This window comes from Lissotriton helveticus, chromosome 1_1 (assembly GCF_964261635.1).
Source record: "Lissotriton helveticus chromosome 1_1, aLisHel1.1, whole genome shotgun sequence".
NCBI classification, from domain to species: domain Eukaryota; kingdom Metazoa; phylum Chordata; class Amphibia; order Caudata; family Salamandridae; genus Lissotriton; species Lissotriton helveticus.
In genome coordinates, this window is record NC_136057.1 from 317,492,350 (window position 1) to 317,564,438 (window position 72,089).

Sequence of the window (72,089 nt, forward strand, 5' to 3'; positions counted from 1 at the left end):
AAGAGTGTACGACTTCGGGAAAAGCCTACACATGGCAGTATTGCATTCCATAATTTAGCAGACGCGGAAAGTGGGACAGAAGAGCCTAGTCTTGGAAGGTAAAACAACTGTGATGAAAAATAATTGATGTATACTGCCAATATGAGGGACAAGCAAGATGGAAAGACAGAGAACTCTTAAAGACAGGAAGAAAAAACCACAGGGTCAGGCATGGGGAGTACCACGGTTGTTTATTATAACCCTCCTGATGCCGCATCTCTTTTTTGGGGAGAGTGGCATCTAAGGTGTAATTAAGCCAGTTGTCAAAGGCTTCGTTAGCTACCACTGGGTCCTCATGGGGAGTAGGCGGGCAACTCTTTAGGGCTGCCTCCCAGTCCTCGACCGGTAGTCTAGACCAAACTCGGCCAACTTTCTTTGAAAGGGTAGCTTTATGATTCTGTATTGCTGGAGACCACACAAAGGAAAGTAGGGCGTGGTCTGACCAAGGAACAAAGTAAGGCTGATCACACACTATGTTCGCAAGGTTAGTAAAACAATGGTCTAATAGGTGTCCAGCTACATGAGTGGAACTTGCCACAATTTGTTCCAAATGTACTACTCCCAAGGTATCCAGCAAACACTGTGATGCAGCTGCATCGACTTCGTCAAGGTGAATGTTGAGATCGCCTAAGATGGAAAAATTGGGGGCGCTACTAATGGAGAGAGAGATCTTATCTAGAAGGTTATTACAAAAGTCGTGGTAATCACCCGGAGGTCTATAGACCAAAATTCCTGATAAAGTACACGTGGGCGAAAAGGATATAGAATAGCCAAGACTCTCACATTCTGTAAGTGGACTCTCAGAGGTTCTACATCTAAAGATATTCTTATTGCCACACCTCCTCCCCGCCCCGTCAGACGATCCTGCCTAACGATCGAATAGTTGTGCGGGAGCGCCTGGACTATGTCCGGGTCGGATGAATCGGTCAGCCAAGTCTCCGTTAAAAAGAGTACATCTGGACATCGGTCCTCAAGGATCAGATGGATCTCCACTGCATGCCTCGGGAGAGATCGGCAGTTTAACAGAGCAAATGTAAAAAAGGTGTTATTATCACTCACTAGCTTTAAAGGCTTGCAATGAGGACAGAAGGATATTACCTCCTCTGGTAGTGTCTCTATAGGACAGATAGCCCTCGCATCTCCTCTAAGTGCCCTTAGCAAATCCCCACTATAACAGAGGGTTTTAGGGAGAGAGGATTCCATTATTATAGCCCTAAGCCACGTCCTAGACCGGACGGGCACAGACGGGCTTTCCTTAGGCGCTCCTTTGGCGCACTAAGGCGCGTCCGCAAACGCGTACGCTAGCGCGTAGAGGGACCGTTTCAATTTATATGCTTTAGCGCCTCGTGTCCAGCCCTACCTCCCAGCAACTAGCGCGGCAACCTCGTCCTCGCCCAAGATGGCCGCTGTAGTGAATCGGCCCCTCTAGGTCCCGGTAAACAGAATACCCAACTCGGCTCGAGGGTAGCTATGAGGTCCCCTAAGGGCGCGGTGCGAGGTGGGTGTACTCAATCACTCGTGAAAGCGTCTGGTGCAAATAAGCAGTTGTAATATTTTTTTATTAAAAGTACAAGCAAAACAATTTACAATGTGTTAAAATAGCTAACTAGCTCCCGGCTTCCGCCTCAGGAGCAAGATAACGTCCCTAGGTCTTACCCAGCTGCTCTGTCCCTCTCAATTTATGCGCTTTAGCGCCTCGTGTCCAGCCCTACCTCCCAGCAACTAGCGTGGCAACCTCGTCCTTGCCCAAGATGGCCGCTGTAGTGAATCGGCCCCTCTAGGTCCCGGTAAACAGAATGCCCAACTCGGCTCGAGGGTAGCTATGAGGTCCCCGAAGGGCGCGGCGCGAGGTGGGTGTACTCAATCACTCGTAAAAGCGTCTGGTGCAAATAAGCATTTGTAATATTTTTTTATTAAAAGTACAAGCAAAATAATTTACAATGTGTTAAAATAGCTAACTAGCTCCCGGCTTCCGCCTCAGGAGCAAGATAACGTCCCTAGGTGTATGTGTAATCTGTCCAGCCTGTGGTGCACCAGAATAGATCACTGGTGGCGAGTCTACTGTGTGTGTGTCTGCACGTTTGTGTGTTTGCATGTGTGTGGGCGTATGTGTGTATGTGCATGCTTAAGTGTGTATGTGTAATCTGTCCATTCTGTGGTGCACCAGAATAGATCCCTTGTGGTGAGTCTTCGGTTTGTGTGTGTGTGTGGACGTATGTGTGTATGTGCATGCTTAAATGTGTATGTGTAATCTGTCCAGCCTGTGGTGCACCAGAATAGATCCCTGGTGGTGAGTCTTCGGTTTGTGTGTGCGCGTTTGTGTGTGTGTGGATGTATGTGTGTATGTGCATGCTTAAGTGTTTATGTGTAATCTGTCAAGCCTGTGGCGCCCCAGATTAGATCACTGGTTGTGAGTTTACTATGTGTGTGTGTGTGTGTGCCCGTTTGTGTGTTTATGTGTGTGTGTGTGGGCGTATGTGTGTATGTGCATGCTTAAGTGTATATGTGTAATCTGTCCATCCTGTGGTGCAACAGAATAGATCACTGGTGGGGAGTCTACTGTGCGTGTGTGTGTGTGCACGTTTGTGTGTTTGCATGTGTGTGGGCGTATGTGTGTATGTGCATGCTTAAGTGAGTATGTGTCATCTGTCCAGCCTGTGGTGCACCAGAATAGATTCCTGCTGGTGAGTCTTCGGTTTGTCTGTACACGTTTGTGTGTGTTTGCTTGTGTGTGGGCGTATGTGTGTATGTGCATGCTTAAGTGAATATGTGTCATCTGTCCAGCCTGTGGTGCACCAGAATAGATCCCTGGTGGTGAGTCTTCGGTTTGTGTGTGCGTGTTTCTGTGTGTGTGGATGTATGTGTGTATGTGCATGCTTAAGTGTGTAAGTATAATCTGTCCAGCGGCGGTGCACCAGAATAGATCACTGGTTGCGAGTCTACTGTGTGTGTGTGCACGTTTGTGTGTTTGCGTGTGTGTGGGCATTTGTGTGTATGTGCATGCTTAAGTGTATATGTGTAATCTGTCCATCCAGAATAGATCCCTTGTGGTGAGTCTTTGCTTTGTGTGTGCACATTTGTGTTTGCTTGTGTGTGGATATTTGTGTGTATGTGCATGCTTAAGTGTGGTGCACCAGAATAGCACCATGCACGAGACCTTTTTGTTGGTGGTGTGTGTGTGTGTTTGTGTGTGGATGCATGTACATTTATGTATGTTTGTGCTTATCCCATGCACTTTAGTATAGGTAGGTTTAGTAGGTGAAATGTCTGGTAGGTGTAGCCTGATATTCCCGTATTGTGTTGGAAGAGAATATTGGAAACAGACCTTTGGTCTGTGTGGTCAGTCCATCCTGTGTTGTGCCACAGTATAACATTGGCATTGAGCCTGTGGAGCACATGGTCTCTCTTCATCCTCCAATGTGCCAGAATAGGTAGGAGATTTTGGGATATAGTGTATGTTTGTATGTTGACTGTTCATGTGTATGTGTCCAAGAGCGTAGCAAGACTGGGGCGGTGTGAGCTTCAGATTTTCCAACAATCACGCTGGCATATAATGTTAAACTTAAATTATAAGAAAAGCAGGGCCATTAAAAGGAAGGCGAAAGAAGATTGGCAGTGTAATAAGTTAGAGAAAACACGTTTTTGTAAAATGACCAACATTTTTGAAGACTTTCAAAGTTGAGAGTGAGAGACCGTGTGTGTGTGTTTTTGTCTGTATGTATATAAAAAATTCTGAAATCCGACAGACACCTCACCATACCTGACTGAAAGCACTTGCACCCAACTGTTTACAATAAAATACATTTATTGGGGGGGGGGGGGGGGAGGAGGTGTAACACCCCAAACCCGCCTACCCACAAAAACGACGCCCTTGTATGTGTGTTATCTGCTCATTCTGCAATGCACGATGATAGGGAAAAAAGGTTTGAAGTTTGTTGTCTGTCTATCCTTTGTGAGTTCGGAATGCAATACAAGCAACAAGCCTTTGGTCTGCTGGTCAGCTTATCCTGTAGCACGCCAGACTAGAACACTGGCAATGAGACGTTTGTGTGTGTGAGAGAGCACTGGAAATAAAAAAGTGTGCGTGCATACATGCATGTGTGTGTGTTTGCACTATGATAGAAGATAAGGCTTGTGATGAGTCATTGTTGTACCTGGTCTTTCTGGGGCAGATTTATGAAGGCCTTGCGCCTCCTTGCGCCGCAATTGCGTCACTTAATGTGACGCAACGGTGGCGCAAACAATGCACCCTATTTACAACATGACGCATCTAGGAGATGAGTCACGTTGGAAAGCCCTGCGCCATAAGGAGGCGTTCCTGCGCAGGAACGCCTCCTAAAAGTGGCTGAGTGAAATCTATGAGATTTCACTCAGTCACTTTCTACGTCAATTCCTTACGCCTGCTTGAAGCAGGCGTAAGGGTGACGCACAATGTATTGAAAAGGTGGCCTCTGTGCATTGCAGGAGTCATGTCGCACTTGCGACATGACTCCTGCAATGCGCCGCCCGTGCGCCGAGAGGTGCGTCACGCATCTTCACTGCCTTGCACCATGGTGCGCCACATTGTAAATGCGGCGCACCATGGGTGGCGGAGCAGTGGCGCACTGTGGCGCACATTAACTGGCGCATCCTTGGGGATGCGCCAGTTAACATAAATCTGCCCCTCTGTCTTTTGCTACCAGAATAGCTCACTTGCGACACACCGTTTTTGTGCATTGTCTGTTCATCCCACGCTGCATCACAGAGCAAAACACTGGCTGTGAACGTCTGACGTGTCATCTATACATCCGAAGGTACTCCAGAATAGGACAGTGGTGACGAGGCTTTTGTGTGCATGACCTGTCCATCCTGTGCCAGAAAAGAACAACCGTCATGTAGGATAGACTGCAGTTTCTCACGTAGGCAACATTGTAGGTCTCTTGCACAGAATAATAAGCAGCAATGTACTTCTGTGAAAACTGAGACCTGATCTGAAGGTTGAGAGTTAGTGGAGTCAGTATTCTGAACATTTTCAGGTTGTATTTTAAAGGCTCCACCATGTGTGGGCAATTCAAGGCTACCGTAGTATGATTACTGGAAGAGGCCAACATGATTTCATCATTGTTGGGCATGGCCTTCTTAGGGGAACATTCCCGAAATGTTTTGCTTTTTCTACCCCCAGTCTTCACCTGCTCTCTGTTTGTGACCCTAGAACCCGGAACCTGGTCTCAATGTACTGCAGTGGAAAGGTCCGAGCACCCTCCCGACAAGAGGTAGGAGCAGGGTGCTCCTGGAAATTGAGTTTGGTGTCGTTCCAGGGAGTGCCCTATGAAAGGGTACACCACATACACCATTGGTGAGTCAGGACACATGGCACTCATCATGCCTTGAGGGAATCACCAGCCCATAATGCCTCCTACTTAGGTTGGCATCGCCACGGGTGAGCCAATACAGAGGGAGCCTTCCCTACTGCTGGAGCGACCGTAGGGTATGTCCAGAAGATGAAGCTCGGGGTAGGCATTGGCCAGGTGGGGGTGATGAAGCAAAGCTTCGCATATTTTGCGGCTTGCCGAAGTCAAGAACCTCGTTTATGTGTAATAAGGTAACATAAGTATGTTTTACTAACGTTTATTTTTGTTTAGGCAAAGTTTATGAAGCTTGCCTACGTGTATTTCTAATACACTTACCCCGTGTACTTTAACATGGCCGCCGCTTGTATTTTAGTTACTGCGCATGCGTCAGCCACACTCACGTGTCCTGACGCGTCTGCAGAAGTGGAGGGAAATTTATGCGCATGCGTAATTCATAGCTGTGCTTATCATGTGGTACTGCTCGTGCCACTGCTCTTGTGCCGTATCAATATAGCTAACATTTAGAACGCATACGTTTATTTCTTGATGATGAGTTAAAAGTACAAACCCTGTGATGTGGTTTCATGATGACATTATTATGTATTAATTTGTTTTCGCTTACTTTTCATGTACCGCGGGGAATGGGGGTCTGTCTGTACTGAGAGCCATCTTGGAGGTCCCTTCTGCGCAGATGCGACTTTCCGGGGACCTGACAACCTTGGCTGATGGAACTTAGCCAGCTGGCACTAGTGGGCAAGATGCTCCTGAGAATTGACCTGCAAGCTCGGCTGAGCGGAGTCACATGACCCTACTACGTTACATTGTTAAAATGTCATTGTGTTTCTGCACAGTTTCTCCTGGGAACCCCAAACTTACTAGGCGGTACCCAAGTATGCTAATGAAGGCTTAAAATCTTGTATTGTGATTGGTGTGTTACCCAAATCCTACCTTAGGACCAATCGAAATTGAGGGATTCTGACACTTTGCAACATTGGGGGGTGGTACACTGTCCCCAAACTGTATATCTACCCTGGGTTCCCCTAGGGAACCGTCCGACTTGTCTGGTTTAGCTGACCTGTCACTGACCCATCGTACTCAATAGGTGACTGAAGATACAGAGCGCTGCGGAGCACTCTGTCCGAATTTGACCATAGACTAAGGTTCTACTGAACCTTAAAGTGCTGGCGAAGCACTTTGCTGGGAGTTCGCTGACCCAATCGGGGTCTTGATCGATAACTGCAGAGCGGGTGGAGCGCAGGCGTTGCTTCCGAACTGTGGGTTCCGGTCCTGTCCTGAGAGGTCCTGTCCTGAGGGTTTGCTGTCCTGTCCTGAGGTCCTGTCCTGATTCCTTATCCGAGGGTATCCTGTCCTACCCGGGGTGTCCATTCTGCACCTGCTGTCCTTTGAAGGGTATCCTTCCTTGAGGGTTTCCTGTCCTTAACTGACCCGTGGCCAGGGTTTGGTTTCCACACCTTTCTAGGTAAATATTGCTCTGAACCTCTTAAATCTTGCACCTTCTGAATTTCTAACTTTTGCTTTAATAAAGTTCACCATTGCATATGTTATTTTTCCATGTCTTTCCGCAACTATTGAAAGTCATTTGGATTTTTCCCATAAGTTTGTTCCTATGTCTTCACACTTGTTAGAAATTATATTTTGCATTGCAGTTTGTCATTTTCTGATATGGTCTAGAACCTCATTGCCTAGATTGTTCAAAGGCCCATTCACCTTAAGTGAAGCGTGTTACTCTTTATAGGCCCTCCTGTAGTTATACCTACATAGTCTGCCCCTGCTCAAATAATTCTGATTAGCATAGTATCTTCTCGTTATACTTTATATCAGTATTTCAATGATTACTCTGTCATTGTTTCTTTACAGCTATATCATTTACGTTATTGATTGCATTATTTTACTGTACCTTATACACGAAGCAAATGAACTTTAGATAAACATTTTTAAACTTCCAGTTGTCCGTGGTCATTTCAACAGTATTTTTAAATGTTATTGGTTGGGTTTGTATTTTGCTGCCTTTCTTTTACAGCTAGCTCCCTGATTCATTGTGGTCATTAGGTACTCGCATCGGTGGATGGTAAGTCGGGTGCACTGAGAAATAATAGTAGGGAACACACACACAAATTGGTAGAGCTCGTGAAGTCACCTGATCGATGTATATGGTGATTTGAAAGTATATGGGCCCTGAAGCCGGAAACGGCGAAAATTATTGGTCGGGTGGCCTCGCGCGCTCTATCAGTTTTACTGGTAAGCAGAGGTATGGTTAGGGACTAGCTAAAGGTTAGGCAGGATTAGTTGGACTAGTTGAGTCGGAAGCTGCTAGTATATTGATGCTGCTAGAAGAGCGGCTGTTCCAAGAGACCTGATCATTCTCTTGTGAATACGCTGTTTTGGAATTCATGAATTTCTGTATTGTTATTATTCTTGTTGTTATATTGTTATATGTACTAATCAATGCGTTAGTAAACCGTATTGTTTCTTGTTGTCCGAACTCCCCGGGGAATTGAAAGGGCAAGTGGTGAATAGAATCCATTGTCCTGAGGTCACAGGCTCGAGGAAAGTTAGGTGCAGGTTAGGATAACCGGGAAGCACTAACTAGGGTTTTCTGAATACATGTGTGAATAAATGTCAGTAACGGGGTTCATTGGCAAAATTCCCATAGTGGCGTAACCTGGTAAGGGTCACATCGGAAGAGTAGCAGGTTCCTCGGAGCTAGCGTGAAAGCAGAGGGGTCCGCTGGGAAACCTTAGACTCGGAATATATCCCGGAAAGAAGTGGATGAGTTTAGGGGAATAACAGGTTCACCGATGCTAAAGTGAAGGGTAGGCGGAAGAGATCTACCCGCAGCGAGTGAAAAGTAAATGGAAGTAGTTTACTTGCAGTAAAATAATTCTTTCTCTGTCTAGACACTTGAGCACTGTGGCGAATGTGTATTTGTTGTAAAATAACCAAGCACTGAGCACTTTAAAAGAAAGAAAGTTTCCGTTACCTTGTGAAGGGAGGGAGTCAGTCGCGAAGCGCCTCTGACGTCACTCTGTGCCGCGCTGGGATTGGTAGAAGCAGCGGGCGGGTAGCGGAGCTGAGATTGTAAAGGAGGGGTGAGCGCCAGAGCGTGGGAACTGTCTCACGAAGGGGCCGCGCACCCATTGGCGGAGATTATTTAGAGTCGCGCACCCATTGGTTGCACGGATTTTCGAAGCGCGTTCTGATTGGAGGTAATTTGTAAACAAAGTTTAGCGTAGAGGTCGTATGTGGCACTCGCAGACTACAGGAACTCGACCTGATCCAAGGCACCTAGGGTTTGAAAGGGATCAGTGGAAGACTAATAGATACGATATTATGTACGGAACCAAGAGAAAATTGTCCCTTGTAAGTAAGGTGAAAAATTATTTTAAAACGGACAAACCAATTAAATCTAGAGAAGGTGTTCTTGTCCCACCACCCAATACTCCCGCCTCATTCATGATGTTTGACCGAGGATACAATACCTGTGTGTGGTTGGAGAATTGGGTGAAGTACACAAAAGATGACGGAGTATTGGCTTTTCCGTTAGATGGAACTTTCAATGGTAGGATCCTATTTAATTTAAGCACTCGGATGAACGAATTGCATCCCAGACCTAGACTTACGCAGTATGAAGCATTAGAGGAATGGGAGATTGAGGCTTTTGAAAGAGAAAGACCCCGAATGGACAAGGGTTTAACCAAGTGGTACCCCAGGTTGAAACAGGAGTCCAGGGATAAAAGGATGAAACAGTGGAGGCAGAGCATGATTGTTGAGGGTTTGTTTCCCATGATGCCGGCATGTCATAACCCTGTAGCGGGTGAGAAAAGTACTGAAAAATGTAAACATTGGGGGGCCCCGGGGGAATCAGATGATGAATTGATAGATGACATCTGTACCAGGAGTCCGCCACCTTATAATGAGGGAACCCGACCTTCCAGTGTAGGAGATGCTCCCCGACGCCACTTCCTCAAGGAAGAAGACAGGTCCCTAGGACTGGGAGGGGGTGGTCAAGGGTTACCCTATTTTGAGAAACCCGAACCGACGGAAACAAGGGATATATATCCCAAAGTGCCCGCAAGTCAGGAAGAAAAATACTCACGTACAAAAATATTCCTTCCCAGACCACTGTATGAAAAGGAAGAGAAACCATTGAATTCAGGACTGCCTTTTGTTCAACCTCCATATGAAGAAGAACGCAGGTCCTTTAATACTGGAACTTTATTCCCGAAACCAAATTATGGTGGAGGACCAAGTGAAACGCATCCTACTGCCCCGAGTTTTACTCCTCCCTTGACCCCACAGATATTACATGATACGACTTTAAGAAGGATACTAGTGGAAAAGGAGCAAGAGGCTCTAGCTAGACAAAGGACAGAAATAATTCAGAAAATCTCCCAGTTAAATACCAGTCCTGAGGCATTGACTATTCCAGTAACTATTGGACCAGTAGTCCCGTTATATGGAAATGGTCAGGGAAATCCGATTACTCCAGTTATGACCCCAGTCATGGCACCCCCGAGACAGGAACCGATAATCATAGATGATCAGTCCAGTGAGTGCGAGTCTGAAGTTGCGTTCTTGGACTTGCCAAACAAACCGACCGGAAAGGGAATGCAGCAGAGGCATAACCCTTTTAATGCGAAAGAAATTAAATTAGAGTCAGCAACAGGCACTAGGAATGTCTCCCTGGTAACTCCGGATGAAATAGAGAGTTGGAGTCGTGAATTAGAGAAACAGACTCCGCAAACGAAACCTTTAGACCTCTACAAACTGAGGGTAGAAATAGAAGAATTAATGGCAGGAAATGTGGGGTTGGATCGATTGAATACCTACTCTGAAGAAGAATTGTCGTTTATATGTAAAAGCTTTACAAGGAACACCAGGGTGCTCCACGAAAAACTGACCGAAACAGCAGTTAGTATGGGGGTAGATATCTCAAAATCCAAGTCCTTACAGAAACCGTACAGAGCAGACTTCTCAGACAAAGATATAGAGCACTTGAATGTGGCAGGGAAAAAGCTGCAGATTAAAGAATTATTGGGAGTACTGCAGAAATGGGGAGATGTGGAAAGATGGAGAAGCAGGTGGGCAAAAAAGAGGGAAGAGGCTCGCTCCCGACAAGTGACTCCTGAATTTGCTTTAAGGGAGGTGGAGAAACCTGAACAATTATGCCCCATGCGCGAAGTACCTGGAGGGAAATATGTGCATGTCCCCTGGTCTAGACAGGATATTGTGTCCTTTACGAACGATTTTCCAAAATTACGAGAGAAACCAGTAGACTGGTACAGGCAGGTGGAAAGGTTCGTGAAGGTGCAGAAATGTCTGTGGAAAGACCTGGATGGGTTTTTCGACATTGTGGTTCCGGTAGATTTATGGACCCAGTGTAAAATAGCCATAGACTGGCCCAGTGAGGAGTATCCAAGAAATAAGGAAACAGGGGAGCCATCAAAGGATGTCATGCGAAAATATGAGCAGGTAATTCAGCATTTGAAAGAAAAGGTGCCCGCAAAGGAAACTGATTGGACAAAAATAGATAGAACAACACAGGAAAGGGACGAGACAGTGCACTCCTTCTATGAGAGGTTATTGCAGGTATTTAAAACATACAGTGGTATTGATAACATCGATTTGAAGGACATGACGCACTTTATTTACAGGTTTGTAAATGGGTTAAGACCTGAAATTTGTCAGTGGATAAAGGATAATAAAATCTGTTGGCATACCAAGAAAATGGATGAGGTCCTGCGGTACGCTAAATACTGCGAGGACGAGATGGCAGAAAAGAAAAAGGCCCCTAAGGAAAAAGTGATGTGGGCTCAAGTGAAGCTCGCAGAACAGCAGGAAAAACAATTAAGTAACATGGTTAAAAATGCTGAGAACAAAAGTCCTGGGGGAGGGGGTGGAGGAAAGCCCCGGCCCAAATTTAGCAGGGAAGAGGCTATGAAGAAATTTCCCTGCCATCAGTGCGGCGAAATTGGACACTGGCGAAACGAGTGTCCCCAATTAATAGATGATAATGCAAAAACACCTGATTTAACTCCACAGACGCAGAAAGAAAGACCAAGAAAGACTCAACCTCAGGTAAAAACAGTTCAGGTGCCTCGTGCGCCAAAGCAAGTATACAGGGGAAAACAGGGAGAGGGTGAGGAGATAGAAGTTTGGGAAAGCGGTGAGAACAGAAATACAGCAACTTCGCAGTATCTGCTAAATGATACCTTCCTTTGTAATGATCAGTACTGACGGGGCCTGAGAGGGGAGGACGAGGAGTGCGTACTTGGCGCTTCCTTGCCGGTAGACCAGTCTGGACCATACATTGAAGGAAAGGTCGACGGAAATGATGTCACCTTTCTATTGGACACTGGCGCTACCCGTTCTACTGTAAGAACAGTGGACGTTCCAAACCTACCCCTCTCGGGAGAAAACATCCAAGTAGTGGGTGTATCTAATCAATTGATTAGTACTCCTGTTACCGAACCAATGGAGATTTCAATTGGAAATTTTAAACAAATGCATAGGTTTGTCGTCTGTGACACCAGTTCAGTGAATCTACTGGGTCGTGATTTGCTGTGCAAAATGAACTGTACCATCTTTAGCACACCAAAAGGTGTTGAAATACAGACCCCGGATGAAGATGGCATTTATAAACTATTGTTACTTAGACCTGACTCAGAAATTAAAAGATTGACCCTGCAGGATTTGCCCCAAGAACTCCAGGAAGCGGTAAAGCCAGAGGTGTGGGATTTCACTGGAAAAGATGTGGGATTAATGAAAGATGTGGACCCCATACAGATAGCCATCAAGGACAATGCAGTATATCCTAACACTAAGCCCTACCGAATGAATGCTGAAGTGAAAGCAGGTGTCACTCTGGAAATACAAAAATTATTAGAAGGAAACATCATACAGGAAGTGATGAGCAGCCCATGCAACTCACCGATTATGGGCATCAAGAAGCCTAGTGGCAAGTATAGGGTAGTGCAAGACCTGAGAAAGGTAAACAAAATTGTAGTTCCTTGCTGCCCTATTGTCCCGAACCCTGCAGTGATATTGTACCAGATTCCTTGGGATGCTGAGTGGTTCACTGTGATTGATTTGTGTCATGCATTCTTTTCGATACCCCTGCACCCCGACAGCAAATTTCTTTTCTCGTTTGCCTTCGAAGGTCACGTGTATTGCTGGAACCGGGTCCCTCAGGGGTATACAGAGAGCCCCTCTATCTTTAATCAGATCTTGAAAAAATGTCTAGAGACTTTGATCTTACCTGGGAATTCGGTCTTAGTACAGTACATAGACGACCTTCTACTGGCGTCTAAAAGTCATAGGGACTGTGTAGTTGACACCATTGCCCTCCTAAATCATCTGTGTGAGAAAGGGCATAAAGTGGCCCCTGACAAACTACAGTTCTGTGCAAAATCAGTGAAATATCTAGGACACCAGATAGAAAAGGGTGTCAGAAAAGTCACATCAGAAAGAGTGAGAATAATACAAAAGATGCAGTTGCCCCGTACTCAAAAAGACGTCAGAATGTTCCTGGGTGTACTAGGATACTGCAGGCAGTGGATTCTGGGATTTGCAGTCTTAGCCAGGCCTTTGATAAAAATGACCACGAGAGGAATGCCAGACATTGTAGAATGGGACGATGAAAGCCTAATGGCTTTCACAAGACTGAAAAACTGTCTGTGTACAGCCCCTGCGCTGGGAATGCCAGATTATTCCAAAGAGTTTGCCCTATTCTGTGACACTCGCGATAATTGCGCATTATCAGTCCTGACTCAAGAACATGGCACGACCAGAAGGCCTGTGGCCTATTTCTCTGCCACCTTGGACCCAGTAGCTGCTGGGTTACCAGGCTGTCTGAAAGCAGTAGCTGCTACCTATGCAAGTTTGGAACAGAGTGAGTCCATAGTCATGGGACATCCTGTGACTGTGTATGTTTCACATGGAGTGGTAATTCTATTGACCAGAACTAAAACGCAGTATCTCACCCCTAGTCGGCTGACTAAATACGAGAGGATTCTTGTGGGTGCAGCAAATGTAAGCATTGTTAGGTGCGGTATTCTGAATCCTGCCACTTCACTCCCCGACTCCCTGGAAATGGAAGGTGGGGATGATGATGAACATGATTGCATTGATCTGACAGAGTTCAGCACAAAACCACGCCCAGACATAAAAGAAACGCCATTGCCTGAGCATGATAAAGAGCTGTTTGTAGATGGTTCCTGTCTAAGACATGAACTAGGAGGCCTGAGTGCTGCTTATGCAGTAGTCTCTTTAACAAAAATTGAAGAAGCAGGTTACCTATATAACATCAAGTCTGCACAAGTAGCCGAATTGATTGCTATGATAAAAGCTTGCAAAATTGGGAAGAACATACGCATAACAGTGTATACTGACAGTCAGTACTGTTATGGAGTTGTGCATGACTTTGGCCAATTGTGGCTACAGAGGGAATTCCTGACTTCCTCAGGTACTCCCATTCGGAATGCAAAAGTTGTGCATGACCTTTTAGAGGCCATCCAGTTACCCAAGGAACTGGCAGTGGTAAAATGCGGTGCTCATAAGAAGAGCATGGACAAAGTATCACTGGGAAACGATTATGCTGACCGAGTGGCCCAATGGTGCCCCAGAGATCGGTATATCGTAAATCCAAAACGAGGGGGGCCAGGAACCAGCTGCCAACTTCAGGTGTTTGAGGAAGTGCCTACTTGGGATGAAGTGAGAGAGTGGCAGGAGTCGGCTCCTTGGCAAGAAAGAGAGAAATGGAAGGAGGATGGGTGTAGACCGAGACGTGTGGATGGTGTCATCTTGGGCCCAACTGGTATGCCTGTATTACCCCGACACTTGCTTGGCACAATGGCAAGATTAATACACGAAGGGTCACACATTGGTAGGGATGCCATGATTCTGGTATTTCAACAGACTTGGTACAGTAAAAAGTTCAGGAAGGTAGCAGAGTCCCTCTGCCAGAGGTGCCTGTCATGTCAACAGATGAACCCAGGCAAGAGGACAATGGTTGAACTGAGCAAAATTGGGAGATCAGGGGGTCCCTTTGTAAGGATACAGATTGATTTCATCACCATGCCCCGTTGTGAAGGGAAGCGATATGTCCTTGTCATTGTTTGCGTATTTTCAAAATGGGTAGAAGCTTACCCTACTCCCCAAAGTGACGCACTGACAGTAGCGAAGTGTTTACTAAAAGAGCTAATACCTAGATTCGGGGTGCCATTCATTATTGAATCAGATAAGGGTGGACATTTCCAGAATGAAATACTGGCTGAACTCTGTAAGGCCTTTGGAATAAGGCAAAAACTTCACTGTGCATATCATCCAGAGGCTTCTGGAATAGTGGAACAAGTAAATGGAACTATCAAAAACAGATTAGCAAAGCTGACTGATGCAACTGGCATGACCTGGGTGAAGGCCCTGCCCCTGGTCCTGATGGGACTGAGAAGTGTTCCTGACCGCAAGACAGGCCTAAGTCCCCATGAAATCATTATGGGAAGAGTGATGAGACAAGCATGGGTGCCAGGAAGCAAACTGTTGAGTATTACTGATGATTTGGTGCTTGAATACTGCAGAAGATTGGGTGACCAAGTGCGTTCTATCTCTCGCCAGATTGGAGACGACGGCATCCTCAATCCAACGACTCCTCTCCACAGCTTGGTTCCAGGAGACTGGGTCAAAATAAAGAAGCACACTCGATCAAACTGTCTGGCACCAAGGTGGGGAAAGAAACGCCAAGTAATCCTGGTAACAACAACTGCAGTGAAGGTCGCAGGTATTCCCCAGTGGATCCACGCTGGACATACCCAGAAAGTATTACCAGACAAAGAATTTGCAGAAGAAGGGCAACCAGCAGAGGACTCTGCAGGAGCCAGACCAGAAGCAGCTGACACCGAGCAGCCCAGCACCAGTCAGGCTGCAGGAACAGCAGACGTTGGCCCAGGAGTAGTTGACTACGAACTGCCAAGAATCCAGCCTGCTGAAGAGGTCCAGGAAGCTGAGCCAGGAGTAGCTGATGACGAGCTGCCAAGCATATGGCCAGAAGAATGGATACCGATGATTGATCTGACCGAAGATCCTATCAGAAAAAGAGAGCGACTTAGTGAAGGTAGAGAGTGGACTAGTCAGGAAAAGCAAGGCACAGGCGAAGAACCTCAGCCGCCTGAGATTCACATCAAAACTGAGGAAGGAGAAGGTCAGACAGGGACAGAACAGGTGTTCGATACACCTCCACTAACTCCTGATGTGGATAAGGGACAGCTTAGAAATAGAGTAATAGTTCGAGCAGAAGAAAATCAAGAGATCGAAGTGCTTGAACAGGATCAGATAGGGTTAGAAGAACGGGTTCAGGAAACAGAAACAGAAACAGAAACAGAGACAATCGAAAGCCAAAAACAAAATATTCCTGAACAGGGCCAGATTAGTAACCAGGAAGAAGAATTTGATGCTAGCCCTGGAACTAGCGAGATAAGAGAAGAAGAAGAAGAAAGTGAAGCAGAATTGCCACAAGCTAAAGAGAACAAGAGGATAAGAGAAGAAAGTGAAGTCCAAGTACCAACTAAGAGACTAAAGAAAAGAAACAACCTTGAGCCTAGGTTCGTAAAGAGATTGAGGCTAAGGATAAAGACAGTGGAAGAAAAACGTGCAGAAGCAAGGAGAAGTGCACGGATAGCAGAGCAAGAAGAAAACTCTTCCAAAAGAAGGAGTGAACGAATAAAAAGACAAAACAAGAAGTACAAGTCTCCTGAATGGACACTCGTTTTGGAAGAACTTGAAGATCTTGATATAACTGACGTAAGCGACGGAGAGCCCGTCCCTGAGTACTCTGCTGAAGAAGAAGACGAACCACCGTGAATTTGCACAAAGTAAGCTAGCTGTGTAAAGACACAAAGAGGGGTCGAGAAACTTCTTCTGAGCCGAAATGTCTGATTCAACTGTGAATGGTAGACCTAGTTGCAGTCGTTTCAAGACGTGCTGCAAGGTGTGTATATGTAGTATAGTAGTACTGATAGTCATCTGGATAGGACTAACAATCTTTATACCCTTCACTGTAAGTAAAGATATTAACATTGTCCCTACTGAAATTGTAAACACAGACAGTGAGGAGTTGACAACACAGAGTGTAGCAAGACATGAGAGAGCACTGAGACAAACAAAACGAGACTTAGAAGCATCAGATGAGGGAGGACTACATTATCATGGAATTAAGAACAGGACACACTTAAATGTTTTTGCAAACTTGTTAATACACTATGTAGAGACTATGGAAATTGAAGATTGCTATGTCTGCATGAAGCTACCTACTTCTGTGGCTGAAGGCATGACATACCATCACTTGCCATTAACATATGGAATCTCCTGTAGCATTTTAGCTAGTTTATTTTACAAAAGAGGACCGTTACAGTACTATTACTCTAATAATGATGTAATCTTTTCTGAACTTCCTATACGTGGGAACTTGAATCCTGTACATACCAAAAGCGACACCATAAGATATATGGGAGACTACTTCTTGACTATAGGTAACATTGACATAGCTGATGCACACAGAGATAACTTGACTTGTTCTTTGCGTGAACAGGAAAAGATGTTCCTGAACATGGCAGAGAAAAGAAGAATTAAAATACAAAAGAAGGCTAATGACGAAAGTCAGAAAAAGCCAAAGTGGGCAGAGAACATGGAAGGCACCTCAAATGGTGGGGCGGGACCTGCTCTGTTGCTGGATTTTGAAAAGAAAGGCAAGCTATGTCTTCACCGCGAGAAGACTAGCTATTATAATAATGTTTTCATTGGTTCCAGTGAATGCGAACACAATTACAAGGTAATTGGAGGTTGGGGTTTCAAAAATGGGTCAGAGCCTGTGTTTCCTGGAATTTATTATATTTGTGGGGACAAGGCTTATTTCAAATTGCCGGATCACTGGTATGGAAGCTGCTATTTTGGCATTGTCTTCCCGAAAATATACCATGTGAATGGAAAAGCTGGAAGCAATGAAGATACTAATGGCTTAGTGCGTAGTAAAAGAGAAAGTATAGGTGAAATTATGGGTAGTATTTTCAGTGCACTGATACCTGGAGTGGGAGTGGTTCTGAACACTCACAGAATTTGCAAATTGTCTACTATAGTAGATGTGCTGTCTACTGAAACAGCTCATGGATTTCTGCTGGTCAATACCGAAATGGTTGCGATCAGATCAATGGTTTTGCAGAATCGACTTGCTCTTGACACCTTATTAGCGAAAGAGGGCGGAGTCTGCCGGATGTTGAAGGCGCAACATTGTTGCACTTATATTCCGGATAAAAGTGTACAGATCAAAAGATATGTGAAAAACATTACTAATTTGACAAAGGAACTCAAACCACTCGAGGTTGATAGTGCCTGGAAGAGACTGGTAGATGGTCTCTCAAATGTAGGTCATTGGCTTGCTAGTGTAGGTAAAAGCTTATTGTTCAAGATACTGATGCCAATTGGTATTATAGGTCTTATTATATTTCTCATTTTTATCTGTTGTAAATGCCGTAAGCGCACCAAGAAACACGAGGTAAATGCAAGAGGGTTGAAACGGAGTGTGGATGAGATTGAATTGGAGGAAGTGAATGATCAGATATACAAAAAGGTGAAGACTTCTCACCCTACTAGAACTGAGAGAGAAAAGCTAGAACGATTGCTGGAAGAGATAGAACTTTATAAGGTGTGAAAGAAAGTTGGCATCTGGTTCCATTTTTTGTGATGATAGTAAATATCATCAAAGAGGGGATTGATGAAGCAAAGCTTCGCATATTTTGCGGCTTGCCGAAGTCAAGAACCTCGTTTATGTGTAATAAGGTAACATAAGTATGTTTTACTAACGTTTATTTTTGTTTAGGCAAAGTTTATGAAGCTTGCCTACGTGTATTTCTAATACACTTACCCCGTGTACTTTAACATGGCCGCCACTTGTATTTTAGTTACTGCGCATGCGTCAGCCACACTCACGTGTCCTGACGCGTCTGCAGAAGTGGAGGGAAATTTATGCGCATGCGTAATTCATAGCTGTGCTTATCATGTGGTACTGCTCGTGCCACTGCTCTTGTGCCGTATCAATATAGCTAACATTTAGAACGCATAAGTTTATTTCTTGATGATGAGTTAAAAGTACAAACCCTGTGATGTGGTTTCATGATGACATTATTATGTATTAATTTGTTTTCGCTTACTTTTCATGTACCGCGGGGAATGGGGGTCTGTCTGTACTGAGAGCCATCTTGGAGGTCCCTTCTGCGCAGATGCGACTTTCCGGGGACTTGACAACCTTGGCTGATGGAACTTAGCCAGCTGGCACTAGTGGGCAAGATGCTCCTGAGAATTGACCTGCAAGCTCGGCTGAGCGGAGTCACATGACCCTACTACATTACATTGTTAAAATGTCATTGTGTTTCTGCACAGTTTCTCCTGGGAACCCCAAACTTACTAGGCGGTACCCAAGTATGCTAATGAAGGCTTAAAATCTTGTATTGTGATTGGTGTGTTACCCAAATCCTACCTTAGGACCAATCGAAATTGAGGGATTCTGACACTTTGCAACATTGGGGGGTGGTACACTGTCCCCAAACTGTATATCTACCCTGGGTTCCCCTAGGGAACCGTCCGACTTGTCTGGTTTAGCTGACCTGTCACTGACCCATCGTACTCAATAGGTGACTGAAGATACAGAGCGCTGCGGAGCACTCTGTCCGAATTTGACCATAGACTAAGGTTCTACTGAACCTTAAAGTGCTGGCGAAGCACTTTGCTGGGAGTTCGCTGACCCAATCGGGGTCTTGATCGATAACTGCAGAGCGGGTGGAGCGCAGGCGTTGCTTCCGAACTGTGGGTTCCGGTCCTGTCCTGAGAGGTCCTGTCCTGAGGGTTTGCTGTCCTGTCCTGAGGTCCTGTCCTGATTCCTTATCCGAGGGTATCCTGTCCTACCCGGGGTGTCCATTCTGCACCTGCTGTCCTTTGAAGGGTATCCTTCCTTGAGGGTTTCCTGTCCTTAACTGACCCGTGGCCAGGGTTTGGTTTCCACACCTTTCTAGGTAAATATTGCTCTGAACCTCTTAAATCTTGCACCTTCTGAATTTCTAACTTTTGCTTTAATAAAGTTCACCATTGCATATGTTATTTTTCCATGTCTTTCCGCAACTATTGAAAGTCATTTGGATTTTTCCCATAAGTTTGTTCCTATGTCTTCACACTTGTTAGAAATTATATTTTGCATTGCAGTTTGTCATTTTCTGATATGGTCTAGAACCTCATTGCCTAGATTGTTCAAAGGCCCATTCACCTTAAGTGAAGCGTGTTACTCTTTATAGGCCCTCCTGTAGTTATACCTACATAGTCTGCCCCTGCTCAAATAATTCTGATTAGCATAGTATCTTCTCGTTATACTTTATATCAGTATTTCAATGATTACTCTGTCATTGTTTCTTTACAGCTATATCATTTACGTTATCTTGGTTATTGATTGCATTATTTTACTGTACCTTATACACGAAGCAAATGAACTTTAGATAAACATTTTTAAACTTCCAGTTGTCCGTGGTCATTTCAACAGTATTTTAAATGTTATTGGTTGGGTTTGTATTTTGCTGCCTTTCTTTTACAGCTAGCTCCCTGATTCATTGTGGTCATTAGGTACTCGCATCGGTGGATGGTAAGTCGGGTGCACTGAGAAATAATAGTAGGGAACACACACACAAATTGGTAGAGCTCGTGAAGTCACCTGATCGATGTATATGGTGATTTGTCTAGCCTATTCGGCTCCACGTAGAGAAATACTGTATTAATGGTCATTTAATATTCTTCATCACGCACTACATGTAGAATAATGCATGGTCCAGTCTTAGAGTCAAGTTAGCTTTTCCCCTCATGACTCCTAGTTTATATCAACATGTTCCCTAAACATCAGATACCAGATAGGGTTTAGGTACATGTCGCTCCGACCCTCCAGACTTTAGTCTCTGCTCCTAGCACAGAGTTCGTAGCCCCCAGCTTCTCCTAGTATTACGTCATTGCCAGTTTTTCGCGCACCATTAGGTTAGAGGTCCCGGCTCCTTAGGTAGCCCCCTCCTATGTTTCCGCCCATTCATGACATATTCTGTTACGTTTGCATCACATGTCTAAGTATACTCCCAGTTACACCTCCTTTTTCTGTTATCTCTCGCGACTGCTACGCGTCACGCCTTCTGCTCCACCCACTGCTACGCCTACTGCAATGTAATGCTATGTGTTTGCGCTATGTATATAAGTTGATGTATTGTTATTAAAAGTTAGCGCGCTCATCCCAGATCAAGCCCCGGCAGCTGCTGGGCCCCAGTTGTCCTGCTGGGCCCTGTCACCTCTGTTCCTATGCAGGTTGTCCTGATCCTGTCCTTATGCTGTAATAAACCTGCAGAAACTCCTACTACCTCGAATCTTGACTCTTATTTTATTGAGCTATCTGTTATTCATTCATTCATTCAAAAATAGATCCGGTATTATTTATTTATATACCACATAATGGCGCCCGAATAGGGACTTGCCCTTTCCCCACGCGTCGGTGAAGCCACGCCGACCCCCTGACCCTCTGCAGTCGTGACGGAACCATACCGTGCACTGGCAGATATTTCTGCTCCAAGTATCCCTCAGGCCCACGGAGGAGACGGAGGAGGCGGTCCAGCATCCGAACGAGACGGTGGAGGAACGCGGCGAGTCCCGACCAGAGCCCAAGCCGAGAGTCCAAGGTCCGAGGTATCCGGAGGCCCACCTGTAACTGAAGTCCGAAGTTCGTCGTCCGTCGTCCAGTCCAGTCCGAGGCCTTCCGTTCCGTGCTGCCCGGTGAGTACCATTGCTGGGGTAGTATCTAGACAGGACCAATCTAAATTGACTCCTGGTCCGTGGGTTGGTGGTACCCAGACTCACAAACGAAGTGTTCACCTAGGTGGATACGGGTCTTGATGCGTTCCTTTATGGGACCGGTATGTTCCGTACTGTTACAGCAGTGCGTCCAGTAACTCTAGTCTGTTCCGTTCTCGAGAAAATCTGTTCTGTTTCTGTTCTCAGTATTTCAGGTAATATTCTGTTCGAACTGTTATTTATAATGTTCTTTATGTATTTTACTGTTGTGGTATGAGTGCGATGTGATTTCGTGTTTTTATTGTGTATTGTATTGTGTCCAGATTACAGTTCAGTCATGCCTATATTTTCCAAGTTACGTCAGTTAAAAACTAGAAAGGGTTTATTAGAAGAAGCAGTTCCTGTCCCGCCAAGGGACAGTCCAGGTCATTTTATGTATCAGAAACATGGCATAAGCGCCATATTGTATCTAGATTTATGGGTAGAGTATACCAAACAGTTAGAAGAAAAGTATAGATGGCCCGTATCGGGTACATGGGATGCCGAATGTATCATGCGAGTAGAAGAAGCATTATGGAAAAAGAAAGCCAGACAGTCACAAAAGGATGCCATCGAGTTATGGCGTAAAGAAGCTCATAAAAGAACTGAAAAGGAAGTCAGAAAGTCGGAGTTAAGTAGAGAATCCCAGGAACGAGCCCAAGAAAGAGAATTAATCGAGATAGGTGAACAAGTCAAAGCCGAACAGTCAGACAGACAGAGGCATGCCCTCATTAAGGGTATGTATCCTCTTCTTGCCGAAGGTGTGCCAAAAGCGACCCCAGAGGCATCTAGTAATTTCCCGCCACCATTAGTTCCGACCAAGCTACGTCACAAACCGACCGCAGCTGATATTTTTATTTCGTCCTACTTGGACGACACAGTCCCAGAATATGCAAATCCTGTTCGCGCTCCGCCAGTCCCTGTAAATCAGGCACTTCCTGCTCCTTCAGACACCGGGGTGCCCTTAACAGCTCCCCCGGCCCAGTCCGCCATACAAGTCCAGCCCACGTTACAATTACCGACCCTGTCAGCACGAAGAATGTCAGTCGACGACTCTAGTCTAGGGGCCGCAGGAGGAGGTCTTCCTCAAACCCCGCCGCCACACAAGCGTTTAACATTACTCGAATTACATGCTCAAGCGTTACAGCGCACGCCTAAACATCAGTCTGTTACAGAAATCAGGCAAACCCTTAACGAATGTGTCTATGATCCAGTTCCAGGCGAATATAATATGGTTTTATATTCCTTACGTGTAAGGAGAGTGACCGAGTATCTAGTCACCTTGCCGAATATGAAAGAAGATCTAGACAGAATATATCGTTTCATCCGTACAGGGGATGATCCAGAAAGTATTGGCGAGATTATGTCTCAAAGGAAAGCCGAGATTCAGCTCATGATATTAAAGTTCCTGATCAATTGTCTAATAAGAGAACAAGATTACCCGTCTAAAGATCCCGCCGAAATGAGAATCCTGACAAGGTGGAGTGATAATATAGCCGAGGGTAAGCACAAGACCGTCGGTGCCATGGAGAGTATGTACAAGAAAATTCGTAAAGAAATAATAAGGTTACACGACCAGCGTAAAGCAGCACAAGTAAGCGAGAAAGAAAGTATCTCTGATCCTGAAGAGGAAGACGAGAATTCCGCCAGAATAGCGTATGTAGGAAAATCTAGACTTCCAGATCGTCATTTACGTCTAGAACCCAAGTCTATTTTTCATCATCCAGCACCAGAACAAGGTTCTCTAGAACAAGTATTTCAAGCTACCGATCACATTCTGAAATCACGAATCGGTTATAGTGAGTTAAGTACCATGCATGAACAAGAACTAGCCCGATCAGCAGTCCGATGGATTACTGATTCTACCACTTTTCCAGACGAAATAGTGGCACAAATGTTTCTGAAAATGCCCCCAGCCGAGCAGCGACTGGTGGGTATGTATATGATTCAGCACCTCATTACTCTGTATGAGGGTCAACATTCTGATCCAGGCCCGTTACACGATATCCTGAACGAGTTACTCCAGTATAGATGGAGAGGTCTAGGTACCGATTTAATGAGTGTCATTCTAGAACAGCGCCACAAATATAGAACGTTCCTGAATCCGCATTTTGTTCATGTCTCACCCCCAGAAAGTAAATCATTCTACATAGACAGACAGAATCCGTTACGAGAAGTCCACCCAGTCCAAGGGGCGGGTGGCGTAATGCAACGAGTGTTTGTATACACTCCGATTTCAAAGATGGAACTTCTTGAAATGAAGAAATTAATTCCCTGTCATGACAAAGATCCAGCAGGGTTCCATAGAGAATTAAAAGACATGCTCCGTATGGGAGAATACACTTACCCAGACATCATTAAAATGTTAAAGGTCCTGTTACCCGCAGGGGTGTATGAAAAGTTAAAGGAAAAAGAATGGGAGGTGGGAGAGAAAAAGATCGATTGGGCAGTTCTAGAAGCTGAAGACAAGGCACGAGTACCAGGTACCGGTCTTGGAGATAAATGTAAAGAATTACCAGAATTATTGATTCAAGTTTTACCCAGATTATTGACAACGAGAAAAGAAGACTGGGATGCAATCTCAGCCTGTAAACAGAAACAAGATGAAGATATTAGTGATTTTTATTCTAGATTTGAAAAATGTTTCAGTATCAACAGTGGTCTCAAGACAAGTAGTGAGTCATACCCTCACCTTTTCGTTACTAAATTAGTCGAGAATTCAAGTCCACAAATTAAAAATCGAGTTCTGAAAGTCGAAAGCACCTGGCAAGCTAATACCCCGTCCCAGATGCTCCAGATGCTCCAGTATCACCAGAATAGAATCAGGGAAGAGCAAGAACACGAGAGAAAACGTATGAAAGACACGAAAATGAAGGTGCTAGTTGCACAATCCGTTCCTCAAGACAGTCAGAAGAGGGGTCCGAATCAAGCCAGTCATCCTGCAGCTCCCGTTAAAGGGAACTGCAATTATTGTAAACAGCCAGGTCATTTTATAAACGAGTGTGCAGTTCTGAAACATAATATAGCTACTGGTAAGACTAAAGAAAGACCACGTCCGCCTAGACAAGAACAAGTTTCACAGATTCCTCAGCCACAGAATGCACCACAGACAGTTACAGCTCCGCAGCCTATTGCTGCAACACAGCACGTTACATCACAGATGTATCAGTATGCACAGTCCGAGTATCCAGAGTACCAGCCATATTCATGAAACAGCCTAGAGAGGGAGGTAGGCTTGCCTCTCATCGAGATACCTGTAGATCAAGAAGGTCCCTATGTTCACAGTCAAGTATTAGGGAAAGACAGAAAGTTTTTGATCGATACAGGGGCAAGTAGGACCACAATTAGTCACGCCGAAGTTCCAGGGGCTCCGCTCTCAGGCTCAAGAAATGTTTCCCTTGGATTTTCAGGAAAACCAATAGTTAATGAGATTTCAAAGCCAGTCACTCTAGAAGTAGGTCCATTGTCCCGCACTACTGATCTGTTACTTACTAAGTCATGTCCAGAAAATCTATTAGGCATTAAGACACTGAAAGAATTAGGTGCAGTTATTTGCTGTTCCCCAGAGGGAATACGTCTGTTCCTACGTGACTTTAAGGGTCACTATGTATTACGAGATTTTGATTCCAGATTGTCTAATGTTCCGCAGCACTTATGGGCGCAAGGCCCAACTGATGTAGGTTACATGCAAATCACACCCCATCGTGTGACTCTCAAGCCAGGTGTAGTGTTACCCCGAATCAGACAGTACAGATTGCCACCCGAGGCTGTAGCAGCCTTATCCAAAATTATTGACGAGCTCATGGCTCAAGGAGTAGTTGTAGAAACTGACTCCAATGTATGCAATTCTCCGATCATTCCAGTCATGAAACGTACTGATCCGAATGCACCCCCAGTATATCGATTAGTGATTGATTTACGAGAGCTTAATAAATGTATTATTCCTCAGTACCCAGTTGTCCCAGACATTTCTTCCCTGTTAACAGCTATTGATTCCGAAGCCATGTTTTTCACTGTCATAGACCTCAAGAATGCATTTTTTAGTGTTCCCATTCATCCGGACAGCCAGTTTCTTTTCGGATTTTGTTTAAATGGAAGGAGCTATATGTTCACACGCGCTCCTCAAGGTTTCACAGAAAGTCCTAGTATTTACAGTCAAGCACTTAAGAGACAACTAGACAACATTCACATGCCAACTGACACTGCCCTACTCCAGTATGTCGATGATCTACTGATCACAGCCCGTTCTGAACGTGACTGCGAGCGAGCATCGCTTACAGTTTTGTATTTTCTAGCCGAGATGGGGCACAAGGTGTCACCTTCGAAGCTTCAATTCTGTGTCCAGCAAGTGGTATACTTAGGACACTTGCTGTCCAAGAGGGGTAGGCAGTTGACACCAGACCGTATCCAGTTAATAGCGAGTCTTCCCCAGCCCAGAACCCAGAAGGAGGTACGTGCTTTTATCGGCCTTACTTCTTATTGTAGACAATGGATTCCCCAGTATGCATTTCTAGCCAAGCCACTGATACAGTTAACGACACAGGAGGCAGCCGTATCGACTGTCCTCCCTTGGACATCTGAACATACACTTAGTTTCAATGAGTTAAAGAAAGCCCTATGTCAAGCTCCAGTTCTAGCTACACCGAACTACAGTAAGCCTTTTACACTTTTCGTTACTGAACGTGAAGGTACAGCATTATCTGTTCTCACACAAGATCAAGCAGGACAATACAAGCCCTGTGCTTATTTTTCGAGCACATTAGATCCAGTCGCCCAGGCGTTGCCTGCGTGCCTCAAGTCAGTTGCAGCCACAGCACTAGCTATCAGACAAAGTGATTCCATAGTTTTAGGACATTCCCTGACAGTACAAGTCCCACATTCAGTAGAAGTTCTTTTAAACCGAACACAAACTCAGCACTTGACAATTGCACGTTTAACAGGTTATGAATTGACACTGTTCCAGCCACACATAGAAATCAGACGCTGCAACGTCCTGAATCCTGCTACACTGTTACCATCAGTTAATTCAAATCCAGACACACATGACTGTGTGGAAGTAGTTAACATTACGACTAAGCCAAGACAAGATCTGACAGACATCCCGTTATCAGATCCTGACCTGACACTTTATGTGGATGGTTCATGTATGAGAACTAGTACAGGAGAACTAGTCGCCGCGTATGCAGTGACTACTGACACCGAAGTTATTGAAACACACCGTATTGACACCCTGTCCGCTCAAGCAGCAGAGCTAGTCGCTCTGACACAAGCCTGTATACATGCCAAGAACCTGAAAGTTAATGTTTACACAGATTCACGTTACGCATTCGGAGTTGTACACGACTTCGGAGTGCTCTGGCAGGAGAGAGGTTTCATGACTTCTCATGGAACCAAGATTCAGCATGGTCTCCTTATTCAAGCCCTGTTAGATGCCATACATTTACCGACATCTATTGCTATCATGAAGTGCAAAGCACATACGAAAGTTACTGACATTATTTCCCAAGGTAACGATCTAGCAGACCGCACAGCTAAGCTTACAGCACAGACTCCAGACATTCCAGTTAATCAGATACATACTCCAGATCCGATTACATGCATGACAGTTAAGGACCCTACACAAGACGTCATAGATATACAGTTACATGCTACCCCCGATGAAATCAAGAAATGGTCTGAACAAGGAGGGGTCCAGACAGATCAAGGATGGTTAACGAAGGGTAGAGCCACATGGTTTCTCCCCGATTCTATGGTTCAAGTCATTATCAATACCGCACATAGTCCAGCACATTTAGGAGAAAAAGCTATGTTAGACAGTATCCAGAACATTTGGTTCAACAAGCATTTACGAGCTGCAGCCAAGCAGAAAGTCCGCACCTGTATGATATGTTGTCAGTTTAACCCAGGTAAAAGTGTCCCGGTGGAACAAGGTGGTTTCCAGCCCCCTGACCACCCTTTTGAGGTCCTCCAGATGGATTATATTCAGATGGAGCGATGTCGAGGTTTCAAGTATGTCCTTGTAGTAGTATGCGCTTTGTCCAGGTGGACAGAAGCATATCCAGTCCCAGATTACACAGCCGCGACCACTGCCAAACAGTTGGTTCGTGAATTCTTCCCTAGATATGGACTCCCTAGAGTCGTATATTCTGATAACGGTCAGCCATTCTCCTCAGAGTTAATGAAGCACGTTTCCCTGTTGTTAGGGTACCAGTGGAAGTTCCATTGTGTACGCCATCCTGAAGCAGCCGGTCTCGTAGAGAGACATAATCAGACTCTGAAAATCCGCATTGCAAAAGTCTGTCAAGAAAAAGGTGTGGACTGGCTAGTAGCTCTGCCAGTCGCTTTGTTTTATATGCGCATGGTCGCGCATTCCAGATCAGGTCTGTCCCCGTATGAGGTCGTATTCGGCCGCCCCCCTAACATGTGGGGTACTCCTAGACCCCGAAGTATTACTGATGTTTCATGTAATATGCTGACAGATTACCTAGCTTCCTTGATGTCTGCCCTCAACTCATGTCGTTCACAGGTTGCTGCCGCCTTTCCAGACAATACCGAGGTGGCACCACATGAAATCGTTCCAGGCTCCCTAGTGATGGTCCGGAATTTCGACAGATCAAGTCCGCTGGAACCACGTTGGAAGGAGCCACGTCAGGTCCTCTTGACCACCCGTACCGCCGTCAAGTTGGAAGGCAGAAAAGGATGGATCCACCTTTCTCATGTTAAACTTTTTAAAGGATTGAAATCTGTTTCTAAAAACATTTCCCAGGATTTGAAGGACTGCCAGAATATTGCTCTTAAGGACTGTCCCGCACAAGACATTACTACAACCCCTCCCTTGTTAGAGAAATCTCCGCAGCAGGAGTATAAGTTAAAGCTCAGGTCTAGTAAAATAAGTCAGTCAGTTTGATTGTATAAGTCCTCCCCTAGGTGAAACGGTTAGACTGTTTCTGACATGTATAAAATAGACCCCCATAGTGAGAGAGTCAGTCGAAGTTCAATTCAATGTATCGTTTTTCTGAGTTTCATATTATTCATCAGCATTTTGATTTCCTGCACCAGCTATGCGTTCTATCTGTATTTTCCAGTTCCTCATGTAAATATGTCTGCTAATGCTACAGTAGAGCACACGTTTAGTGATCTGCCTCCTCACGAATATTCTTACCGCCTCGCTATGCGTAACAACACATTTATCCGTATGTTACATTATTCACACCAGACCAGCAATGCCACTAATTGTTGGGTGTGTGGTCGACTCCCCCCTTTCCAGACACCGAAGGGAGTTCTGCCACTCTTTCCTTATCCATTCTCACATAATGGTTCATGTGGAGCATGGTCCACGTTAACGTCATCCTCAACAGATATGTCTTTTCTTAACAGTACATGTTTTCCAGACAAGCAAGGTCTTCCCCACAGAACAGGTTTAGATCTAGAAAATGAAGTTTATAATTTAGGTAATTATTCGTCGAATTTCATGGTCCTGAATGTTCAGTCTGATACTACTCCAGACTTACCTGCTATTTCAGTACTACCTGTCAAAGGCGAATTATGTGTCCGTAGTTATGGTTCCGTACACGTAGGACATAGTGATTGTACTACTGTTATCCAGTATAGTGACAGTGGGAAATCTGTTTTCAAAGCTTCACGCCATTCTTATTTTATTTGTGGTCAAACTGCATATGTCCGTCTGCCCCTCGATTGGGAGGGAACCTGTTACATTGCTTTCTTACTGCCACCTGTTTTCCTAGCCCCATCTGATTATCACAGAAACACACATCTAGTACACATTAGACATAGAAGGGAGTCCCCAATTGTCGATTATACTGAAACTACTCTAGAACAGTATACAGATTTCAATAAAGGTTTCTTCTTCTTCGTAGGACCTGTCCAGAATAGTAAACTGATCCGTAGGTTAACAAGAACCCTTGAAGCTGTAGTAAATGAGACTGCCTCTGCTCTAGGTAACTTAACCGAAGAACAATCTGCTATGAGATTTGTCGTTTTGCAAAATCGTCTCGTCCTTGACGTCATACTGGCCGATAGGGGCGGGGCCTGTAGAGTCATCGGATCTAGTTGCTGCATTTTCATTCCAAATAACGCGCCGTCTGTTTATTCAGCTATAACCAGACTCCATAAAATTGCCCATCTGTTACACCAAGATCCAGGCACCTGGACATGGTCAGGTTGGTTCTGGAATATAATTTCCGCATGGGGATGGAAAGTCCTGTCCTTTCTAGGTATCGCAGTAGCGATCATATTTAGCTGCTGCCTCTGTATACAATGTGGCCCTGCGATTTGCAGCATGTGCGCTACCTCTTGTATTCCTAGTCCCAAGCCCCGTTCTAAATCCCGTTCCAAGACAATTCGAGACGAGCAAATGGTACTGTATGAAATGATAGATGGTATCATGAAAATTGATGTTTCCTGATGGAAACGTAGTGACAAGGAGGGAATGTGGAAAAGTAAATTTTGCCATGTTCTGTGTCCCTACGCCTCATCCATCATATGTTATGTGTGCATGACCAATATGCATATGTTATTCCCCATGTCCGATTAATGACGCAATTATAGTTGTGTCCACCTCTGGTATGACAGTTTCCAGTCCTCGTGAATACTACGAATATCAGGCCTATGTAAAGTAATGTTGCCACGTTTCTCAGTGTGCACGTTATTCCATTATAAAGTCCCCGTTTCCAGGCCTCAAAAGGGCCCGGACATCAGCTCCTGTCTCCTGAAAGCCTCGCTGAGGAGCGATACAGCCCCCACCTGTATCCTCGACCCTTCACTTACTTCCTGCCTCGCAGTGCCCGGTGCAGCTTGGCTCTGCCTCTGAGTCTGCCAAGAGTATGTTATGATTCCAGCTATCAGTTCAGTCCTTCTTCTCTGCATTCCTAGGCTACTGAACTGCATCAATAGTTTCCGTCATTGTCTAGCCTATTCGGCTCCACGTAGAGAAATACTGTATTAATGGTCATTTAATATTCTTCATCACGCACTACATGTAGAATAATGCATGGTCCAGTCTTAGAGTCAAGTTAGCTTTTCCCCTCATGACTCCTAGTTTATATCAACATGTTCCCTAAAGATCAGATACCAGATAGGGTTTAGGTACATGTCGCTCCGACCCTCCAGACTTTAGTCTCTGCTCCTAGCACAGAGTTCGTAGCCCCCAGCTTCTCCTAGTAATACGTCATTGCCAGTTTTTCGCGCACCATTAGGTTAGAGGTCCCGGCTCCTTAGGTAGCCCCCTCCTATGTTTCCGCCCATTCATGACATATTCTGTTACGTTTGCATCACATGTCTAAGTATACTCCCAGTTACACCTCCTTTTTCTGTTATCTCTCGCGACTGCTACGCGTCACGCCTTCTGCTCCACCCACTGCTACGCCTACTGCAATGTAATGCTATGTGTTTGCGCTATGTATATAAGTTGATGTATTGTTATTAAAAGTTAGCGCGCTCATCCCAGATCAAGCCCCGGCAGCTGCTGGGCCCCAGTTGTCCTGCTGGGCCCTGTCACCTCTGTTCCTATGCAGGTTGTCCTGATCCTGTCCTTATGCTGTAATAAACCTGCAGAAACTCCTACTACCTCGAATCTTGACTCTTATTTTATTGAGCTATCTGTTATTCATTCATTCATTCAAAAATAGATCCGGTATTATTTATTTATATACCACAGGTGGTACACTGTCCCCAAACTGTATATCTACCCTGGGTTCCCCTAGGGAACCGTCCGACTTGTCTGGTTTAGCTGACCTGTCACTGACCCATCGTACTCAATAGGTGACTGAAGATACAGAGCGCTGCGGAGCACTCTGTCCGAATTTGACCATAGACTAAGGTTCTACTGAACCTTAAAGTGCTGGCGAAGCACTTTGCTGGGAGTTCGCTGACCCAATCGGGGTCTTGATCGATAACTGCAGAGCGGGTGGAGCGCAGGCGTTGCTTCCGAACTGTGGGTTCCGGTCCTGTCCTGAGAGGTCCTGTCCTGAGGGTTTGCTGTCCTGTCCTGAGGTCCTGTCCTGATTCCTTATCCGAGGGTATCCTGTCCTACCCGGGGTGTCCATTCTGCACCTGCTGTCCTTTGAAGGGTATCCTTCCTTGAGGGTTTCCTGTCCTTAACTGACCCGTGGCCAGGGTTTGGTTTCCACACCTTTCTAGGTAAATATTGCTCTGAACCTCTTAAATCTTGCACCTTCTGAATTTCTAACTTTTGCTTTAATAAAGTTCACCATTGCATATGTTATTTTTCCATGTCTTTCCGCAACTATTGAAAGTCATTTGGATTTTTCCCATAAGTTTGTTCCTATGTCTTCACACTTGTTAGAAATTATATTTTGCATTGCAGTTTGTCATTTTCTGATATGGTCTAGAACCTCATTGCCTAGATTGTTCAAAGGCCCATTCACCTTAAGTGAAGCGTGTTACTCTTTATAGGCCCTCCTGTAGTTATACCTACATAGTCTGCCCCTGCTCAAATAATTCTGATTAGCATAGTATCTTCTCGTTATACTTTATATCAGTATTTCAATGATTACTCTGTCATTGTTTCTTTACAGCTATATCATTTACGTTATCTTGGTTATTGATTGCATTATTTTACTGTACCTTATACACGAAGCAAATGAACTTTAGATAAACATTTTTAAACTTCCAGTTGTCCGTGGTCATTTCAACAGTATTTTAAATGTTATTGGTTGGGTTTGTATTTTGCTGCCTTTCTTTTACAGCTAGCTCCCTGATTCATTGTGGTCATTAGGTACTCGCATCGGTGGATGGTAAGTCGGGTGCACTGAGAAATAATAGTAGGGAACACACACACAAATTGGTAGAGCTCGTGAAGTCACCTGATCGATGTATATGGTGATTTGAAAGTATATGGGCCCTGAAGCCGGAAACGGCGAAAATTATTGGTCGGGTGGCCTCGCGCGCTCTATCAGGGGCTCAAGCGGGACCACTGCCCAAACAAGAGAGAACCCCTAGGTGGGGTCCCCCTACCTTGGAGGTCAGCTATGGAACACCTCTTGAGAAGGTCCCTTTGCATGCATAGGGCCGGAGCCCTTTCTTACTGTGAGTGCAGTGTGGAAGGGCTTGCACCCTTCCTACATCCTGCATAAAATCAACGAGAGTCCTGCACTACGATCAATCTAAAGTGTAATTTCAGCAAATAATACAGGTCTAACGTGTCAGAAGGATTTCGAAAGGAATTATTTCTGTGATACCTCCCGATTCCAATGTGTGTATCTGTTTTAATTACTTATGTCACTGTCCACTCCGCTCATCACTGCATCCCAAGTTGAGTGCTATTTCTCTTGTGCGCCAACCCAGTTGCATGCTCATTAAGTGCGGTGTTCTGTTCACAGATTGCGACTGTGGGGAATGCATCAATTGCAGAGTCTCATTCTACCCATTGAGGCATTACTGAACTTTCACCTGTGTGTGTGACCTGAAATGTCTGGTGCAAATGACAACAAGGTGTGCGGACATAGTGCCTTATTTCCAGGGATGTATGGAATAGCAACTCTACTTTGTGTAAACTGAAGTGTCTGATGTTACTCATCTCGTCGTGTGCCAGACCCTGCGTCCAGATTGTCGGGGCACAACTCAGTGTGTAACCGATGGGGTACCTCCTTAAGTCAAGAGGCTACCTTGTAAGTTGTTCTCCATTCACTACTTGTTCCCTCACTAGCCCCTTCACTGAGGGCCAATTTCTTTCTGCCAATCTGGCCATTCTGAAGACTTTGTGGCAGCAGGTAGGAGTGAGAGGAATTGATTATGCTGGAGGGACACTTCTGAGAAGGTTCGGGAGCAGTTCAAAAGACTGTGCAACAACCACTGTGCTTCGCAGAACTGGGCTGGTACCCGAAGGCCTCGTAGACCCCTCTTTATGACAAATTGTTGCTCTCAGCCCCTGTCAACTTCACAACTTGCTGGTGAACTTCCTGAGTGGTGCCAAGACCTCGTTTGCTTATGTCTCACTCTTGTTTATGCTTACTATCTATCCCCACCTGCTTTCTGGGTACCCAGACGAGGTATTAACACTAGCTATGAGTGGCATGGTGTCCAAAGGGAGGGGCTTGTGAACTTCCATCCAGAGTGTCTAGGACAGTGGGGGCAAATCAGAGGGTGGCAAGAGGTTTGGAGCCACGGGGTCTGCGGAGATTTTGCCTATTGATCTGCTTGGTATCAGTGGCACCACATTAGGTTGTTGGGTGCCTTTGTGAGGGAAAGTGCGGAGATTTTGCCTATTGACCTGCTTGGTATCAGTGGCACCACATTAGGTTGTTGGGTGCCTTTGTGAGGGAAAGTGCCCAAACAGACCGGGCTGGTACCTTCTGCAGTGCAAAATGAGTGTGTGGGATTGACCATCTGTGAAACGCTTGTGCTTCATGACACTTTTTGGCAGTGTTGGTTTATACGTCGTTCTCGTGCCAAAAGTACTTTACCTCTCAACTTTGGGTTTGCCCTCGTGGACTCATCCCATGGTACTGCTAAAAGCTTTATAATTCTGTGTATGTACATATTACTGTTATAGTTGTAGCCCAGGCTGCACCCTATAGCCGTGTGACATAGCATTATTAGGATTGTAAGGGCTGACAACGCGTTGCACTGTTACTCAGTTTGGTATGCATGGTTACTTTACTTTACTTTTCATGTTTTGGTCCTGCAGAAAGCCGATACACCACCACAGAGGGTGCCAGGCTGAAACATGTTGATCATCAGTCTATGACAGGTTGAATCCCCCTGCCATAGCTCAACCCTTTTAATCCTGACCTCTAGGTGTCTCATTAAAGTTTGCTCCAACATACCAGGGAGTTAGTTTTAGTTCACTTTCTCTTCTCACTTCACTCCCTCCACAGCCTGCTCTTCTTAAGTTTTTAGGATACCTCTTCTCTATATTCAAGTCATCCCTGAGCTCCTCCCTCTCAAAGAGGGGGTTGTAGCCCGCACTGCAACTAGGTTGGAGTTTACCTTATGGTGAAGCATGCCACCTATGGGTGGGTGAGGGAAACCGTCCTTTAAAAGGGACTCCCTCGCACTCCTTCCGATTTTTTTCAGACCCAGGGCTTTTCTTTGAATTTTGGATCACTAAAACAATAGCAGGAAAGCTGATAAACTAACAGAAAAATATCCAGCAGGAAATATCCAGCAGGAGCAGCTTGGAGCAGTGCCACCGGGACCCTCGAAGGGGAGTGGCAACAAGGGAAGCACCAAAAACAAAACAAAATTAACACTGCGAAGCCTGTGAAAGTAAAAAAAAAAACATCCGCTCAAGTGCAGAGGTACATCAGCTGTGAAGCCTAGGCAAGTAAAGATAACACATACGTATGAACAGAGGAATGTCAACCAAAAGAAAAGAGTTACAGCACAGTAACTGGGGCAGTCCTCCTGGGAGGTTACAAAAGTAGAAAATGAGGGATTACTAAGAATATTAACCAATGAATAGTAGGCATTAAAGATGAACAGCAAAAGGAACCAATTTAAAAGGTGGGCGTTTTTTAAAGCTCATATCCCAGATACATCATGTCTTGAAGAGACAGCGCAAGCTCTGTGTAGGCGAGACCTAAATACTACTGCTATATTAGTAGATGATTCCTGAAGACTTTGAATCTGTGGATCTTCCTTTTATTGCAAATCATTATATTTCTTTCTACTTTGTACACCTATTTTTAACTATTTAATATATCACTGCCCTATCTCCAAAAAGATACGTTTATTGCAAAAAAGCATATTAAACACAATATAAGTGTCTCACCAACACAGCAAACATACTTTAGTCCCCAAATTGTCATTGTAACATCATAGAAACAAATGCACATATATTATGATTAAAGAGGGATATTCTAAATCTAAACCCGAACATGAAAAAAGTTGCGATGGGCCCAACCGCGATATAAAAATCTGCGATAATCTTCACCAGGCCTCCAATTCACACATATCAGGCGGGAAAGTGACATTCAGGCCCCAGGAGAGGGGAAATCAGGATCGGATAATAACCTGACTAGTGATTTTTGGTTTGACTGTTTTACAAATAAGTGTAACTGAAATGTGTTTTTTTTTAATTTAGAACTATTCTTGTCAATTTTGTATTTTTAGTTAAATGGATTGTAGAGTTTGAGTAATTTTATAAGAAAGGTGGAGTCGGCCCTTTCATGTTTTTGCTCTATAGCCCCAGGTTGTGCCCCGTGTTAGTGCACCGGTTTTGGACAGTGCCTTGTGTGTGTGTGTGTGGGAGGGGGGGTGAGTTCAGGGGTGTCAGGGGGTGAGACCATGCCGGGGACACTCTGGGCTTTAGACTGCTGGACGTGGATGAGATCTGTGCGGGTTGAGAGCTCCTGAGCAGAAGGGTCAAAGTGTGAGGGTAGAGGCCAGAGGCAGCCGCGACTTCGGGCAGGAGGGGCTCAATGACTGTCAGTTACAATGAATGTTATAATGAATGTTACAGCGAGTGGAGCTAATGTCTCCTCGAGGCCGGCAGTGGCACGGTGAGGCATGTCGCTCTGGTGGTGGGTGACGCATGGGTATTAAAGGGATTGTTAGACCAGAGGCCGACGGTGTCTGGGTGAGGTGTGACTGCTATGAGCGTGTGAGATATGCCTGCTATTAGAGGGTGAGATATGCCTGCTATGAGTGGGTGAGCTGTGCCTGCGTTGAGTGATTGAAATGTGCCTGCCATAAGTGAGTGAGGTGTCTCTTATTAATGGGTGACGTATGGCTGCTATAGTGAGTGAGATGTGTCTGCTATGCTATGGGTGGGTGAGATGTGACTGCTATGAGTGGTTGAGATGTGACAGCGATGAATGCGTGAGGTGTCTGTTATGAATGGGTGGCATATGGCTGCTGTGAGTGGGTGAAATGTGTATTCAGTGCTGTGGGTGGGTGAGAAATGCCTGCCATGAGTGAGTGAGGTGTCTGTTATGAATGGGTGGCATAAGGCTGCTCTGAGTGGGTGAAATGTGTATTCAGTGCTGTGGGTGGGTGAGAAATGCCTGCCATGAGTGAGTGAGGTGTCTGTTATGAATGGGCGGCATAAGGCTGCTGTGAGTTGGTGAAATGTGTCTGCTATGATGTGTGGGTGGGTCAGATGTGCCTGCTACGAGTGGTTGAGATGTGACAGCGATGAATGTGTGAGGTGTCTGTTATGAATGGGTGACATATGGCTGCTATGAGTGGGTTAAATGTGCCTACTATGAGTGGGTGAGATGTGACAGCGATGAATGCGTGAGGTGTCTGTTATGAACGGGTGACATATGGCTGCTATGAGTGGGTGAAATGTATATTCAATGCTGTGGGTGGGTGAGATATGGCTGCTATGAGTGGATGGCATATGCCTGCTATGAGTGGGTGAGATATGCCTGCCATGAGTGGGTGAGATATGCCTGTTATGAGTGAATGAGATATGCCTGTTATGAGTGGGTGAGATATATTGGCTACGAGTGGGCGAGATATGCCTGCTACGAGTGGGTGAGATATGCCTGCTATGAATGAATGGGATATGAATTTGAATTTAAAATATTTATATAGCGCTACATACACCGTGCGGTTTCTTGGCGCTCGTGGAAACAGATTAAGCAGCAGGAACAAGGAACCAGTGAGGGGGAAAAAAAAAAATTTAAAATCAGATTACATTAGGAAAAGCCTGGGTGAACAAAAAAGTCTTGAGATCTTTTCGGAAGAGGGAATATTGTCTGGCCAGACGTAAGTGATCGGGGAAGGAGTTCCAAAAGGATGGTGCCAAGAATGAAAAGCTGGCTCCGCCCCATTTCTTACGTCTGTAGCGAGGTACATAGAGAAGAGATTGGGTGGATGAGCGGAGCTCACGGGCAGGGGTATACTCTTTTAGCAAAGAAGAAATGAAGACAGGGGCCGTGCCCTGGCGCGCCTGGAAAACCATACAGCCAGTTTTAAAAAGGGATCGCTCCCTAACAGGTAGCCAATGTAGTGCCTTCAGTAAGGGGGTGGAGTGATGGGAGCGGGAAAGACCATACACCAATCTGGCCGCCTGGTTTTGAACCAGCTGGAGCTTCCGCAGACTATACGCCGGAATACCGTTGTATAGAGCGTTGGCATAGTCCAGCCGGGAGATCACCAGAGCGGACATGATTAGTTTAAGTGCAAGTGGAGAGAAGAAACGAGAGACAGAGCGGATAGTTCGAAGAACAAGAAAGCAAGAAGAAACAACAGAGTTGATTTGTGAATGAAGATTGAGTTGGTTGTTGATTTTAATACCCAAGGTTTTAACTGAAAAAGAAGAAGTGGGAGGGGGTCCTAGAGAAGAAAGGCCAGAATAAAGAGTTCCAGGGACTGGAGGAACCACCCGTAAGGACCAGTTCTGTTTTATCAGGGTTCAACTTCAGATGGTTGTGGTCCATCCAGTCCCTGATGAAAATTATGGTAGTCTGAAAGTTAGAAATAGAGTGGGCAGAAGAAGAGAGAGAAAAGATAAGCTGGAGGTCATCCGCATAATTATAGACGGTGACCTCCAGTTGTTGAAGTGCAAAGATCAGAGGGTAGATATAAAGATTAAACAGAAGAGGGGATAGAGAAGAACCCTGGGGAACACCACATGTGACCTTGAGTTGGGTGGCTGAAAAGTCCCCCAGCCGAACCGCCTGTGTGCGGTCCCTCAGGAAGGATGATAGCCAAACCAGGGCTGAACCCCCGACCCCCGCCGCTCCGACACGGGAAAGTAAGATGGAATGATCCACCGTGTCGAAGGCGGCGGAGAGATCGAGGAGTATCAGAGCCTGGTAGTTGTTTTGGTCCATACCCTCCCTGAGGTTGTTCAGGACCGACACCACCACGGACTCGGTGGAGTGCCTAGGTCGAAAGCATGCCTGGCGAGACGCTAGGCCTCCTTTGGCTTCTACATGGGCACTAAGGACCGATGTAACATATCGCTCCAGCACCTTACCCAAATAGGGCAAAAGGGAGATGGGGCGATAGTTAGCTGGCGCAGAGGGATCTGCGCCAGACTTCTTCAATATGGGCACTATGGTTGCAGATTTGAGGGCTGGGATTACCACACCCTGGGCCAACGAGCTATTGAGGAAGGAAATTGGCGGTTTGGGGCAGATAGAATAGATTTGTTGCAAGATGTGAGCTGGGCAGATGTCTGCCGGGGATCCGGACTTTACTTTTGGAAGTATTGCAAGGAACACTTCTTCGGTAAGCGGGGGGATAAATGAGAGACAGCCGTGAACAACCGGGGGGTGGGGCTCAACAAAAGTAGGGGAAGGGAGTGGGATATTGACTTTAATATTACTATTTTTTTCCAAAAAATAAGAATTCAAAGAATCACAGAGGAACTGGGTGGGGGGAGGCTTAGGTGTGGCCCTGTCAGAATAGGCCAAGTCGTGGATAATGGAGAAAATCTCCCTAGGTTTGTTCTCCGCCACCAAAATTTTGGCTGAAAAGTATGCAGTTTTAGCACCTAATATGGCCCTTTTATAGTCACTCAGCAGAGTCATGTAGTGTGTTTTTAATAGGGGGCAGTAATCCTTTCTCCATTGCCTCTCGGCCCGCCTGAGGGTCAGCTTTTTTGTCTTTAAGTCATTGCCGAACCATCGATTTGACTCCTTGGATCTGCGGATTGAGATCCGACGTAAGGGGGCTACCGTATCGCAGCCTCCAGCGAGCCAAGTGTCGATGGCAGCGGCTTGAGAGACAGATGGTAGGCCCTCTATGTTAGGTGCAGAGTACACTAGAGAGGAAGACAGTGCAGGGAGGTCTACCCTGTTCCAGTTCCGCGCCCAGGTGTTTTTGGCAAGCGGAATTTTAGCTGCTGGCTTAAGGCAAAGAGAGAAAGAGATCAAAGCATGATCTGACCAGGGGCATGGGGACACGGACATGGAGGAGACCGAGATATTAAGAGCCCAGACCTGGTCTAGTACATGACCATGAATGTGTGTAGGAATCTGCGAGTGAGGGACAAAATTCAAGGATTAAAGTGAATCAGAAAATTGTTTAGAAGCAGAACATTCATGAGGGTCTGAGGGCCAATAATTGAAGTCCCCTAATACTAGCACTGAGGCATGATTAATCGCTAAAGTGGCCAGTAAGTCCTGAAATGCTGGTAAAAACAAGTGAGATGACTGGGGCGATACATTAATAAGCAGGTGAGGGGGGAGAAAAAGCAAGGGAACGAGCCACAAGGTGCTCGGTGGGGGTGATGGGAGAGGAGGAGATGAGTTGAAAATTATGCTCAATTCGAGCTATAAGGGCCACGCCACCCCCTGCCTTACCCACTGACCGATCAGCACGGAGGGCCACATAAGATGAAGGAAGAGCGGCCAAAAGGGAAGGCAGGGAGGACTCACAGAACCATGTTTCTGTTAAAAGTAACATGTCGGGCTGGTGGGTATCGAGCAGCACAAATAGCTCTTGGTGGTGCTTCACAGCCGACCTGGTGTTAAGTAGAATAACAGACAGGTCGGGGAGAGGGGGTGAGGAGCCTGGGTCGAGAGCAGAGGACAATGGAGGAGTTATGTGGGGAGGGATGGTGTGATAAGGGGAGGAATTAAGGCCGAGGGAAGAAATGTGCCGAATAATAGGCACAGACAGAGGCCAGTCACCCTGACTAGAACGTAGTACCTCAGAGGAATAAACAAGGGCATTAGGATGCGCCCCAAGCCCCAGTCGGCCGCGGACGGGCGCAGACGGGCTTGACTTAGGCGCCACTTCGGCGCGCCTTCGTCGCGCCCGCTGCGCTCGTCCGCTGCGCTTCCTCATTAGGTGCGTTTAAGTAGGGGCGGAGCGCGGTGGGTGTGGCGCCGAGGTGGGTCGCCTGACAAGCCCAAGAGAAGATGGTGCCCGCACTCCACCGAGCCCTGACAGGTAAGGTTAAAAGTTGCACTCCTGTTGAGTGGGAAGTAGTTTAAAAACAATATTAGTCCAGCGCACAGCTCTCATTCAGCAGGGCAGGGCGTAGCGATTATATTCCGCCAACACAGTCTCGTTCCTGAACTGCAGGCGCGAACCCTCTGCCACCGGGGTCGCCTGCTTCCAATAGCGAGTGAAGGGGAGAGGCCACTCCTAAGTAGGGGCGGAGCGCGGTGGGTGTGGCGCCGAGCTGGGTCGCCTGACGAGCCCAAGAGAAGATGGCGCCCGCACTCCACCGAGCCCTGACAGGTAAGGTTAAAAGTTGCACTCCTGTTGAGTGGGAAGTAGTTTAAAAACAATATTAGTCCAGCGCACAGCTCTCATTCAGCAGGGCAGGGCGTAGCGATTATATTCCGCCAACACAGTCTCGTTCCTGAACTGCAGGCGCGAACCCTCTGCCACCGGGGTCGCCTGCTTCCAATAGCGAGTGAAGGGGAGAGGCCACTCCTAAGTAGGGGCGGAGTGCGGTGGGTGTGGCGCCGAGCTGGGTCGCCTGACGAGCCCAAGAGAAGATGGCGCCCGCACTCCACCGAGCCCTGACAGGTAAGGTTAAAAGTTGCACTCCTGTTGAGTGGGAAGTAGTTTAAAAACAATATTAGTCCAGCGCACAGCTCTCATTCAGCAGGGCAGGGCGTAGCGATTTTATTCCTCCAACACAGTCTCGTTCCTGAACTGCAGGCGCGAACCCTCTTCCACCGGGGTCGCCTGCTTCCAATAGCGAGTGAAGGGGAGAGGCCATTCCTAAGTAGGGGCGGAGCGCGGTGGGTGTGGCGCCGAGCTGGGTCGCCTGAAGAGCCCAAGAGAAGATGGCACCCGCACTCCACCGAGCTCTGACAGGTAAGGTTAAAAGTTGCACTCCTATTGAGTGGGAAGTAGTTTAAAAACAATATTAGTCCAGCGCACAGCTCTCATTCAGCAGGGCAGGGCGTAGCGATTATATTCCGCCAACACAGTCTCGTTCCTGAACTGCAGGTGCGAACCCTCTGCCACCGGGGTCGCCTGCTTCCAGATATGCCTGTTATGAATGGGTGAGATACGCCTGCTAGGAATGAATGAGATATGCCTGTCATGAGTGGGTGATATATACCTGCTCTCATTGTTTGAGCCGTTCAATACTAAAGAGCTTGTGCAGAGGCAGGCGTCACGGCCTCTTACACATAGCAGTGCCCATTCAAAGGCACTGCGCAAGTTAACGCACAGTCGACTGTATTGCACACATTTTGTGCAGTGAATGAGGTATTGCGCAGTCAGAGGTATTGAACAGCAATGCCAACTTGTAGGCAGTGTACATCAGGACTTGTTGCACACTGCAGAGAACAGATCCATTAAGTGAGGAAGAGAAAGCTATCATGTTATCTTATCTCCCCGGGCCTCAAGTGGTACTTAGAGGTAGCTTTAGCTGTATGGTAAGAGATATTGTCAGACACAACACACAATACAGAACACAACATAAAACATACATAGACAGGCAGGGGTTTTTGAACAGCCAATTTCATTCATTGGCTAATGTGGTTGAGTGAACTTTTGGCATTGGCTACCAGGATTTTCCATCAGTGTTGACATCTGTCAATGGCACTTCACGGATGTAGGCATCCTTCAAGGTAGAAACTTACACACAATCATTGGCTCCTGCACTCTATCTGCTCAGTCTCACCCGCTGCTTATCCATTCTTCCTAGGTGCTTCTATCTCGCTCACCATTTTTAAGTCGAGCTTCGATCAACCTGTTATATCTCTTCTGTGGGGTTTGGCACACCCCCTACAGCCATTGGATACGATCTGTGGCATTCAGAAATGCTTAATTGTTACTGTGGCATTTGTGTAAATGCCCCTCCTTTGCTGCTTAATTCCGCCCCAGGCGATTTCACTCAGAGAACGTTGGCCATCACACTGTACAGCATGTGATGGCCCCTCCTCCTTGTTTTTTGTTTTCATTCACCGGCTAGTTTCATTTTGGTAGTGGCTCCAGGTTTCTCTTAACATCAGTGTGCTTCATTTAGTGTCCTCGTGGACACTATTTGACTAGTTCATTCATCCTCTTTTGAATGGTTTAAGGGAGGGGTAGTTCCACTTGTTTTGTTCTGCTCTAGAATATGCTGTAGAACCTTGCATGGTCATTCTGTGGTTATACTGAATAAGCTGCTACCTATGTTATGCCATCTATTAATGCAATAACTGCACTTTCACAATTGCTTTATTAACCTTCCTGCTTTTTCAAATTTGCTTGAAAATATACCTGCTCTCATTGTTTGAGCCGTTCAATACTAAAGAGCTTGTGCAGAGGCAGGCGTCACGGCCTCTTACACATAGCAGTGCCCATTCAAAGGCACTGCGCAAGTTAACGCACAGTCGACTGTATTGCACACATTTTGTGCAGTGAATGAGGTATTGCGCAGTCAGAGGTATTGAACAGCAATGCCAACTTGTAGGCAGTGTACATCAGGACTTGTTGCACACTGCAGAGAACAGATCCATTAAGTGAGGAAGAGAAAGCTATCATGTTATCTTATCTCCCCGGGCCTCAAGTGGTACTTAGAGGTAGCTTTAGCTGTATGGTAAGAGATATTGTCAGACACAACACACAATACAGAACACAACATAAAACATACATAGACAGGCAGGGGTTTTTGAACAGCCAATTTCATTCATTGGCTAATGTGGTTGAGTGAACTTTTGGCATTGGCTACCAGGATTTTCCATCAGTGTTGACATCTGTCAATGGCACTTCACGGATGTAGGCATCCTTCAAGGTAGAAACTTACACACAATCATTGGCTCCTGCACTCTATCTGCTCAGTCTCACCCGCTGCTTATCCATTCTTCCTAGGTGCTTCTATCTCGCTCACCATTTTTAAGTCGAGCTTCGATCAACCTGTTATATCTCTTCTGTGGGGTTTGGCACACCCCCTACAGCCATTGGATACGATCTGTGGCATTCAGAAATGCTTAATTGTTACTGTGGCATTTGTGTAAATGCCCCTCCTTTGCTGCTTAATTCCGCCCCAGGCGATTTCACTCAGAGAACGTTGGCCATCACACTGTACAGCATGTGATGGCCCCTCCTCCTTGTTTTTTGTTTTCATTCACCGGCTAGTTTCATTTTGGTAGTGGCTCCAGGTTTCTCTTAACATCAGTGTGCTTCATTTAGTGTCCTCGTGGACACTATTTGACTAGTTCATTCATCCTCTTTTGAATGGTTTAAGGGAGGGGTAGTTCCACTTGTTTTGTTCTGCTCTAGAATATGCTGTAGAACCTTGCATGGTCATTCTGTGGTTATACTGAATAAGCTGCTACCTATGTTATGCCATCTATTAATGCAATAACTGCACTTTCACAATTGCTTTATTAACCTTCCTGCTTTTTCAAATTTGCTTGAAAATGCACGATTTTTCTTCTTTTTTTTCGAAATTTTCTTGGGGGCGGTAACCCCCCAAACCCACCTTTTGGGGTTCGGCCTCGCTCGCTGCGCTCGCTCGCTACGGTGCTGTATGCAAATCACTTTGCGCCCCACCACCTTGAAATGTCACCCACCGCCCCTAAACACGTTCACAACAGAACAGAGGACACAACTGGTGCCGCTTGTGTTTAGAAACTGGCCAATCACATCTGGAATAGCAGGGAAATGTGAGTTGATAATGTACAAGTACAAACACACATCCGTGATGTTGACAAAATGTCCACTGCCCCGCATCAAATAGGCAGCTCCCCCAAACAGTTACAATGTATACTGTCATGCAGTCTGTATGTACACATGTACAATGCATCAACATACATGTGAACACAATGTTAAACTGCATCTCCCCTTCACATTGCAGAGGGAGAATCAACACCTCCTACAGAGCAGACCCAAAAACTCTTTACTGATGACAAAGAGGACCTCCCCACCTTCGACACCAACGCCCTCCAATAGCTCATTGACAGCTTCAGCACCCCACCTCCAGGAGCAGGGCAGGCCAGCTGCATTGAGGAGACCCTACCCCCTGCACAGACCACACAGCAGGAAGCACCCACCACCACGGTCGTCTCCCAGGACCCCCACAAACAACGCATGGCCTTCAAACTCTGTGTGTTGGGGTGCCAGGAGAAGATGGGTGAACAGGTGCGGGTGGGGTTCGACCTTATGGCAGCTAAACTAGATGCCGTACACAGGGTCTCTAGGTCCCATCAGGGACCACTCACAGCCCCTAAAGGAGGACACCCACAGTCCCCACCATGCTCTCTAATGATCCATGGCTGACATCCCTGGACTCATGACTCAGAGACAAGAACAATTGTCTAGTCAGAGTGGCTCCAGCGATGTCAGCCGAGAGTTGGGACACATGAGGAGGATCATGGAGAACATGGATCAGATGCAGGCAGGAAGAACGGCTGCCATGGCTGCACATCAGCGAGAGGTAGCAGGGTTCTTCCATGCCCTACAGACCCTCATTGTGGCATTGCTGCCACAAGGCCTGGTGTGGCTGAATGCTGCTGCTATCACTCCGTCCATATCTCCGCCCCCTGAAGTGTCAGTGCCACACAGTGTGGCAGACATTCCACCTCCGGCCCCTGATGTGTCAGTGCCACACAGCGATGCAGACAAAACAACACCACCCACATGTGAGGCACATGATACATCAGAGGACGAAGATGCGGAAAATTCTGCCTCAGTGGAAAGAAGGACGCAGTAGCATTCATCTTTGCCTAATGGCCTATTTCTGCTTATTTCTGCCCTCTGCATCATCACCCTCCACTGTCCGCCGATACACTCTGTGACACTCACCTTGGACATCGACATGGACCGCCATATTCTGTTTGGTTACCTATGACACAGCACTCAGACTACGGACTGAACTCTTCCTCTTTCGATAAACTTGTTATTCCCTTAAGGACTCTGGCTTGCCCTCCACAGGGCAACAATGTAAAGTGGGGTTTGCATGGCCCTGTACTGCTCCAGCTACAACACTCCACTGAATGCGCATTAAACATTCACCTTCACACAGATGTGTCATGTCTATGATCTTTCAAGTGTGGAAGTATGGACGAATGTAGGGTCAGTGATTCCACCTTACAGCCATGTTGCTCATGTTATGGGACTTGAGTCACAGGGTGCAACATTACTGATTGCGGTCCCATTGGTGCCGACACTACAACAGAGACACACGCATTAGTTACTTCCTTTTACAGCCCAGAACGGACCCACGCCTTAGAGCCCCGGGGTCATTGTTTACACCCCTACACTGGACTGGCGTACACCAGGCCAACCCACTCCGCTTACGCTTACAGGGGGGACTACAACGCGACATGTCCCAGGTCTTTCCTGTAGTGATCTGCTGATCACAGGTCTAGTTTTCAGCATGCCACAGCCACTCCATGAGGGCTGGTTTACACCCACACCACACCCATCCAAAACAGGCGTCACAGGGCATGTGACCCTGCCAATAAAAGGGGCCCGGCGCACGTGCTCAAGGCCATTTTCACTATCTATCTGTGCGGGTCCGTTTGGTCATTATTTATGCATGAGGGCCTGGGGCCCTACCACATCACATTCCCCACAGCCAGAGGTGACGTGATAGGTTATAATATGGCAGGCTGTTAGACAGTGAATACGCAAATAACCTGCGCCACCATTATTCCTTTCTTAAGCATAGGACCGGTCAATCTTGTTGTTTGTTAGTATTTGTAATGTGTTTACTTTTTGTTATTTATGTGCAGAAAAACGTATGTGCGGTGAGTCCTATTTGATACAATGTTGAATGTCACTAAAAATGCATTGTCCTTCTGTATGATATGACTTAAATAGTCAATGGATTGAACAATTGAATGAAAAATAAAAAAGTGAAATAAATACACCCAACCACTTTAGTTGTCAAAGTTGTTTGTAGAATACTATAACTTTCAATGCACGCCCAAACAACCTTCTATTATAACCTATTATTGTGGGCTAGTTTAGGTGTTAGTAAAGGCCCAAACCCCGCACTTTAAAAAAGTAGTGACATGAAGGCATCCGCACCACGAGACTCAATCATAAAGGGCCCATGACTTGCGGTGCACAGAGTTGGTGGCAGCCAAGGCACTTTGGTGGGCACGGACCTACCGCCACGAGACGGTGACTTGCGGTGCACAGAGTTGGTGGCAGCCGAGGCACTTTGGCAGGCATGGGCCTAACGCTATGAGATGGTGACTTGCGGTGCACAGAGTTGGTGGCAGCCGAGGCACTCTGGCTGGCATGGGCCAACCGCCACGAGATGGTGACGGTGCACTGAGTTAGTGGCACCAGAGCTGAGGGGTGTGCAGCATGCGATGATGCGTAGGCCTCGATACACCATCCTGCTAATCAAGATGCAATTTGAATTGTGATCCCAGCTGGACCCCAATGTGCACTGAAGGCAGCAGGCTGCACAGACATGACTACAAGGCACGGTACAGCAGGGTGCGCTGGGGGCCTGTGGCGCTAAATCCAGGGATGGCTGAGGAGGTTGCACCGGCACGTGGTGGGCCCTCTTGGAGATACGCCGGTGGTGGCAGGTGAGCATTGAGGCCTGGGTGCGCAGGGTCGGGCAGTCATCGCTGGGCAGTGGACCGGTCTGGAGACCAGGCCTGGGTTGTGTGCGGAAGATGTAGGAATCATGCTCACTGCCTGGGAAGTTTGCAACGACATTGGTGAACAGGCCCCGGAGGTCCAGTTTTGCCTGCACATTAATGGAATGCATGTGGTTTCTGTTGTGGTGATTATGTGCAGTGTCAGTAGCAGGCAAAAGTAGTATATATGTGCAGACATTTGCCCCCAACACATGCAGGAAGCCTGCTATGGCATAGTTCCCTTGATTGGTCTCCAGCTGTTCCTGCGCAGTGTGGGGGGAAGTGAAGGTGCAGGGGTATCAAACTGATTCAAACCGTGATGCTTACAGGTATGATAAATCCTGCCTAATGAGACCATATCAGAAGTTTGTGTGGTCGTAACCTTCTTTTTCTTTCCTACAAAGGTTATGACCACACAAACTTCTGTTACGGTCTTTTTGTGCAGGATTGATCATACCTGTAAGCATTCCGGTTTGTCCAAGTGCAATACACTGTACAAGATTACGTTTGTGACCTAATGGACGCTTGACCATTGTGAACATTTATCCAACAGGTTTCTGACTATGGACCTTCGGAATATGGAATTGTATTGGGGATTTCCCGGACCATATGCAGTTTATTGGATCCACAAGTTGCCCTGATGAAGTTCCCCGTTGGGAATGGAATGCATTGGATGATGTTTTTGTGTTGTTAATTTATGTTTTTGTAATAAAGAACTGTTTTTCCACTACTGTTGACTACTGGACTTCATGACCTGGTGAACACCCATTTCAGAAACTACATTCTTGCATCTGGAGAACAGAGACGCCAGGTAATGGCTGGGGTAAGGGTTGGTTGCGCAGGAACACTATGAATTGGGACTAGCGTGTGGTCAGATACAGGGGCCCACCGTTGCTTTTGTGGACTTGCATCCTAGACGTGTGAGAAAGTTTGATAGGGCCTGCTGTGAGACTCCTCCGACTCTTGCAGTTGTTGATTGGAAGGTACCAGATGCCGCTTTGTCTGTGGTGGGTTGTTAGTTGTCCGCTGTGTTGGTACCGTCAGCCTGTGGGCCATGTGGGTAAGCATGCTGAGGATGGTTGTCCTTTTGAGGCTGTAGTGGGCAATGACATCCTCTGGCGTTTAGTCTCTGAGGCTGGTGCATTTTCGGAAGGTCCGCTGTCTTGTTCTGCGCTGCCTTGGTGGTAGTCTGGGGGAGGGAGGATTCTGGGTTGGGGTGGTCCTGAGGGTGGTGGTGGTGGTTGTTGTGGCTCTCTTGGGTCTCCAAGCTGCATGATCATTGGCTCCATGGCATCTGTTGATCTTCAGATGTGGCTCTGGGCTGGGCTCCCTTTCATACTGCGGGTTGTCGTCCTGCTTAATACCAGTAAAAGGCAGGTGTTCAGTCCCTGCTGCTAATGCACCTTATCGCCTGTTTTTGGATCGCATCCCATATCTGGCTGGTCATTGAGAATATCGCGTAGTGGTGTTTCCGTCAGTGCTTAATTTGTGAAAAACAGAAGTGCAGGTGCTGAAAATTTTGCCAAGGAGGCCACCACTCACTTCTTCCTCCGTTGAGCCCCATTTTCAACACTCTCACTGCCCCAGTCTCTATCTTCTAACCTTGATCTGTTGTCTGTCCCTTAAGTCTTTGCTCTAAGAGTCTATCCTCTCACCTCTCTAGTTGTTTTCTGTCATCTTTGGTACACCCTGTATTTCTGATTTGCCCTCTTTTCATTTTAGCCCTGCCCTTTTTTCTCTTCACTTTTATCCATGCTCTGCTCTCTCTCCCTCGATCTTGGCTCTTTACTATCACTCTCTAGCAGTGATTAGCTGTGTCTCCGTGTTATCATTTATCTGCTTTTTTCCTTTGTCCTGTCCTCCACATCCTTTCATTCTCTTCTTAATGCTCTCTTCTTCACATTATGGCTGCTTTCTCTTTGTATCTGATTTGCTCTCCTCCTTTTCTTCTACTTTGCTCCGTGTTATCTCTCTCCTCTCTTGTTGTTTCTTGTCCTTTTTACTCTTGCTGTCTCTCATCTCTAAGACTGCTGCTGCCTGTGACCCCTGTCGTCAGCCTGTACATGTCCCTGCTATTTTGAACTCAGCGTTTTCCTGTTGTCTTTCCTAAAGAAGCGGAAGATGACGTGTTTTACTTTCTTACCTACACCGAGTGCAAAAACAAAATGTACACCAAATAAAAATGCTTTTTTGCATTTATTAATCAGTGTGGTACGACTGGGTTTATTGTGGAACAGGCACCTGCTCGAGCACAGCAGGTCATGTCACTGCTAGTGCTGCCTGTAATTAGTAGGTCAAGGGATGGCGACGGCATTGGCATGCACTACTCAGCTTGCTGTGACCCTCCCTGCTACAGCACAGGCATTGTCCCCAGCAGTAATGCTGCCAATGCCGGTAAGTATGGCTGTGGTGCCTACTGGGCTCACTCATTCTCAGCAATTACCATGCTGGGGTGCAGTGCACAGATTCTACAGATGACGCCATGGCGCACAAAAAGTTGTGTTGGGCCACAGCCGCATCAAGCACATTGAGCATAGCAGCAATGCAGGGATGCTGGATATGCTACTCTGACTACGCAACAAGTGGAAAGTCCACACTTACTTTCATTTACTCTTCCTCAAGAGCCCTCACTCACTCCTAAGTTCCAAATGTGCTTATTCTTTTTATTTTGAATTTGAACAATTAATATTGAGAGCACCATCTGCAAGGGCAGAAATTGTAGCCCCCTGCCCTGTGAAAGAAGTGCCGGTGCTGTTGACGAATGAACCCCCGCTTTAGCATATACAGCAGGAGCTGAGTATTTTTAATGGGCTCTTCTATCTGCAACGCAGCAGACACATTTTCATAATGAATTTTAACTTTGATGGGTTGATGGAAAAGGGAAAGAAGGATAGATGGAGAAAGGATGGGTGAAATGTAATACAAGTGACAGAAAGAATGCGTGGGCAAAAGGATGCATACAGGTGGGTGATATGAGGGATGTATTGGTGGGTGAAGGATTGATGAAAGGGTATAGAGGTAAAAAAAATGCCTGCCCGGGAGGGTAAAAGGGTATGGGTAAAAGGATGCCTGCCTGGCTGAGTGAAAGTAATCCTTGGGTGGGTTGGATGAGTCAATGGGTGAAAGGCTACATGGGTGCGTAAATGTATTTTGGCAAATGTTTTGTTGAGACTGAGGGCCAAGTTTGGATAGATGGATCTATGGATGGATTGTTTTCAATGGTGAAGACTGGATGAGAGAGTGTACAACTTAAACGGTGAGTAGCAAAGTCAAGGGTGAAGAATAAGAATACTAGAAGAACAATGTAATGATGAATGGATAAATGCTTGGAATGAAGAAGAAACAAGGGACTAGGAAGCTCCTCTGGAGGGTTGTTTTTCTCACCTACTTTATTTGCTTGGAATGGTTTTATCAAAGCTTTGATTCAAAGGGTTATGGTGGTATTTCTGATTATTCCCTAGATTCACAGTAGTTTTTGAGCGAGACATATATTAAGTATTCTACCCACCATCATCAATGCACTATCACCTCCCTTGCTCCCTACGTATGGCATTTTGCCAGTGACACCCATGGTGACCTAACAGTTGCATGGTTTAATTCAGCAGCTATGCATTGTTGGATGTGCAATGTGCATCTGCTGCAGTTAACAAGTCATTTATAAATTTCAGGACAATGTAAAAACATGGTGTGCTGCACTGATTGAACAAAGAAAAACCAAAGGTGATGATGGACGGAGCGTTGACAATACAAACACTCACCCCCAGTCAACTGATCTGGGTTTAATCCATCACTGTTCTTTAGCTCACTCCGCCACCCCAGTTCAGACATGGCCATATGCAAATCAGTCTGATCCTGTGCCTCATGGGAACAGTCCAGCCCGAACTGCCAAGCCATGTCTTCCCTGGACCGGAATCAAGCTTCCCAGGACCGGTTTCTGGCATTACAGCCGTCAGCCGGGCCTGCTTGACTCCAGTGGCAAAGTGAGCAAGGGACTCATTATTTTTACCGGTTCATAAATACCGACTCATACCGAATCGGTATTTATGAACCGGAAACCCAAATGTAGGTAAACATCCGGTAAAAAATACCGATTCGGTATCAATCGGTATTCAGACTCGGTAAATGCCGAATCGGTATTTACCGATTCGGTAATATCCGAGTCGGTAACACCCATACAACCCTATGGCCCTCCAGTCCCTTAGGAATGAATGGGAGACACCGAATCGGTATTTACCGAATCGGTATTTACCAAATCGGTAAAATACGATCTCGAAAATTCGAATACATGACATGTGAGCCTGTGCACCAATCAGGGACACCCACCACACCCCACAACAAAGCATCTGAGAGATCAACCAATCAGATGCAAGTACCACACCCCAGTACCTGGAGGTGGCCACACCCATGCAGGTGCAGAGCAACAGAACTGCAGAGAGAGCTGGAGGGGAGACAGAGGAGAAGGCTGCACTGAGACCAGCAGAGAAACAGCATGGAGTCCCAGGAGGCACAAAAGGATGGAGGGGACAGGAAGAGGAAGGTGAAATTCAGCCCAACAGAGCTCCAGGTGCTGGTGGAGGAGGTTGTGCAGAACTACAGCCAGCTGTTTGGGAGACAGTCTCTGCAAGTAGCTGAGTCTGTTAAGAGGAACACCTGGCTGGCAATCCAGAGCAAGGTCAATGCCCTAGGAGTGACCCATCGCGAAATCGACGACATGAAGAAAAGGTGGTATGATCTGAGGATCACCACCAAAAAAAAACTAGCCACCCAGAGGAAGGAATCAGCAGCAACCGGTGGGGGAAGAGCCGTGCCCCAAGCCTCACCGACCTGGAGCAGCTCGTGGAATCCACCATGGAGCCTGAGAGCATACATGGGATCGGGGATGCTGATAGCTCAGCCAGAGCTGCAAGAAAGAAAGGTAAGATGCATGGACATGTACCCTACCCATTCCCAGGCCCCTTCCCCAATGTGGGTGAATCACTCACAATCCAGCACACATGACTGTAGTCCCCAGCAAAGCATCATGGTAGTCGTAGTCATAGGTACATACATCAAAGCTGCCAACACCGAACCCTGCATGCCATGCCACACTCCCCATACACAAACAGTCTTGGCAAATGAAATTGTGTGTTAGGAATCTGTGTTGGGAAAACACGCAGCTGATCAATGTCCATGTCTGTTCACAGGAGAGTCATCGCGCAGAGCAGCGTAGGAAGGGGAGTGTAGTGCCACAACAACGGCTGTGAGGGAGAAGGCCAAAGACACAGCTGGACCTAGCACTGTCCCTGAGGATACAACCACACCCCACGCACCCACAGCAATGGAGCACGACACCACTGCACAGCCACTGTCGCCCCTGCTGTTCGAGACACAGACTCCGCCAGCACCTGCAGAAGCCACAACACCCAGCTCAGGGTCCCCTGTGCATGTGAGGCCAAGGAGGCAGGACATACCACCTTTAAGGATCCTGGAGAGCTCCGATGAGGAAGTGGTCGAGGCTCCCAGACCTAGCACACCACCACTGGCTGGCCACGCTGGACAACTTGGGTCAATAGGATCTGGCCATGCAAGTGACCGTGTCCGTAGGGCACGAGAGCAGGATGAGGGGCAGAATGTGCAGGGGGTCTTTGCTGGGCTGGAAGCCACAATGGTTAAAGTCCAGCGTATGCAGGCCAAAGGCATCATGGCAGTGCACAGGCAGGTGTGCATCCTGAACACCAGGATGTCGGACATCGATCCGGGGATAGGTGCCATGGCAAAGGGAATGGAGGCCATGGGCAAAGAAATTGAGGCAATGGGCAAAGGAATGGAGTCCATGTCGGAGGGGGTGAGGGACATGGGGGTGCGCATGGGCACCCTCTGTGACAGACTTGAAAGTGACCACCAAGAGAGGCGCAGGTATAGGTGCGAGGTCAGGCTGCTGAATCAGTCTATTAACCGGTTGGCAACTTCTACCACACTGCAGTGTCGGCGCTCTGTAAACATGCAGACTGACATTGTACACTGCTGCAGTGACTTGTCCCGGGGGATGGGGAGGGTGACCTCTGCAATGGAGGCAATGCTGACACAGATGACAGCCACAGGTGGCAACATGATTGTTGGGGACACTGAGGAGTCAACGAGCAGGAGTGGGTCCAGCACGCCTGTTCAGGACATTCATAGGAGCAGCAGACTCCATGTTGATGACACCGGCACCACTGCGCATGTAGACCCCCAGCCCCGTGGCTCGCAAAACATAATGCGTAAGCGCAAACATTGAGAGACATAATGAACACAGGACAGGTCACAGTGAAGTGAACTTTGGCCAACCATTGTGCAAAGTGCATTTAATTTGATATGTTCTTTTGGAAGGTGCAGTAGTGCATATTAAAGTGAGTGGTAAAAAAAATGGACATGCCTGTGTGTCATCGCTCAATTAGAAGTATCTGTTGGTGATTTCAGCGCATCGCAGTCGACCATCTGTTGCTGGTGCTGCTCCTGCTGCATTGTGATCTGCTTGTACTGTCCCATCATCAATGTCCTCATGATATGTTAGTTCTATCTCTGTGCCCTCCTTGGTGGCAAGATTGTGCAGCATGGTGCAGGTCGCAATAATCTTGCAACAGATAATTGGCGTGTACTGACGTGCACCTCCACTCTTATGGAGGCACCTAAATCTACTTTTCAGCAGCCCAAATGTACGTTCCACCACGCAACGTGTTGTTCTGTGTGCCACGTTATAACGTCTTTCACTCCTGTTGGATGGGTTCAGGTAGGGGGTGAGCACAAATGACCGCAGGGCATATGCACTGTCACCTGGGTGGGAAAGGATATTTTGATTAGTCACATACTCAGGTGTGCACCTTCTGCATGAACTATCAGGGTGTCTCACACATACTTACCCAGCAGGTATCCATCACCAAAATCACCAGCCACAAGGCGTCTGTATATCCCACAGTTGGTGAATATGTAGGAGTCGTGGGTACTCCCAGGATATTTGTCCTGAGAGGTGTGGCGCCGCGGCCAGGGCGACTGACGCTGGAATCTGGGAATCACGGTTCGATCCCCGGCTCCGGCGGCAGGTTAGCCCAGCACCATGTGACTCTGGGCAATAGCTTGCTTAATCTTCCCGACGGCCCCCAGCGCCTAGAGACCCTTATGGGTGATTGTGTGCTTTACAAATGTGGATTATTATTTGTCTACAATGTCCGTTATCATGTTGCTAGCGTTGCAGATCACCTGCACATTGATTGAATGTGTGGACTTCCGGTTTCTGTGTATGTGCTCAGTTGCTGCAGGTGTGCATAGTGGGATGTGCGTTCCATCGATACAGCCGATGATGTGCGGGAACTGTGCAAGTTGATAGAAATCGGTTTTTGTCCTTGCTAGTTCTGCAGGTGTCTCAGGGAACTCAATGTAGTGCTCCATCCTCTGCATCATGGCGTTTAGGAATTTTCTGAAAAAGCGTGACAGGCAGCTCTGGGACACTCCACCTACAGAGGCTATCACGTGCTGGTAGCTCCCAGAGGCAAGAAGGTGTAGGCAGCACAGCACCTGTACATGGGGTGGGATGGCGTGTGCTCTTGGGGTTGGGTGTTCCAGATATGGGTGGAGGTCCCTGATCAAGTCAAGGATGGTTCTGGGGTGGAGTCGGTACCTTTGCAGAATCTCTGCTTCAGTGAGTTGGAAGAGGGTGATCCTCTGCCTATATACCTGCTCCTCCCTTAGCCATACCCTCTCTCCTGCTGCCTGTATCCGTAGCCACCTTGCAATAACGTAGAAAGCCGCCATTGTGGGTGCACAGTTGCATTTTGGGACCTTCTTATAAATCCTGTTCCTGGTGTCCACCTGCTTCTAATCCATGTTAAATACCGACTCTTAAATACCGAATTTCACAAAATTCGGTATTTCCTGACTTTGCTACATCTCAAATGGCCTTTTTTACCACTTCTTATTTACCGACTCGGTAAATATGAATTCGGTATTTACCAATTCGGTAAATTACCATTTCTTATTTACCGATTTGGAGAATATGTATTCGGTAAATTCCGATTCGTGTAATACCGATTCGGTGTTTTACCGACTGGTATTTACTGATTCGGTACGTTTTTGGTGACATACATCTCGATGCACTTATACCGGTCAGTAATGGCCGAAATTACCGATTTTCGGCCGTTACCGACCGGTATTTGGCTACCTACATCGGGCCCTTAGTCACTTCCTAGTACATAACTCCTTTATTCTTTTCTAAGTTCTGCCCTAGGCTTCCAAAAACTTTGAAAAAAAACATTGTTTGTTTGTTTGTTTGCACCACATTTTTCTGGCCAAGTGATATATTTTACGGCTTTGATCACTGAGCAAATGTTTTGCTTCAACATTTGCCAATCACATTTACTCACACCTATACATAGCATAGGTACATGATGATGATCAGTAAAACGTCTACCTACCCGGCCTAATCTCGCTAATTTACCCTGCATTACAGGAAGTTATTAATTCCTTTCCTTACTGCTAAGCAAATGTATTTAGTTGGAAAAAGTAATTTCTGTGGTGACGGAGGGTGAGGCCAGGGAGTAAAGTGGGACTAAGGGTAAGAGCCTTGACTTTTGCAGAAGTGACTAATAGAATATTCTGTTGCTTAATCCTATCCCTGTACTGTAGTGCATCATTTTTCCCACTGTCTACGTATGGCAGACAGGAGGATGTCTACATGATTGACTTTAGTATGTCACATGACACATATCATTCATAGTAATATTCATCTTCCTTGTTGTAGTCAGGGTAAAATGTAAAGGCATTTTTGGCAGACCATTGCCATAGGAATAAGAAAATTGTCTATTTTAGCTGTCCCATCTGCAGACATTAGCAAAGTACGCAAGTATGACTAGAGCACCAGCTGAGCTAGCATGCCTCCATTAATTTAGCAAAACAAGAGAAAAAAGAATACTTGTGTACTCCATAGTGCATAATACCTGAAACTCTAATCACATTAAAATCGAATGGCCCAAGGATGCCAGCAAATGTACTGCTACTATACAACTACATAATTTTATGTGTCTTGCTAAGAGCATTGTTTACAATTTGTCTTTTGTTTTCCTGATATAGCTACTTCTGCTGGTCAAACCAGACAGGAGAGAGCAGCCCGGTTATGGTAGAGGAAACTAGAAGCCATCAGGGTCAAGTATCAGTGGCTGGTGGTCCTGGAGGAGCAGGAGGAGGAGGCAGCAGCTGCCGATGCCCAGGGCCCGAGCCAGACCCCAGTGCCTCCAGTCCACTATACTTCTATCACTGCTGCCCCCCCTCTGAGACTGCGTATTTCAACACCACGTCCTGCAGAGGCTGGCGTGCATGGAAGCCAGGCAGGAACGCATGGAGGGGCACCTGACGAAGCTCCTACTCCTAGCCCACTGGCATTAGTGCCCTCTTCTGCCTCTTTTTTAATCCTTTTTTTGGTGGGTGGGACTTGTCATGGGGAGAAGGTCGGGAGTGGGACATTTGGATTTTTGTTTATGGACAATTTCAATTTCGTAGTTGGACTTATACGGACACAACTTTCTTTTTGGACATTGGTTGGGGCAGGGAGACTGGTTTGGGGAGAGGGGTGGGCCAGATGTGGATTTCGGTTTATATTGGTAGGGAAATAAGTATTTTATGATTTTAATCTGTTTTGGGGGTGTTTTATTTCGCAGTGTCGCCTTTGCCGAATCCTGTTTTAAAAATCTGTTTATAGTGTATAACAAATTAGTTGTTTGGTACCATTGTCCTACTACTCACCTAATCTCTGCAGTCTGCAACTGTTATTGACCTCTAACTGTTGGGGTTTGATTTTAAATTGTCTATATAGTATATCTGAATAGATGAAGAGAAGGCTGCATGGTTTACCAATGTGCCATGGTGGTGGTAGTAGCATGCTAGTGCACTAACAGTGAAAGCATCACAAACGAGAACACTCCCTCCTAGGGGAATTCAAACTGTAGGATAAGGACTATTCATCACAGGGAACTAAATGGAAATAAAAACTGATGGGTTATATATTATTAAATCATAGTTTTACAAACAAATGAGACAGTCATCAGACTAAACTGCTGGTACACAAGACAACAAAGAATACCTGATAGGGTAAAATATAATAGGGAATGCTAAATAAGCAATGCTAAATTGAATTATTCAGAACAAAAGTGATCTATAAAAGACAGTTATGAAATTAAGTGGACTCAAACTCTAAAGTGAACAAGGGTAAGTTTTGATGTATGTGCAACACAGTGCCTGAATGATGATGATGCTCGCAAATGATGTTCTTATGAAAATATTGAACACTGTTTTTATGCATGGATGGGTAAATGGAGCCAGTGTGGGCTATAATTAGAGGTGAAGATCCTGCACTGAGTTCAATCAATCAATCAATCAATTAATTTGTAAAGCGCACTACATACCCCCAAGGGTTTCAAGGCGCTGAAGGGAGGGGAGGAAGGGGGTGCTGTTGCTACTGGTCGAACAGCCAGGCCTTGAGTTGTCTCCTGAAGGTTAGAAGGTCTCCGATTTGTCGTAGGATGAGGGGGAGGGTGTTCCAGGTCTTGGCGGCGCGGTGAGTGAAGGATTTGCCTCTGGCTGTGGTTTTATGGATGTGTGGGACGGTAGCCAGGGAGAGGTCGCGGAGCGGAGTTTCCTGTTGGGTACGTAGAAAGAGAGTTGGCTGTTGAGATAGGCTGGGCCGGTCTTATGGAGTGCCTTGTGTGCGTGTATCAAGAGCTTGAAGGAGATTCTTTTGTCGACAGGGAGCCAGTGCAGGTTCCTCAGGTGGGGGGTGATGTGGTCGCGGCGAGGGATGTCGAGGATCAGGCGTGCAGAGGCATTCTGGATTCTTTGCAGTCTGTTGATGAGCTTGGTCGGGCCTCTGGCATACAGGGCGTTTCCGTAGTCGAGCCTGCCGCTGACTAGGGCCTGGGTGACTGTTTTCCTTGTGTCTTTCGGGATCCATCTGTAGATCTTGTGGAGCATACAGAGGGTGTTGAAACTGGTGGAGGAGACAGCGTTGACTTGTTTGGTCATGGTGAGTTCAGTGGCGTAACAAACCTTGAGGTGGCCCCCCTGCAGGGTAAGTGAAGGGGCCCCCACTGCACTCAATCTAGAGCTCCCCAGCAGAAGTGCGGAGCTGACGAGGCCCCCTGGAGGGTGAGGGCCCCCCCACATCGCGGGGGCTGCAGGGGCCTGTGTCACGCCCCGGGGTGAGTTTCAAGTGAGGATGACTCCCAGGTTGCGTGCGTGGGTGGTGGGTGTGGGGAGTGTCCCCAGTGATGCGGGCCACCAGGAGTCGTCCCATGCTGAGGGGTTGGGCCCGAGGATGAGTATCTACATCTTGTCTGTGTTCAGTTTGAGGCGGATATGCTCCTTCCATTCGGCGACGGCCTTCATTCCCCGGTGGAGGTTGGATTTGGCGGTGAGGGAGTCCTTGGTGAGGGAGAGGATCAGTTGCGTGTCATCGGCGTAGGAGATTTTGTTGCGGTCGTGCTGTCGGGCGATGCATGTGAGATCCCCCGTCGCCTCTTAGGACCACCCCAAGCACAGTTATTGGCAAAAAAACAATCCCAACCAAAGGCCCTGCAATGTATTATGGGACGAGATTAGCAGTGGGCAGTGAATATTATAGTATCCAATATCAAAATAATTCTACAAAGAACTGCAGTTCACCTAGTCGTTACTAGATGTCCCTCACAAGTCAAATGCAAAGCATTGAAATTATTCTTACATCAAGATGCAGTTCCATTAGTCGTTACTAGATGTCCCTCACGAGCCAAATGCAAAACCATTGAAACCCTTTCATCAAGCATTTGCATTTGACTCGTGAGGGACATCTAGTAACCACCAGTTGAACTGCAGCTCTTTGTAGAATTATTTTGATATTGGATACTATATAAAATCCACTGCCCACTGCTAATCTCATCCCATAATGCTTTGTAGGGCCTTTGGTTAAGAATGTTTTTTTGCCAATAACTGTGCTTGGGGCGGTCCTAAGAGGATGGGACCACCATCAAATCGTTCAATAAGATGTGCTTTTTTGTTTTCAAGGCATCTGTTTGGTACTCCCGCTAGGTTAGGGAGGATCCCAAAATCATCACCTCTCTCACTGTTTGCTAATTTTTCAGTTTCACTTTTGTGAAAGTACTATATGCACTTTAGCATGCTTCTGTGACAGACATAGGCTTGGGCCTAGGTTGTGGTGGGTGCGCTGATGTAGGTGTGGTGCTCCCAGTTTGCTCCCCAGAGGCCGGTGCATCAGGCACAGATTGGTGTTCCTCAAAAACGGGCTGGGTCGACATACCAGTGGTGGTAAGCTTCTTCTTATCGCTGGCCACTTTCTGGGTAGCACCTTGACCGGGGGCCATCTTGAAGCTGTCAGTTGACAGTGGCACTTGGTTTCACAAATGTAAGAGATGTCAATGATGTGTGGTCACGCGTCAACCCTCGGTCTGGCAGTAGTGTGGTTGATTTTGTCTCTTGTGCACCTAAAAATTCAAATTAGAAAAATAAAACAAAAAATTAAATCAAAAAACAAAATTTAAAAATGTATAAATAATAAATAAGTGAAATTATTTGCACACATATATAATTTATTATACTGCTATCTCATTTCTCAAGAATCCATGCAAGCCATGGCAAAGGGCCACACTGCCAAAATGGCTGCAATGCCACATAGTCATCAACAAAAACACCACTAGGCAAGAAGGCATTGGGAACAAAGAGAAGACATGGAGGCCTGTGGCAAAAACACACTGGCTACCTATACAACATGGCCACCAACCACATGGTCACAACAACAACAGTAACCAGCAAGAAGACATAGCCACAACAAAGAACACATGCATGCCTATGAGGAAAGCACACTGGCTGCTTGCCGAAACTGGTCACCGACCACATGGTCACAACAACAACAGCCAGCAAGAAGGCATGGCTGCAACAAAGAAGACATGCAGGCCTACGGCAAAAGATTACTGCCTGCCTACTGCAGGTTGGGATGGGATATCACTGGTTTCCACTGGGGCTGGGCTAACATCCATGATGACTGGCTCGTCATCATCTTCATCCTACACATCCATAAATCTAATGCTTTCAAGAACCTTCCTTTTCGCTAGCCTCCCATGGCGTGTCTCACTCAGACTGTGGTGGGATCCAAGTGGTGTTTAGATCACCAGAAGCGGGCTTGGAGAAAAAGATGGTGGAGTAACCCTCCTTTTTCTTGCTGGAGATCGGGAAGACAATGGATCTTCTGAAAGAGAAGCTTCCTCAGCATGAAGCTCAATCGTACGTCTGGAGGAGCTACTATTGCTGGGTGTGGCTGGTGTTATCCACTCATTTACGCTATGCTAACAGAGCATGCAAAGTTTGTACTAGTTCTCACTTTGCAACGTAGCAGCTAAATTAACAACATCCTCAGATGCTTCAAAAAGACAATTTTACATGCTTAAAAGCATATAACCAATTCACAAAACTGAACTTTTACAATGACAACATTAGGCAATGACAGAGCAACCACATGGTCACAACAACAACAGTAACCAGCAAGAAGACATAGCCACAACAAAGAAGACATGCATGCCTATGAGGAAAGCACACTGGCTGCTTGCCAAAACTGGTCACCGACCACATGGTCACAACAACAACAGCCAGCAAGAAGGCATGGCTGCAACAAAGAAGACATGCAGGCCTACGGCAAAAGATTACTGCCTGCCTACGCAAAATAGTCGCCAGCTGCATGGTCACAACCACAAGCAAGAAGGCATGGCCATAACAAAGAACACAAGCAGACCTAAGGGGAAAGGATACTATCTGGCTACACAAAATGGCTCACAAAATAAAGCACTAAGGGGTTGATTATGATGGCGGACGGATTGCCTCCGCAGGGCTGGCGGGGGCAATCCGTCCGCCATTCTCCCTGAAATGACCCCCCGCCACATTAGGACGGCTGGGGGGTCCACGGCGGACGGCAAGACCATCCGCCGCTTTTCCGCCGGTCGACTTCGGGACCGGCGGAAAAAGTGCTCAAATATGGTGGCGTGTCTGCGAGACACCGCCAACCATATTAAGATGCTGGCGGTCCAATGCCTTTCCACGGGCTGATATAGCTGATATAGTGATTACCTGGGAAGTCTCGTTTTACAAAAACATCAGTGCCTGGTTTAGCTTGGTTTTTCTGATGACTATATTATTTCTGATGACTGCACGTCCCTGTCTCTCAGAACTCTGAGTTGGATGTTAGTACGTCTGTTTTTTTACCCATAAGCAGTATTTTGTTCTTAGATATTGTTTTTAAGCCATTTCTCTTTGAGTAGCCTTTCCCTTTGAGATGCGGTTGTGTATTTCTCTAGTACCTCTTTATTCGCTATTTGCAGCATCGAGGTTATTAATCACCCTTCACTAAGTGATTATTTGTACAATCGTATGTGTTGACTGCCACATTAATTAACTAATTCTAAGCGTCAAAAATTATTATATTTTTTCGCTTTAATATAGAGATGGGCGCCTGCACTGCCTGCTGTTGTATGGCGCTTATTTTGTAGTCCCGCTTCACTCTGTTTTTTCGCTCATACATTTGGCCTATTTTCAATTCATACGGGGAGAGCTTCGAAAACAGCCCATGTCTCTGTTAGTATGGATCACCATGACAACCATTATCCCATGTTGTACTGCCGATGATGACTGGCGCTCAACTCCGGTTACAAGTCATTTGGTCCGTGATAGGCTGTGATGGTCACGTGTGTGTTCCTCCAGCTAATCATCGGCTAAAAAATACTCGATGACACGTTCCGCGTCATTCACTCTGTGACACGCTCATTGTCAGAGGTGGCGTCCTATGCTTCAGCCTTCATTTACCGCAAACACTGAGAGTGCGTTGTTCTTCGGGGTCCGGCGGCATTATGAGGGATGTGTAGGTGCCGAACGGGTGCCTAGCTTCAAGGGCGTGACTGTGGCTCTTTTCAGATAAGTACTTGGCCCATGCTTTGCTTTGCTATCTATCCCAGATTAATGCTGCATCCATTTCCTTCCGTAGGGTGTGTCACTTTCGCTATCACCCCCCCCTCCCGAGACCCATGGTGCTTGTAGTGTTAGCGCCTTCAGTAAGAATGGTTTTGCCTACTTTTCTTATTTTATTCATTTGCCCAATATCACTGAGGCATTGTACCAGACCATCGTTCATTTTTTATTGTTGTAGACACATGCTAATTATTAGCATTTTATGGTCATACGATCACCATTTAGCCCGTGTCATTATTTAGATAGCCACGTCAGTATATCTTTGCGGGGATCTTTTCCCTCAAACTCCACGAGGCTAAAGTTATTCCTGTAAGCACACAAACACACCTTAACATCTACTCACTCGTGTGCCAGATATGGCTATGAGCACACATTCTGAGCACTTGAGCATGTTAATCTTCAACAATGGATATGGATATAACTAAACTTTTAGTTTTTTTCTTTGTCCTGTCTGTTGTATGTTACTGTTATTGTCTTTGTATGATAAGATAAACTCGGTTCCACTCCATTGTGTCGGAATCTTGTTAAAGTGTTCTTATATAAGAGAACTTCTTTTTTTAACAAGGTTAGGGTGGGCCTTAGCGCGCCCATACCGCCGGGGTCCTTCACTACACACTTTCACTGGTCCTGACGAATGCCTGTATAATTACCTTCACATAGGCAGAAACATGTTGACCTCAAAAGGGGTAAATCTGGACTTCTAATTTGGGTCCTTTACCCTACACATTTTTTATACATATCCAATTGGCAATACGAATAAAACTCTTTTTGATACAATTTGGATATTTTTAAATCACTCTATTTCACATTGCACATTCCCAAAAAAAAACAGCTTCGCAGTAACCTGGCGTTGTAGCACACCGGGGTGGCATTCGGCCACTCCTAGTGGGGCCCATTGATGAAGCATGTCACCGACCAGGTCGGTGAGTGAGGGCCTTCTGAATTACCTGAAGAGGTTTTTTCATATAAGTGACTCCGAACGTGGGGTACTACTACATGCTCGCTCATTCCTTGCCTTTGGCATGACGCTCCTTAGTTGTTTCTTTGATTTTGTCCAAGGGGAGTAGGAGCGTTATTTTCCTTCCCTTCCTCTCTTGTTGTTATGATTGTATATATACAGCAGACAAGGAGAGTGATACTTCCAGCTCCTAATGCCAATACAAAGTGACCAGGAGATGGACAATGGACTGGGAGGAGCCTGCTGGATAGGAGCAGGAAGATGGAAACTCTGCAGCACGTCCTTCCTGTTGGAAAAAGAAGGTAATACAAAAGGACTCCTCGCACAGAAAAGAAAGCGCCAACCATCCAATTGAGGAGGTTTTTGAGTCCAAATTGTCATTTTGATGCTTCTTGAGGAAAGAATCTTCCCCAGATTATAGGCGCATTTGATCCTGTGTGTTCAGGATCGCGTATGTCAGAAAATATCTGCCGGACGTCACTAGCGTGCCCGAATTTCAGTTGGCGAATGCAAAATCTCACACGAGCATGCGTCTGGCTAGCAAATCTCATGGCGCTCCCGAACTGCTCTGAAGTCTTGTGGTTGGTTGCGAGCACCCGGCAAGTAGTTCCTGCACATGCGAAATGGCATTTTGAGCACTTGATCCCCAAAAAATCTGCTTCGTCCGGAGTGTGGAGTTTAGCTGTAGGTCTGTGTTCTATGCAGAATGTGGAGTTGCTGAACTCTGCGTACTCCACGAGCGGAGCTGCGTTATATGCTCATGCCTAATCCTGTTGTTGCATTTGCGCTTGGCGGCTGTGGGCTTGTCTGTGAGGGAGAGAGAATCAGCTTGGTGTCGTCCGCGTCAGAGACAATGTTGAGTCTGTGGCATCTGTTGATGGCTGCAAGCGGGGCCATGTAGACGTTATAAAGGGTGGGGCTCAGGGATAATCCCCTGAGGCACATCACAGCTGATCTCTGTGGGTTCTGATTCGAATGGTGAAAGTCTGACTCTCTGCGTTCAGCCGGTGAGGAAGGAGAGGATCTATTTTAGGGCTTTGTCGTGGATGCCGGCGTCGCGGAGTCTTGCACAGAGGATGTGGAGGGAGAAGATGTCCAAGGTGTCTGAGATGGTCCAGGAGGGTGAGGGCAGTAGTTTCACCTCAGTCGAGGAAAGTGTGAATGTCATCTGTAGCAGCGAGAAGAGCAGTCTCTTTGCTGCGGTGGCTTCTGAAGATGGATTGGGAGAGGTCCAGGATGTTGTTAATTTTGATGAACTCGAAGAGTTAGGCATTGATGGCTTTCTCAATGACCTTGGCTCTGAAGGGGAGCAGAGAGATGGTTCAGAAGTTCTTGAGCTTTGTCGGGTCAGCAAAGGGTTTCTTCAGCAGGGGGTTGATCTGTACGTGCTTCCAGTCTTCATGATAAGGTTGCAAATTCGATGGACCAGTTGATGTTGTGGCAGAGTTCAAGTGCAATGACTTACAGCTAACTCAAATCAGCCAATCATACACCCACTGCTCCGCAGTGTGTACATGATGAGCAAAGCACTTTAACCCTGCATGGCAGTGTCAATGCGTCCAAGTTCTAAGGCTAGCATCCAGAGCCGCAGAAAACTGGGAAGGAGAAAAGCAAAAAGTCAAGGGAAAGCACCCTGGAAAGGGCCGTTTCCAAGTCTTGGCATAACAAAAACAAATGGGACAGAAAACAAAGAGGTGTAGCCCTTGTGCCCATTAAGAGAAACCAACCACTGCATTCTTCTCTTCCTAATTGTTGCACTGTACCTGTCTTGTTATTTGTCATTGTTGTGAAACAGTTGGTTTCTACTTATCCAGTTTTTTTTCCTACGGTCCTTGCCTTTACATCCTCTTTGTGACACCCTTTAAGGCTGGCTGGCATAGGGGAGAAAAAGTTCTGTGCTCTCAATCAATGGTCATTGTGACTTTCACATATTTATCAGCCAGCATTGAGAAAAGGCTTACAGCCACTTCTTTGATGCTACATTAAAGCATTAAGGGAGGGGGTGATCTGTTATCCGTGGTAATGTGCAGCTCACTGGAGGAGGGCCTTGGTTTGGATTTCTTTAGACTTTTTAGAGGCCATCGGGAACTTCAGACCACTCAGCTCCCTGCCTTCATTTGGCAAGTTTTCCTCTGAACGCATGGTTTAAAAGATGGTTGCCTGGGAGTCGTGTGCACCGCGACGCAAGATGGCCACCTTACGACAGAGCTCTGCATCGCGACGGACTTCGCAATTCTTTTTCAAGCGGTTCCAGCATCTTCCTGCTCAGCATGTTGGCATATTCTTGAATCGGAATGTGCTCTCTTCAGGAAGACATTCTTTTCATCCCCCATACACATAGAGAAATGGCAGAATTTTACAGGTGACTCTCTTTAGCTGCCTAGAGGCCACCATTTTGTTTCTTTTACTGCCGCGTTTTTTTTTCAAATCTCCTCATGTGTCACCCAGGAAGTCTATTTTTTCAACGTTTCCTACATTTCCTATGTACTCTCTTTGAATAAGCAATTTACAACACTAGGGGATCCTATTCCCTGTCGATTTTGCTATTTTTTGTGAGGAAATTTTGCCTGACTTCGTATATGGAGAAGTGTGGCTCAATGGTTAGAGCGGCAGACCCTGATGCAGAGGTCTGGCCCGGGACCAGGGTTCAATTCCTGCCTTGGCTGGTCTCGGCGGATCTTGGGCTCATAATTCCTCTGACCTGATTTCTCGCCTCGATGCCTACTCTAAGCATGGGTTCCACGCTGCAACTCTTGGCAATAGCTTGCTTAGTCTCCACAACGGCCCCCTACAGCGCTAGGGATGCCTGGTTGCACCCTGGGGATGCCCAGGAGTGGACATTTCACGGGGAAAAACCAGGAAGGGTTCCCTAGCGGTATGAGTACAGCGCCAGGACACTCAGGAGTATCAGTGCGCTTTACAAGTACGTCTACATTTACGTTTACATATGTTGCCTGCCTTCATAGCCCCTTCTTGAACTACTCATACCACGTTTTATGGGTAGGAGCAAAACCTTACTTCATCATACCAAGAGACTGAAGTTAAACGCTCCTGTTACTTGTGGTACCAACAACAATACCCCTAACAATTCCTCATACTTACATGTGGTATCGTCGCACAGGGTTTGTCCTACTGGCATAACAAATCCTATGGCCTTGGCTTCTAAATCACAATTACCTTCAGCTACAGGCAAAAGACTTAAACAAGATCCTTACTCTCCTCCTAAGTCTGCCTCACCGGTCTCTTTGGACATTGTCTTGGAAGAAATCTGTGCTCTCCGACCCTTCATTGAGGAAATTAATTCCCGACTTCAAACCTTGTACAATAAATGGTCGTCTATGGAGTCCCGTACCACTGTGGTGGAACAGCAGCTAAATGAGGTACAGGACTCATCTTCTAGAATTTCCTGTTTGGAGAAGGAAGTCTCACAACTGAGGAATAATTCTTTTATTTCTACAATTCACTGACCTTCTGCAGGTGTTGAGCGCTGCTAAAACCAAAAAGCAACTAACTTGACATGGTAAAAAAGTATTTATTTCTCAAGAATGTTTCTTCAATGACTGCCAAACGGCATAATGAATTCCTAGATCTTCACCCGGCTCTTCACTCCTTAGGTGCAAGATATGGCCTGTTCCATCCCTGCCTGTTTAAGGTTACCTTCTTAAACAAGACTTCCTCCTTTGGAGATCCGACTGACCTCAGAAGATTTACTCATTCTCACTCCACTGCCTCAATGGAAATGGCTCCTCCTCCTTCTGGATCTTGACTGTAGTGCTCCTTTTGTTATGCTACTCCGTTGAATCTGCATTGAACTGTGTTGTTACAGGGTATTCTATGTTAACTCTATTGTTCCTTTTGCTTTTATATGCATAACTCTTTGTTTCCTTTTACAGGTTAATTGGAAATTTTACTGTGTCCCTGTCCATGTTCCTGCTTTTGTTCATGTTTAATTGATGTCCTAGTGTAATGTGTTGCCCTTTGTTGGGTGTGCTGTTTCCGTTATCCATTGCCGCCTCTCATCCTTCCCTTTTGTCCCTCATAAGGTACGTATTACAGTCGTCCGTTGACATGTACTGTCTCCTCTTTCTCTTACTCCCTCTCCCTTTCCTCGTCCCTGTCTCTCTCCCTCCTTTTTCTTGATTGTTTTGCATTCTTCTTATATGTATCCTTCCTCAATCGACTCCTTATTATCTTTCATTTTCCTTCTCCTCTTATTTCACTTTTTTACTACTGCATATTTTGTTTTTTATGTATTTTTGATGATTTTACAGTCAGAGTTATTTTTTGGAATGTGGTAGGTTTTATTAAACCAATTAAAAGACAGAGAATAGTATCCCACTTTGCCTCTTATAACCCTGACTTGGTTCTTTTACAAGAGACCCATCTTACAGAAGCTGAGGCATTAAAATTGAAAAAAGGCTGGTTGAGTTCAGTTTTATTCTCTCCTACTTCCAATAAAATAACTGTGTTATAATTTTATGTCACAAAAAGTTGAATAGTAAAGTTATATCTCAAGAAATTGATACAGAAGGAAGATGGTTGTTAGCTAAGTTGTTAATTAAGAATATTTATTTGACTGTTTTCAATGTTTATGGCCCTACTAATCCTAATTGTTTCTTTTGGCCTACACAGAAATGGTTTCAGTTTAGGGATGATCTTTTTACATTAGGAGGTGATTGCTATCAAGTTGTTGACCCCTTTCTCGATCGCCAATCTCAGGCACACTTCACTCCTCACTAATCTCATAAACATTTCCTCGACACTATCTCCCAAATACACCTCATTGATTGTTGGAGACTTTCCCATCCCGACACTCTTGACTTTTCTTTCTTCTCTCCTCCTCACAACTCCCTCTCCCATTCAGATTATATTTTTCTCTCTCAGTCTTTATCTCAAAATGTGTTATCCTCCTCTCTTGAACCAATCGTCATCTCCAACCATGCTCCAATTGTAACTGACCTTGATTTGCTCCCTCCACATCCCAGGTCCTCCCGTTGACGCTTTAATAATTCTCTTCTTCTTGACCCTCTTTTTTTTCCTCTTTCAGTACTTTTGCTAATGAATTTTTTGACCTAAACAGCGACTCCACTTCCTCCCCTCATTTATTATGGGACTCCTTCAAAGCTACAGCGAGAGGTTTCATTATGGATTCGGTCCCGAAAAAAGAAACACTTCCTTCAACAACATAAAGCTACCCTGGCAAATATTAAGGCCTTAGAGCACAAGTTCTATACTTTGTCGGGAACTCGGTCTTACCAGCTCTTATACGTGCCAAATTAGCATTTAATAAAACTACGACTGACAATGCGTCTTCCATACTTCTCCGAAGTAGTGCTCGCTACTACGGAGGTTTAAATAAAATAGGTAAACATTTAGCAAACTACCTCAAAATCCGTAAAGACCATACTTTGATTGATTCTATTTAGTCTTCAGATGGCTCTCTCATTCAGGACATTCTTAATAAATGTAAACTTTTTTACAAATACCTTTACACCCCAGAATCTCCTCATTCCGGTTCCCTTAGCCAATCTTATCTCAATAACCTCCCAACCCCATCTAATTCTCACCTTAATCTTTCTGATCTTGACACAGACCTATCCCTTAATGAATTATCCACTGCTCTAAGCGCTTTAAAGAAAGGAAAAACTTCCGGCCCGGATGGCTTTTCCATTGAATTTGATTTGCATTTTTCTAACTTATTACTTCCTAAACTCTTAAACCTTTTTCATTCATCCTTTCTCTCCGGTAAAACAGAGGGTACTTTTCAGGAAGCTATAATTTGCCTCATTCATAAAGAAGGCCGAGATTCTTTGTTTAGTAAAAATTACCGCCCAATTTCCTTGGTCAATGTCAACTATAAGCTATTTGCGAAGATGCTTGCTTTATGTTTAGACCCCCTTATGCCTCATTTGGTAGGTAGGGAGCAGTGTGGCTTTGTCAAGGGTAGATTGACTTTAAATACTTCTCGTCTCTTTCTTAACGTTTAAAAAAAAAAATCCTTACCTTTCTATATCCTTAGCTGCCATTTCTGTTGATGCTGAAAAAGCATTTGATAGAGTTGATTGGTCCTTTTTATTTGCATCTTTGAAGTGGTATGGTTTTGATCCCAAATTGATTTAGCTTATTTCTTTATTATAATCTGCCCCCAGAGCCTCGCTTCTAGTCAATATATCTGTCTCATCCTATTTTCCTCTTCAGCGCGGAATACGCCAAGGCTGCCCTCTTCCTCCTCTCCTCTTTATTTTAACCCTTGAACCCTTCTTATCCTCAATTCGCAATAAGGATTCTATATCTGGTTTTTCTTATGGTGACCAACACTTAACATTTTTTGCTTATGCAGATGACATTCTAATTTTTCCCGAAATCTCTATTCCCCCTTTATTAGATGAATTCACTTCCTTCTCCCTTGTATCTGGTTATAAAATCAATTCAGATAAAACTGAAATTCTCTCTCTCACAAAATGTTGTCTTCCGCACTCCTTTTCCTCCACTGGTTTTGCATGGAATGGCTCTAAAATCAAATATTTAGGTATGTGGTTCTCCAACTCCATCGTCTCTTCTGTTAAATTAAATATGACTGCGGTCCTATCTCGGGTTGACAAACTTCTTTCTTCCTGGAATCCTCTCTTTCTTTCGTGGTGGGGCCGGTTAGACTCAATTACCCCTATTTTGATTTTGTTCTTTCCATGCTTCCCGTCCATCTTCCTGTCTTGCCTCTCTAAATTTCTTTGGCAGAACAAAAAAGCCAGAATTTCCTTATCTTTTCTTTGTTAGGCACAATCTAACGGGGGTGTGAACTTTCCTGATTTTCGTCTATGTCATAAATCATTCTGCCTTCGTCAGGCCTCGAAGTGGCTCCTCTCCGATCCTTCCCCTTTCACTCCCCTTTGGCTTTCCATTGAACAAGCCTTATTATTGGATGTATGACGTTACAACGCATATTTTTACAACGCCTACCTTTACATCGCAAGTTTTACAACGCATACCTTTACAACGCATAGTGCTTTTAGGTGCTGGATAGTGAATTGTTTAATTTACTATTCCAACTCCAGTCCCCGTGGATAGTAGGGAAGGTGTTGGATAGTACATTAAACATATTCCCTATCCTAGAGCGCCCCCCAACGCAATGCGTTGTAATGGTTTGCATTGTAAAAGTTGCGTTCTAAAGGCACTGCGTGGTAAAAGTTGCGTTGTAAAGGTTGTTTACCCTTATTATTACCCTTCTCTTTCTAGGAAGTTCTAGACTTCTCTGCCAAAACCCCTCATTTCTTCCCTTGTTTAAACACACTTGTTCCTTATTGAAACCTTTGATGTAACCAAAATCTATTTCTAGAGAATCCTTTTTCGATTTTCCAATTTGGCATAATTCCCTTATTGCTATCAATAATAGAACAATCTTTTGGAAATCTTGGAGATTAAAGGGTATAATTTGGGTTAAAAATATTTTTGATGGCTTGTCACCATGCTCCTTTCCCCAATTTCAAACCTCATTTCATTGTCCCCATCCTTCCTACAGAAATTCACTATTCTAATGGCGGTTATTCTTGATACTTACTATTCTCTTCCCTCTTTCCCCTCTTCAAAATTCCCTTCTCAAGATTCTTCTCTCTCTACCCAAAGCTTCTCTCATCTATAAATACTTCTAAACTCCTAATCCAGAACGCACTAAAACTAAATTGGAACTTTCATGGGAATCGGACCTGGGATGTGAATGGACCATTATCTTCTGGGACAAACTTTGGTCTCGTTCTCTCAAAACCTCTCGATCTGCCTCTCTCATCCAATCTCTGTTCTTTCTCTACCATAGACTTCATCTTAGCCCTACTTCTACAGCTAGATTTTCCAATTCTACGGATACCAACTGCTGGACCTGTGGTCCTCCAAATGCTGATCTTCTACACCTTCTCTTCCTTTGCCCTTCGGTTTCTAACTTTTGGGGGAAAATCTGGACCTATATTTCTTGATTGTTTAATAGTTTCATTCCTTATTCCATTCCTCTTCTTTTTTCTGGGAGTCTGTCTGATTCTTTAGATCTTTCCCTTCACAAACATGGTCTCTTTGACCTTATGCTTGCTTTAGCCTTGGAACACATTTCTCTCAACTGGAAATCGCTTACAAAACTCTCTATCCTACACTGGTGGAATAGTCTTTGCCATTTTCATCGACTTGATATTGCTTTCGCCTCCTCTTGCAAACCAATGGTAAATAGAGATCTTTTTTGGTTGCCTCTTACTACTTATTTAGACAAACTAGCATTAACAGATAACTCTCATTTAAATTCTGAAAATGTTAAACCTCATTGGTGTTTATCTTCTCTGTACCTTGCTTTACCTTGATTGGCTTATTGTATTTATTATTATATTAGGATTATTATTCACACTCCTTTGTAAATATATAGTATCTTATTCAATCAATCTGTAAGACTTTTCCCTCCCCTCCTCCCTTCTTTCTCCCCTCCCTTCCCCTTCCCTTCCCTGTTCCTTATAAAATGTAAACAACTTTTTCTCTTGTTTATATACTAGCCATTTTATCGCTTTGTTTCTATTTTATTATACTTACTCTGTAATGCTGGTCTTCTGTATTTCCTGCTTTTATTCAAATAAAGCTTTTTAAACATAAAAAAATGGTTGCCTGGATTCAAATAAAATAGCGGCATTCTGAATTGGAGTTCATCTTCATGGCCTGCATGAGTCACACAGCCTGCTTTGAAATGCCAAAGCACAAGACAGGATCAATAAGTCTGTCTTAAGTTTGTCTTCAGTCTTTCTTAAGTCTGTCTTAAGTTTGTCTTAAGTCAGACTTAAGACAAAATCCTAACTTCACTACTACTTAATGCAATCTGTGAATAACAAAAGTAGTACGTTTAGGATTTTGTTTTAAGTTAGTTCTGCGAATAGGGCCCAAAGACATTTTGAGGTAAGTCCAGTGGTACACCCATAGCACTAATGTCTGTGGTCTTACATGTTTTAGAAATTGGCTCAAAAACATCTAGAATGGCACTACTCATAAACAATTAGTACAAATAGAAAAGAATGTTCCTTCTTTGCACTATTACTAATTACATATGACATTTCAGGACCGATGTTCAAAGGAATATAAGAGTACCTAAAAGAGTAATACTGTAGCGCTGCTTCCAGTATTCATTGCTTAATTGGCCTTACATGAATAGATTGGTTTGGGGGATTAAAAACAAGACTAATGAGCAGAAAGAAGACAAGGAACAAGAGCAGCAAAAAGACATGAGGATACTTAAGAAAATAAAAGGAAAGAATGCTCTTAGTGAGGAGCTGCTCTGCATACAAGTGACGGTAGGTATTTTCTTGTCAAATAGGAATACTGAATACATATTTGATAAAACTAAGTGCATTAATGACAGATGAAGAAAAAGAATGTGTGAGCAGGAAA